Source organism: Triticum aestivum, chromosome 3A (assembly GCF_018294505.1).
Source record: "Triticum aestivum cultivar Chinese Spring chromosome 3A, IWGSC CS RefSeq v2.1, whole genome shotgun sequence".
Lineage (NCBI taxonomy): Eukaryota > Viridiplantae > Streptophyta > Magnoliopsida > Poales > Poaceae > Triticum > Triticum aestivum.
The window spans coordinates 605584020-605656108 of record NC_057800.1 but is presented as its reverse complement, the minus strand read 5'-3'; the positions used below and the strand labels follow the sequence as shown (position 1 = coordinate 605656108).

General features: G+C 47.2%; 2 protein-coding genes across 2 annotated transcripts; one reads left to right on the top strand and one right to left on the bottom strand.

The window, feature by feature from the left end:
* Positions 1 to 29257: 29257 nt before the first annotated feature.
* LOC123057032 (uncharacterized) lies at positions 29258 to 30352 on the bottom strand. The gene is made up of 3 exons (XM_044480207.1): positions 29731 to 30352; positions 29542 to 29646; positions 29258 to 29440 (listed from the first exon to the last, which is right to left on the bottom strand). The coding sequence occupies exons 1-3, from the start codon at positions 30313 to 30315 to the stop codon at positions 29258 to 29260; spliced, it is 873 nt and encodes a 290-aa protein (XP_044336142.1). The 5' UTR covers positions 30316 to 30352.
* A 7093-nt stretch (positions 30353 to 37445) lies between these two features.
* On the top strand, positions 37446 to 38259 carry LOC543183 (histone H2B.5-like). The gene has a single exon (NM_001427943.1). The coding sequence runs from the start codon at positions 37541 to 37543 to the stop codon at positions 37949 to 37951; it is 411 nt and encodes a 136-aa protein (NP_001414872.1). The 5' UTR covers positions 37446 to 37540; the 3' UTR covers positions 37952 to 38259.
* The last annotated feature ends 33830 nt before the right edge of the window (positions 38260 to 72089 follow it).

Below are 72089 nucleotides of genomic sequence, written 5' to 3'. Positions count from 1 at the left end.
TTTTGAAAATACTATTTGGCCAAATTATTTTTGTAAGAAAATACTATATTGTACTATACACATGGCATGATCATTGGGCAGAAGTTTGGGGCAAGGAGATGAAGTATAGGGGGTGGAGTTGTGTTGACTTTAAAGAGCACTTGAAAAGCATAGAGAGAAAACCAACTCCAAATAAAAGCCAAATAATGCAAAAGTTTTTGTTGGTCCAAATTTTCATGCTTTAATAATGCAAATGAAGAGTTACAAAATGCAGGGTGTGACAAATGCCCCATCATCGGACTGGTAGAGCGATCTGTGCTTTGGGTGGCTTTTGGCTGGGCCACTAAGGCCGTATTCTTCGGCGACCAGGACTTCGGTCCATCTGTCATTGAGTAGGTCTTGGTCAGCTTGAAGCTGCTGCTGCTTCTTTTTTAGGCTCCTTGCCGTAGCTATCAGTCTGCGCTTGGAGCGCTCCTGCTCGAGGGGCTCTTCGGGTACGATGAAGTCTTCGTCACCGAGGCTTACCTCATCTTCGGAGAGCGGAAGGTAGTTGTCGTCCTCCGAACGGTCGCTGGACAGGGCCTGTTCGTCGGGGCTGGCTTGCCCATTTTCCTGTTCCTCCTGCTCGAATGTTGCTCCCACAGGATCTTCATTGTTGTCGGCGCCATCCGAAGTACTATTTTCTCTAGTGCCATTGTTGTTGCGGTGTGACCTGGGGCGGTGTTCGGGGCGCCGGAACTTAGACTGTGACTCGGGAGTTTTGACTGGATCTCCCTTGTCTTTGTCGCGAGGCTTTTTAAGTGTATCGATCATGTACACGTCATGTGAAGGGGTGGCCGTCTTGCGCCTGATGACTGGCGGGTCTTGGCCTTGCTCCTTATCTGCATCGTCGTCTGTACCGCCAATGTCTACGGAGCCAGGGGTGGGCATGTCGGTTAAGTCCTCGATAGTGGCTATTAAGTCGGTTAAGTTCTCCGTCGTCAGCCCCTAGTTCGAATCGGACATAGTTCGGCTTCGAGTCTCCCGTGAATGACAATTTCTTTAAAGAGTTTAGCACATCGCCCAAAGGTTAGTGCTAAAAAATGTCTGCGGCACTGAATTCGAAGATCGATAACCGATCTAGCTCGGTGTCTGCAAGCGTACATGGTCCGGAATTTATAGCCGGAGACGAATCCAGAGTTCCATTGATGCAGATATTGCGAGGTGCCGAGTCCGTGTGCGTCTCCAACGCCGCGGACTCTGTGGCTTCGAATGGCACGATCTGCTCCAATTCTAAGGCCGTTGCAGCAACAGGGACCAACTCCTGGTTGTGATCCGATGACAGATTTAAGTCATGTTCCTCGGGGCGAGGGGGAGCGATCTATGCGGTCTCAAATCCATTGAAGATCAAGTCTCCACGGATATCTGTGACGTAGTTCAACCTTCCAAATCTGACCTGGTGACCAGGGGCGTAGCTATCGATCTGCTCCAAATGGCCGAGCGAGTTGGCCTGCAGTACGAAGCCGCCGAACACGAAAATCTGTCTAGGGAGGAAGGTTTCTCCTTGGGCAGCCTCACTATAGACGATTGAAGGGGCCATCGCACCTTTCGTAGACGGCACAGTGGAACTCTCAATGAAAGCACTAATGGCGGTGTCAAAATCGGCAGATCTCGGGCAGGGGGTCTCGAACTGTGCGTCTAGGATCGACGGTAACAGGAGACAGGGGACACGATGTTTACCCAGGTTCGGGCCCTCTCTATGGAGGTAATACCCTATGTCCTGCTTGATTGATATTGATGAATATGAGTGTTACAAGAGTTGATCTACCGCGAGATCGTGATGGCTAAACCCTAGAAGCTTAGCCTATATGACTATGGTAATGAATATATCCTTTTTGGACTAACCCCTCCGGTTTATATAGACACCGGGGGGATCTAGGGTTTACATAGAGTCGGTTACATGAGAAGGAATCTTCATAGTCTGTTGCCAAGCTTGCCTTTCACGCCAAGGAGAGTCCAATCCGGACACAGGTATAGTCTTCGATCTTCATGTCTTCACAGCCCATCAGTCCGGCCCATGGATAACAGGTCGGACGCCCGAGGGCCCCTTAGTCCAGGACACCCTCACCGATTTCTACAACTCGGTCAGTCCGAGATGAGTTCGGCAAAAACCTAACCCTAAATTTTCGAATCAAAACTAATCTAAAGGGAGTTTTTATTGGATAGATTGATCTCATACATGGTAAGAATCATGACATTGACTTTCTGCTAAGAATCGGAGGTAAATATTGCACAAAGGATCGAACTCATATCCTAACTTGGCGATGAGCTTGCTACGGCAGCAACGGCGGTGAAGATTCCCGTTGACGGCGGGAGACCAGCGGCGGGAGGTCGTTGGCAATGAGGAGATGATCCGGAGACCCGAGTTGGCAGAGTAGGACATGCGCGGACGAAAAGGTTTCGAAGGAATTTCCAAAATTTGGCCCATGGGTATTTATATCCTGGCACTTTCGGTGTGACCAAGTGGAACGACTCGGTGGCACCAAGATGCAGAATCGCAAGCGGTTACTGCAACTCGGTGTGACCGAACGGTTCTAATTGGTTGCACCGAGATTGAAAACCTATATCAACTCAGCGAACTCGGTACGACCGAAATGGATGAATCGGTCAGATGAAAATTATACAAGTAACTATCTAAATCACACAAACATGATTTTTATATGAAAGGATAAGAACAAGAGGCTCACCAAGGTGGTGCGGGCGACAGGATGGTGCGGGCGATCGACGGTGGTTAGGACGGGGACGGGAAGGCACTAAGTAAACCACACCTACATATGCAAACTAAGAAGTTGATTTGAGATCAAATTGCACATAAATCAAATAAACTACCACATATAATTACTCCCAAACTAAAACCCACAAATCACCATACTTATAGAGCATTGCAAGAGCCAATCTAGCAATGAGATGAAAGGACAAAGTTGCTAACCTTTGTGAACACTTGGATGGATGGGGCGCCTTCAAATCTTGATAATTTTTGGCAAAAATGGAGGTGAGCTCGAGCAAGAGGGAAAGAAAACAGAGAGGAGGGGGAAAACAGAGAGCTTCGGCTCGGGCTAGATGAAGCACTATATATAGTGATATCATTAGTCCCGATTACAATGGTTAGGGGGCATGCATCATTAGTCCCGGTTTGTGTCACGAACCGGGACTAACTGTGCTCGTGGGGGCCCAAGCATGACACAAGCCTGCCACCACCCTTTTAGTCCCGGTTCGTGACATGAACCGGGACTAATGATGCACGCCCCCTAGCCGTTGGAACCGGGACTAATGATCACATTAGTACCGGGCCATTATCAAAGCGGGATTGATGGGGCTCATGTAACGTTGTTTTTCTACTAATGCAAGCTCCCTCACGTGCAACCAATCGCTTCCGCCAAATCACCTCATCACAAAATTCATCGTGCCAAATGAATCGGTCAAAGATACCACCCCCGGGTTTAGTCTTTCCTCTGTTGCTAGAGGACGTTAGCATCGTCATCTGATTGCATGCTAGCGTTGCTAGCTCTACAAATCAACAAACGGGACGGAAGAACGGTTAATTCTTCACATCTCGTCGATCCGACTAGACGTGAGCCATTGACGCTTGCGTGGGATCACATAAAGGAGGCTGATCACATAAAGGAGGCTATATGAAATTGTCCCAACCATGGGATGGAAGAATGGTTAATTTTTCACATCTTGTTGTTGCGAAGGGCGTGTGCATTTCCTTTTCTAGGTGGCAAGGCCCGATAGAGGGGTTGTGTGGTGCCTATGCAAATGTGTTATGTGTGTGCATGGCCTGCACCCGCTCTCTGATCACACTCTACCGCTCCATAATCTGATCAGCCTGCTTGGTTCCCGTTTGCCCTCATCATTCCTTGTGGGCATCGAGCCCATGCCCGTCTATGGCTCTCGCGGTTGTTATAGCCGTCTCGCTCAGCTTCATTTTATCGGCGTCATTCCGGGTGGGAAGTTCGTCCCGGTAAGTCCAGAGGCATAAACACTAGAAAAATACACCGACAACATGTGGGCAAGGGCCAATAGATTCGACACTCTTACCATTACTCAGAAACACAGTGACATCATTTGTATCATTACCATATGTATTTTTGCCATGCGTGCACGCGAACACACATACTGTCGTCCCCGAAGGCCATTAGGATGAATAGAAATACATACGATAACAATACAAATGATCAGATGTTAACAAACGAGTGGAAACTAAAATATAAACCAAAAAAATAGACTGTGTGAGGTGTCTTGAGAGGCTGCCCCGTCGTGCGGCTACTCGGTCATTCTGAAAAAGGTGAGACAACTGCGAATTTGATTCAGGGTGACACAAGGCGCCGGTGAAATTCCTTCAAGTTTCAGACAGTTGGTCAAGGAAGAGCAGTGATGTTGAGTTCAGGTAACTCTTATGTGTGACATCAATATGTGAGTTGTTCACTTTCACGCAAGTCAGTGATCGGTATGTGATGGTAGGGAGTCCTGGATATAGTTACCACCATTCACTGTGATAAGGGGAACACGATCTCTGCTCGGCGTTCATTGAGAGTTACCTTTGACGACATAGTGGAACTCTCAAAGGAGCCACCAATGTTCAATGATGCTCTGCTTGGTGTTCGCGAAGAAAAGCTGAATAGAGTATCAAATGATAACTTAGGAGTCTAATTAGAGTATGTCTGTGTGTATGTGTAGGCTTCCCTGCTGGCCGCTGTTGCACGTACTGCGGAGGTCTCTGCGCTGAAGCAGGCCCTGAAGCGGTCCGAGGACGAGCTCGGCCTTACCAAGGGGCAGCTCGAAGAGAGCAAAGGTAAGGTATACCCCAGTTTATATAGTTAAAAAGAAGTTCGGTGTAAAGTAATAGGATCATCATGAATTTGTTAGGGGCCACGACTGAGGTGGAGACCCCGAGGAAGGCGTTGTCCGAGGCCGAAGACAAAGCGGCCAAAGAACGCATTGAACGGGAGAAACAAGAAGCCCGAGTGGGCGAGGTGCAGCAAGAGCTCGAGGCTCTCGCCAAAAAGAATGAGTCCTTGGAGATTGACTCCAAGACGCGAGAGTCCGAGCTCCCGCAGGTGCTTGAAAGCGTCCGGAGTGCCAAGGCCGAAGCCCACAAGGCCCTCCAGAAGATTGATGCGGCGAAGAAGATAGCAGCGGGTAAGGCATTCAATATGCAAAGCAAGCATGTGAAGGAGACTTTCCTTTTTCTTACCCGAGTTTGGAGCTCTCCAGGAACGTTTGTAGATCTTCCCCGCAGTGTACTGGATGCCACAGAGTTTTACCGGACTGAGGAGGGGAGCTCAACGGAGAAGTTGTTCTGGTCTTAGTATACTGGGACCGAACACCCCGTGTCCTTGAGCGACCAGCTGAAGCAGTTGGTCGAACTTCACAAGGTGGCCGAACAGGCCATGAGGGGCCTTATAGTCCAGATGTGGCCTGGCGAGCCCCTGTCTGGCAGCTACTTCAGTCTGGTGAGGCGGCTGGTGGAAGCCTGCCCACGGCTTGAAGTCATCAAGCGGTCCGTCTGCATCGAAGGCGCAAGCAGGGCTTTTGCCCGGGCGAAGGTGCACTGGGCGAAGCTGGACGCCGTGAAGCTTGTGAAGGAGGGGCCATCGGAGGGCAAGGAGCATTGCTGCCCCGAGAATTACTATGAGGGCGTCCTGAAGGGTTCCCGCTTAGTGGCAGATGAGTGTGCCAAGGATGTAATTTTTGAATGAACATGCCCATGTGATCCTGTAATATGAAACGAGTTCTTTTGCACCATGCGACGCTTTCTTAATTTAAAATATTACCTTATGTGCGGCCGTTTATAAAATCTAAGAGTTGGCCGGTCGTCGGCTTCTACCCCCATGTAACTAGTACTCGGGTGTTCGGGGTAAATCTGAACACTCTTTACCCCAATTTTGGGTCCTTCAAGGGAGGTGTTCAGCACAACGAACTAGGCAATTGGACTATAATGCTTTATCACTCTCACTTAGCCATAGAAGTCTATGATTTTAAATTTTGCTGAAGCCCCTAGTATTCGGAGGGCCGAATTTGGGGTGCTATACATGCCTAAGCCGGACAAGGCCGACTCCTCGCCCGAAGCGGAAAAAGTCTTTAAGGACTTGAGACCTCTTGAACAGCGACCAGTCTCTCGCCTTATCATGACAGTCAGTTTTTGGCTTTCTCTATTGAGGTGCTCGTCCGAAAGACCCAGGACACAATCGTAGTAGTTCTCCCACCGCTACCTTAGCCGATATAGCGGAACGTAAGGTACCAAAGCATGGGAGTCGGGCAACCCAACATTTGACCCAAGACATTGCAGCTGATGCATATAATGCTATAAGTTCGGGGTGCCGCACTGTCGAAAGTGTTCGGACTTCTTGCGCCGTATTACGGGGTAAACGAGAGCCCCTGGCGTACTGACCACACCCGAGCGTGCAGGTGTGGAATGTTGTAAATGGACATATAAGAGAAAGAGAAAAACTTAAATAATGCAATGATAGATTAATAATATGCATTGTTATTTGAATGATACGTCGAAGCATACTGGTACAAGTAGTGCAATAAGCATAAAGTAGGACAATTTGAAATGTCCTATCCCAAGGCAAGCTACGCATAAATAGTGAAAAGCGGGTATATCAAGTATTACTAGAGACCACCTGGCGGTTCCCGTGTTCATCTTAGCTTCTTGCCGCCTTGGTTGTTGCTTCCGGAATGTGTCCGGCAATCGGACTGCCGGAAAGGGCTTTCGAAGAGTTAGGCCCTGAAACAGAAAAGGAATGTCAAAGGTATACAGCCCCTGGTGTGGTTAAGCCACAATGCGGGGCGTGTCCTGATTGTGCCCCCGCCTATGTCCATGGTATTTTCAATGTGTAGTTATGTACGCGCGGCACGAATTTCATTGCTGCACTGGGACTGGGACGGGGGCCGGATTGCTAGGTGAGCGCTGATCGTGCTAGGCGATCCTGTTGCAGATTGTTCCGGACTCGCTTTAAGGTGTCCAGGAGCTGTAACGCTGAATGAGGGGTCTGCCTGAATAGGCTTCTTTGTGCCTCTACTGCAAGGGCTGAAGTGTGCTCTTTCGTACGGAGCGAGCGTTATGTGTTTCCATTTACTGTTATGACCCCGCGGGGTCCTGGCATCTTGAGCTTGAGGTATGCGTAATGCGGCATTGCATTGAATTTTGCAAATGTTGTCCGTCCGAGCAGTGCATGATAGCCACTACAAAATGGGACGATGTCGAAGATTAACTCTTCGCTTCGGAAGTTATTCGGTGATCCGAAGACCACTTCCAGTGTGATTGAGCCTATGCAATGGGCCTCTACACCTGGGATGACGCCTTTAAAGGTGGTTTTGCTGGGTTTGATCCTTGAGGGATCGATACCCATTTTTCGCATTGTATCCTGATAAAGCAGGTTCAGGCTGCTGCCGCCATCCATAAGGACTCGAGTGAGGTGAAATCCATCAATGATGGGGTATAGGACCAGTGCGGCGGATCCGCCATGACAGATGCTAGTGGGGGTGGTCCCGGCGATCTAAGGTGATCGGACAAGCAGACCATGGGTTGAACTTCAGGGCGACGGGCTCCATCGCGTAGACGTCCCTTAGTGCACGCTTCCGCTCCCTCTTGGGAATGTGGGTTGCGTATATCATGTTCACCGTCTTCACTTGTGGGGGAAACCCCTTCTGTCCTCCTGGGTTCGGTGGCCGGGGTTCCTCCTCGTCATTGCTATGCAGCCCCTTTTCCTTGTTTTCGGCATTTAACTTGCCTGCCTGCTTGAACACCCAGCATTCTCGGTTGGTGTGATTGGCTGGCTTGTCAGGGGTGCCGTGGATTTGACACGAGCGATCCAGTATGCGATCCAGACTGGACGGAGCCGGAGTATTTCTTTTAAATGGCTTTTTCCGCTGACCAGATCTAGAGCCTCTGAATCTGGCATTGACTGTCGTATCTTCGGTGTTATCGCTGTTATTGCGGCGCTTTGGTCTGTTACGACGCTGCCTACCCTTAACATCTTTGGTATCCAAGGTATCCGGATTCCTTGATGTGTTGTTGCTGCGAGCCAACCAGCTGTCCTCGCCCGTGCAAAAGCGGGTCATGAGTGTTGTGAGGGCTGCCATAGATTTCGGCTTCTCCTGGCCGAGGTGGCGGGCGAGCCACTCATCACGGATGTTATGCTTGAATGCCGCTAGGGCTTCTGCATCCGGACAGTCTACAATTTGATTTTTCTTAGTCAGGAACCTTGTCCAGAACTGTCTGGTCGATTCCCCTAGCTGCTGGGTTATGTGGCTCAAGTCATCACCATCCGGTGGCCGCACATAAGTGCCCTGGAAGTTGTCAAGAAATGCATCTTCCAAATCCTCCCAACTGCCAACGGAATCTGCCGGCAAGCTATTCAGCCAATGTCGAGCTGGTCCTTTGAGTTTTAGTGGGTGGTACTTGATGGCATGTAGATCGTCACCGCGAGCCATGTGGATATGAAGGAGGAAATCCTCATATAGCGGGATCTATTGTGCCATCGTATGATTCGATATTTACGGGTTTGAAACCCTCCGGGAAATCATGATTCATAACTTCATCAGTGAAGCATAGGGGGTGTGCGGCGCCTCTGTGCCGGGCTATATCCCGACGTAGTTCGTATGAGTCTTGTTTGTTGTATTCAGCCCGGCCGAATTTACTCTTGGTGTATCCGACGCGACGATCATCGTCCCGTGTGGGCGCGCGTGCCCATGTCCCGTATATTGACCTTGCGATTTTTGCCTTACTGTCCAGGATGTCTTGCATGTCCTCTTTGTTGCCCCGGGCCTTAGTATTTTTAACTAAGTGGTGTCGGGGCGCGGTCTGAATTTTAGGCTGAAACGCCTCTCTGGCTCGGCCGCGTAGTGGCCGGTCAGCCGCATCGTACACTGGTGAATGAGGTTTCAATGCTTCCTCCTCGAGGTGAGGTAGCAACCTACGTTTTGGGTAACTTTTGGACGGGCGCTCGAGTTCATGCTCCTTGGCCGCAAGGACTTCGGTCCATCTGTCTGCTAGCAAGTCTTGATCAGCTTGAAGTTGTTGTTGTTTCTTCTTTAGGCTATTTGACGTGGCCATAAGCTGGCGCTTAAAGCGCTCTTGCTCGATGGGGTCCTCAGGCACGATAAACTCATTGTCGCCAAGGCTCGCCTCATCTTCGGAGAGAGGCATGTAATTGTCCTCCTCCGGTTCTCCATCTGCTGCCTGCTCTGGAGGGCTAGCTTGTTCGTCCTCTAGCTCTACACCGTGCTGGAGGGGATTGTTCTTGTCGTTGGCGCTATCGAGAGTGTTATTATCTCCTGTGCCGGTATCAATGATCTTGCTGTGGAGGGACTTAGAGCGGCGCCGCTGACGTCAGCGCTTAGGTTGCTTCTTGGAGGGGTCATCCTCCGTTGTCTCGTCGCCATTGGCTTCTTTGGGGGTGTGTAGGATCGGAAGTATGTCTAGAGGGGGGGTGATTAGACTACTTGACCAAATAAAAACTTAACATTTTCCCAATTTTAGTTCTTGGCAGATTTTAGCTATTTTAGAACAAGTCAAGCAATCATCACACAATTCAAGCAAGCATGCAAAGAGTATATTGGCAGCGGAAAGTAAAGCATGCAACTTGCAAGAATGTAAAGGGAAGGGTTTGGAGAATTCAAACGCTATTGGAGACACGGATGTTTTTCCCGTGGTTCGGATAGGTGGTGCTATCCTACATCCACGTTGATGGAGACTTCAACCCACGAAGGGTAACGGTTGCGCGAGTCCACGGAGGGCTCCACCCACAAAGGGTAACGGTTGCACGAGTCCACGGAGGGCTCCACCCACGAAGGGTCCACGAAGAAGCAACCACCCACGAAGGGTCCACGAAGAAGCAACCTTGTCTATCCCACCATGGCCATCGCCCATGAAGGACTTGCCTCACTAGCGGTAGATCTTCACAAAGTAGGCGATCTCCTTGCCCTTACAAACTCCTTGGTTCAACTCCACAATCTTGTCGGAGGCTCCCAAGTGACACCTAGCCAATCTAGGAGACACCACTCTCCAAGCAGTAACAAATGGTGTGTTGATGATGAACTCCTTGATCTTGTGCTTCAAATGATAGTCTCCCCAACACTCAACCCTCTCTCATAGGATTTGGATTTGGTGGAAAGAAGGTTTGAGTGGAAAGCAACTTGGGGAAGGCTAGAGATCAAGATTCATATGGTAGGAATGGAATATCTTGGTCTCAACACATGAGTAGGTGGTTCTCTCTCAGAACATATGAGTTGGAAGTGTAGATGTGTTCTGATGGCTCTCTCCACGAATGAAGAGGAGGTGGAGGGGTATATATAGCCTCCACACAAAATCCAACCATTACACACAATTTACCAATCTCGGTGGGACCGAATCAACAAACTCGGTTGGACCGAAAAGGTAAACCTAGTGACCGTTAGAGATTTTCGGTGGGACTGACATGCAACTCGGTAGGACCGATATGGTTAGGCTTTGGGCATAACCTAATCTCGGTGAGACCGATTACACAAACTCGGTGAGACCGAGTTTGGTAATTAGCTAACCAGAGAGTTGGTCAGGCAAACTCGGTGGGACCGATTTGCTCTTTCGGTGAGACCAAAAAGTTACAAAAAGGAAACAGAGAGTTTACATTGCAATCTCGGTGGGACCGATCCGCTCTTTCGGTGAGACCGAAAAGTTACGAAAGGGAAACAGAGAGTTTGCAATCCCATCTCGGTGAGACTGAGATCCCTATCGGTAGAACCGAATTGCTAGGGTTTGGCAGTGGCTTATGACAAGTGAAACTCGGTGGCGCCGGATAGAAAGAATCGGTAGGACCGAGTTTGGCTTAGGGTTTAGGTCATATGTGGATATGGGAAAGTAGTTGAGGATTTTGGAGCATATCACTAAGCACATGAAGCAAGAGGCTCATTAAGCAACACCTCATCCCTCCTTGATAGTATTAGCTTTTCCTAAAGACTCAATGTGATCTTGGATCACTAAAATATAAAATGAAGAGTCTTGAGCTTTTGAGCTTGAGCCAATCCTTTGTCCTTAGCATTTTGAGGGTTCCACTTTCACCATCCATGCCATGCCAATCATTGAGCTTTCCTGAAATAATCATCTTGGAATAGCATTAGCTCAATGAGCTATATGTTGTTATGAATTACCAAAACCACCTAGGGATAGTTGCACTTTCAATCTCCCCCTTTTTGGTAATTGATGACAACATATAGATCAAAGCTTCGACAAATGATAATAGGCATGAAATATATCGTCGCTTTGAGAAGTATGTGACAAGCAAGAGCTCCCCCTAAATTTGTGCATATTTAAAATTTGCTTTGGACTGCAAATGCACAAAGAGTTAGAGTCATGGGTTACTCTTCCATGTCACATACATCTTGGTGGAGCGCTTAAAATGATAAGAATGAAATACATGCACTCATCACCAAGAAAATGAATGATCACATAAGATAGATAGGATAATAACATTTAGAAAGCATTAAGTGTAGCTTATGATCAAACACATGATCATCGATGTCTCACAGATAATGACATAGTATCTCAAGCACTCAAAAGCAAACAAAGTTCGAAAGACCACCAAATAAAGCAAGAGAGAAAAGCAACACTCTCTCTCTCGAAGCCTATGATCTATACATTTTCTCCCCCTTTGGCAACAAGTTACCAAAAAGTTCCTAGAAAATGCATAGTGCTAAATCGACACTCAGGCTTGATCTTCAGGTGGTGGTGGAGTCCGGAGCACTCCAAGGACGAACCCTTCTGTAGACGTGGTTGGAGTTGAAGCTGAAGTAGACGCTGGAGCAGGTGGAACTGTAGCTATAGCTGGTGCTGAGGCGGTCGCTCTTGTGTCAGGAACTGGCACTGCAGACAACCTCGGACCTCGTGGCACTCTGGCAAAGGCATCAGTGGTTGTCCTCCCTTTCCTCTCCTGCATGTCATCTTGGAGCTGCTCCACTGCAGTCTGAATTTCAGTCACCTTGATATCCAAGTCATAGAAATTTTGTTCTACGATTCGCTCTAGGCTTGCCTGGTTCTGAGTTAGGGTGGCTAGTCCCTTCTCAATCCGCAGGGTGGATGCAATCAGGTAACCAAGCTGCTCTTGTTTGGTTTTCAAGAAATATTCGGATGCCTCCTCTTGAGTTGGCATCTTGGCAGCTTTCTCCTTCCTTGCCTTCTCCTTCTTGGCTTGTGCTTGTGCAGATGATGGCTCATTCTCAGTCATGACAACTTGATTATCTTCAAAATCTGTACGGATGGGCAGGTGTTCCTTGTCCAACAAGTATATGTCCATGCCCATCTTGGAGTTAATGAGCTCCTGAATTTGTGGGGCATACCCACAACTCCTCTTCTGGTCTGCTGCAGTCCTCTTGATTGTTTCTATCATAAGGCTCATGACTTTGGATTTCTGTGGCACATCAAAGATATGAAGCAAGTTGATTGCATGGCCTCTGATCATCTTGTGATCACCTGACTTGGGCAATAAGGTGTGCCTCAGTATCCAATTGATGGTTGGCAGCCCTGACAGAAGATAGTGTACTGAACCAAACTTGAAAGTGTCAAGTGCTTCATTTGGAATCTCCTTGTACATGTTTGACATTGAGTTGTGGTCCATCTTCTTCTTGGCATATATGTCCAAGTCATCTTCCTGCTCTTCTGGAGCATTAATGAGTTGTGCCCACTCAGCAACTGTTGACTGATATCTCGTACCCTCAGACATCCATATAATCCTCCCATCTGAATAAAAATGTGCGGTGGAGTAGAACTGCATGATGAGTTCCTCACTCCACATGCCTTGAAGCTGTCCTGCACTCCAGGGTAGTATTCTTCGTTGTCCTTGATGTATTGCCAGTCGACCCATCTCATATCACAGACAATTGGCTTCTTGTCCAACAGAACTGTCTCATAGAAGTCATGTTGTTCCTTAGTGTGGAACCTATAGTCAACAGCAGTCCTCCTCCTTGAAGCATACGGATTTGCTTCTCTCCACTTCCTGAGCCCTGAGTCTCTCCTGAGCTTCATGTCCTCAGCCACAGGATGAGCATCATTGTGGTCTGGGATCTTGGGCTTGAGCTTTCTAATAACTTGCTCTTCCTCTTCTTCTGCAGTGTCAGGCACTGGGGCCTTGTTCTTTTCAGCAGCTGGGATGCTTCTTGTATTCCTCTTTGGTTTTGGCTTTGGAGCTGGCATGGCCTTGGAAGTAGCTGCCCCTGATCTTATGGCATCACCCATCAGCTTGGGTGCCTTAGGTGCTGGTGCAGCTACCTCTTCTTCTTCCTCCTCGTCTTCCATGATGGAAGCCTTGCCAAGCACTCTGGCTACGGTTTTCTTCACCCTTTCCTTCCTTTTCTTGCTTTCAGCAGCAACTAGCTCTATGGGAGTGGGCTTCTCAGTTGAAGCTCTGGCCTTTGACATAGGCTGCCTGCCTGCTGGCCTTTTGATCTTTAACCCTGGCTTTGTGCCCTGTGCTGGCTCAACTCTCTTGGAAGTTGCTTCCTCTTCTGCCACATAGTCCTCATCCTCTGATTCTGAGGTTATCTTCTTTCTCTGTCTGGTGGCAGCTTTAGGCAGATTGCTAGGAGTACTTCTGCTGCCATCATCTGAAGAACTTGAGGGACTAGTGCCCTCACTCATCTGCACTTGTTGCTCTGACAAATTCTGGCTATCACTCTGATCAGACATGTTGCAAACTCTGACTGTTGACCCTGTGAATAGGTTATAGATGAGATAGAGTGGATGAGCATCACAAAATGCAGAGATTTTTGCAAAAGAATGATTCAAAAACTTAGTTTTAGTTTCCCACTGAAAGCATCTCGGATCTACCGATTTTCAAACTCGGTGATACCGAAGCAGTTTTGGCACCTAAACTAGTGAACTCGGTCAGACCGAGTCACAGTTCGGTGGCACCGAGACTGCTAGGGTTTCACAGAGTTCCAAAATCGGTCACACCGATAAGTAATTCTCGGTCAGACCGAGTCTCACTTGTGCAATGGCATAAGCCAAATCGGTGGGACCGAGTTTTTCAACTCGGTGGGTCCGAGATGGTTTCGGCGGAAACCTAACCCTAAAATTTTCGAATCAAACCTAATCTACGAGCGCATTGACTGGATAGGAGTGTTTCAATCGTGGCAAGAATCATGATGATCACAATGTGCTAAGAATCGGATTGGGGAATAGCACAAAGATCGAGTCCATACCCTAGTTCGGCGGAGACTCGCTACGGCGGCAATGGCAGGGTTGATTCCCGTTGACGGCGACGGAGACCACCGACTGGAGGCGGCTGGCGGCGAGAAGACGATCCGGAGACCACGTTGGCAAAGCAGGCTATCGCGCGGGCGAAGGGGTTCGGAGAAATTTCCAAATTTTTGCCCGTGACTATATATAGCCCGACCCTGTCGGTGTGACCGAGTGGAACAACTCGGTGGCACCGAGATGCAAAACTGTATACAGTTGTTGCAACTCGGTGTGACCGAATGGTTCAAATCGGTTGCACCGAGATCAAAAACATAGATCAACTTAATGATCTCGGTAGGACCGAAAGTAGGATATCGGTCAGACCGAGAATCACAAAGAGGTTTTGGAAGTTTAAGTCTATGACGAATCGGGGACTCTGAGCGCTCCTCACACAGAGTGGTTCGAATCTAACTTGATCAATTTTTGTGATGTAGCATGAATAGAGTTTGAGACGAGAAAAGCATAGATAGCTAGAGGAGGTTCTTAGGCATTCTTGTCCATCCACTTGGCAAAAGGAAATAAAACCAAACAATCAAAACAACAAGTGGATGTCCTTGAATGAGTGAAATATGCAATCAGCATGCTCACACAATAAGATGGCAATTGAAATATGTGACAAAGCATGCACAACCAATTCTAGCATCTATCAAGCAATTTGCGATGACTAGGTCATCTATATATGAGTATATTGACTTAGGAGTCAAGTGAGAACACTTGATCATAGGTCATACTCATCGTTTAAGCTCAAGTGGGGTTACCACTTTTACATAAATCATTGTTGTGTTCACATCTTTAGAGTTGCTTTAGCTCAAGTCTTAGAGTAAATCTCCCCCTAGATGTGAGATCCCCCCTAAGAGGGATGAACTAACCTTGGGTTTTGTCGATGATGACTTCATGTAGATGTTGAAGATGTGGATGCTCATTGTTGATGTAGATCACTTGGAGCTATCCATTTAAGTGAATTGCACTTTCAATACCTACATGGGTTAGTCCTACAAGGAACAAACAAGGATATCCATAGACATAGAGTGATGCATACACAAGATCATGTCCATGAAAACTTTTTAGGTTACCTTGTCCCTTGTCTTACCAACAAGAGGGTTTGTGACTCCTTGAACTAGTGCAAGATGTGGAAGTTGATTGCACTTGTTCTTGCCGAAATGATAAGAGTGAATTATGTTCGCGAAGTCACCCTCAAGAACTCTCTAGTTCTTCTTCTTTTGGATCCACACCATCTTGATGGGAATCCTTGGAGTTGTAGTCGTACTTGATGAAGTGGAACTTGACGTGGTCTTGGGAATCCACTTGACTAAGGTCTTAGGAGCTTCTTCAAATGCATCAATTTCCTCTTGAAGCTTGTCCTTGCCTTTTTGCTTGTAGTCTTGTGGTGGAAGATCATCTTGAGCTTGTGTCCCCTTGAAGGAAGTATCATACTTCTCTTGTTGAGGAACAAACTTTGTCTTGGGGTATTGATCTTCTTCCCACTAAACTCCATTGGCATTGAACTTTCGTTCAGAACCAACACCTTGATTCTTCCGGTGCATTCCTTGCTTGCGCACAATTTCCTCAAATTGCTTACTCCCGGCTAGGCTTTTGTACACTCCTTTCTCTATAATTCCCTTCAATAAGCTATTTTCTTGCTCAAGTGTAACTTGGCTAAGAAAATCATTAGTGGAATCAAGAGAACTACTAGAAGCAACAATATTGGATTTATCATGATCATTGTTACTACTAGAGGAAGAATCGTTCTTGTTCTTGTTACTAGACTTGACTTGAGGCATGTAAGTGGATAAGAGTAAACGCTTGGCAATGTAAGAAGAACTTTTCTTGCGGAGATCATCATTGATTGCTTTTAAAAACTCATGCTCTTGCTCAAGATTGAGATTTTCAAAGCATAATTTCTCATGAGCTCTTAAAAGTTCTCAATGATCTTCGAAGATAGTTTCATGAGCTAACTTAAGAGTGTTTAGTTCTTTAGTTAGAGCCTCAATCTTCTCCTTATCATTGTCATTCGTTTTATCTTGATTAGCATGATTAATTGACGTTTCATCATAGTATTCATCACTAGAGTTGTCAACAAGCAAATCATCATCACCTGACAAGTCATCTTCATCACTATTAAAATCAACATACTCGGGGTGTGTTACCTTAGGACCTTTGGCCATGAAGCATCTTCCAATTCCTTCATTTGGTGAGTCAAATATGTCATAGGAGTTGGTTGACACAAGTTCTAGACCGACAACACCTTCATCTTGAGTATATTCGGAATCGGAGTGATAACTTCTCTCGGAGTGGCTGTCGGAGTCGGAGCCGGATACCCATTCACCAACATGAGCTTGATGTCTTCGTTTTGTGTAGCTCCTTGATGATTTTTCCTTCCTTTCCGAATTCTTGCTTCTCCGTGAGTATCTTCGTTCATAACGATCATCTCTACTCCTTCTCTCTCTTGGTGGTGATTCTTTGCTTCTTCTTTTTGGAGAGTCTTCTCTTCTCTTGTGGGGAGCATACACTTATTGGAGTAGTGTCCGGGTCTTCCACAATTGTAGCAGTTTCGCTCTCGACTAGAAGATCTTTTGTCATTGTAGGACCTTGACTTGAAGTTTCTATCTTTGCTTCTACTCTTGTAGAACTTGTTGAAGTTCTTCACCATTAAGCTCAATTCTTCATTGAAGTTTTGTTTCTCACTTGATGATGTAGGGGCTTCACATGAAGCTTTGTAGGCACCACTTGATTTGTTGTGAAGTTCCTCTTTATCCTTAAGTGACATCTCATGAGCAACAATTCTTCCAATTACCTCCGTTGGCTTGAGATCTTTGTAATTGGGCATCATTTGGATCAATGTGCACACGGTATCATATTTTCCATCCAAGGCTCTTAGAATCTTCTTGATGATGAATCTATCGGTCATCTCTTCACTTCCTAAGCCGGCAATCTCATTTGTGATGAGAGCAAGCCTAGAGTACATTTCAGCGACACCTTCACCATCCTTCATTTTGAACTTGTCAAGTTGACTTTGAAGCACATCCAACTTGGATTCCTTGACGGAGTCGGTACCTTCGTGCATATCAATCAAAGTGTCCCAAATTTCCTTTGCATTCTCAAGACGGCTGATTTTGTTGAATTCTTCGGGGCACAATCCGTTGAAGAGAATATCACAAGCTTGAGCATTGTATTGCAACATATTCAACTCATCCGCGGTAGCTTCACGGTTTGGTTCTCTCCCATCAAAGAAGTCACCTTGAAAACCAACACACACAATAGCCCAAACAGCGGGGTTATGTCCAAGAATATGCATTTTCATTTTATGCTTCCAACTAGCAAAATTAGTACCATCAAAGTAAGGACCTCTACGGTGATAATTTCCCTCGCTAGACGCCATACTCTCCTAGGTTGTGAAACCAAGGCTATGACCACCAAAAGCTATGGAAATCAAAGCAAATGGAGACCAAAGCTCTGATACCACTTGTAGGATCGGAAGTATGTCTAGAGGGGGGTGATTAGACTACTTGACCAAATAAAAACTTAACCTTTTCCCAATTTTAGTTCTTGGCAGATTTTAGCTATTTAGAACAAGTCAAGCAATCATCACACAATTCAAGCAAGCATGCAAAGAGTATATTGGCAGCGGAAAGTAAAGCATGCAACTTGCAAGAATGTAAAGGGAAGGGTTTGGAGAATTCAAATGCTATTAGAGACACGGATGTTTTCCCGTGGTTCGGATAGGTGGTGCTATCCTACATCCACGTTGATGGAGACTTCAACCCACGAAGGGTAACGGTTGCGCGAGTCCACGGAGGGCTCCACCCACAAAGGGTAACGGTTGCGCGAGTCCACAGAGGGCTCCACCCATGAAAGGTCCACGAAGAAGCAACCACCCACGAAGGGTCCACGAAGAAGCAACCTTGTCTATCCCACCATGGCCATCGCCCACGAAGGACTTGCCTCACTACCGGTAGATCTTCACGAAGTAGGTAATCTCCTTGCCCTTACAAACTCCTTGGTTCAACTCCACAATCTTGTCGGAGGCTCCCAAGTGACACCTAGCCAATCTAGGAGACACCACTCTCCAAGAAGTAACAAATGGTGTGTTGATGATCAACTCCTTGCTCTTGTGCTTCAAATGATAGTCTCCCCAACACTCAGCTCTCTCTCATAGGATTTGGATCTGGTGGAAAGAAGGTTTGAGTGGAAAGCAACTTGGGGAAGGCTAGAGATCAAGATTCATATGGTAGGAATGGAATATCTTGGTCTCAACACATGAGTAGGTGGTTCTCTCTCAGAACATATGAGTTGGAAGTGTAGATGTGTTCTGATGGCTCTCTCCACGAATGAAGAGGAGGTGGAGGGGTATATATAGCCTCCACACAAAATCCAACCGTTACACACAATTTACCAATCTCGGTGGGACTGAATCAACAAACTCGGTCGGACCGAAAAGGTAAACCTAGTGACCATTAGAGATTTTCGGTGGGACTAACATGCAACTCGGCAGGACCGATATGGTTAGGGTTTGGGCATAACGTAATCTCGGTGAGACCGATTACACAAACTCGGTGAGACCGAGTTTGGTAATTAGCTAACCAGAGAGTTGGTCAGGCAAACTCGGTGGGACCGATTTGCTCTTTCGGTGAGACCGAAAAGTTACAAAAAGGAAACAGAGAGTTTACATTGCAATCTCGGTGGGACCGATCCGCTCTTTCGGTGAGACCGAAAAGTTACGAAAGGGAAACAGAGAGTTTGCAATCCCATCTCGGTGAGACCGAGATCCCTATCGGTAGAACCGAATTGCTAGGGTTTGGCAGTGGCTTATGACAAGTGAAACTCGGTGGCGCCGGATAGAAAGAATCGGTAGGACCGAGTTTGGCTTAGGGTTTAGGTCATATGTGGATATGGGAAAGTAGTTGGGGATTTTGGAGCATATCACTAAGCACATGAAGCAAGAGGCTCATTAAGCAACACCTCATCCCTCCTTGATAGTATTGGCTTTTCCTAAAGACTCAATGTGATCTTGGATCACTAAAATATAAAATGAAGAGTCTTGAGCTTTTGAGCTTGAGCCAATCCTTTGTCCTTAGCATTTTGAGGGTTCCACTTTCACCATCCATGCCATGCCAATCATTGAGCTTTCCTGAAATAATCATCTTGGAATAGCATTAGCTCAATGAGCTATATGTTGTTATGAATTACCAAAACCACCTAGGGATAGTTGCACTTTCAGGGTGTCCACCATGTATATATCATATGATGAGGTGGCAGTCCGGTGCCCCGAGGGCGGTGGATCATGTTCGTCTCCGGCTTCGTCATCCATACGGTTGAAGTCTTCGGAGCCGAAGTCGAGCATGTCGGTTAAGTCGTCGACAGTGGCTACTAAGTGGGTGGTGGGTGGGCAGCGAATTTCTTCGTCGTCCACATCCCATTCTAGCCGGACATAGTTCGGCCAAGGTTCTCCTGACAGGGAGAGAGACCTTAATGAATTTAGCACATCCCCGAAGGGTGAGTGCTGAAAGATATCCGCGAGGTGAACTCCATGATCGGCGCCCAGTTGGCCTCGATGGGCACGGATATGAGCGGCTCAGAGTCCGTGGCCGGAGATGAATCCAGTGGTTCGGCGACACGGCTCTCGTAAGGGGTGAAGTCAGTATCCAGCTCTATCGCCACTAAGAGTGCGGCCTCCATGGCGGGATCCATCCCTCCGCTATCGGGTGGTGCGACTTGCTCCAGATTGATGGACGGAGTAGCTGCGGATGCGAACTCCCGAACACTGTCCGACGACAGAGTTACGTCTTGCTCGTCGTGACTGCGCGGTGCGTCCGACATGGGCCCGAATCCGTCGAAGATCAAGTCTCCGCGGATGTCGGCCGTGTAGTTCAAGTTTCCAAATCTGACCTGATGGCCAGGGGCGTAGCTCTCAATCTTCTCCAGATGGCCAAGCGAATTGACTCGCAGTGCAAAGCCGCTGAATATGAAGATCTGTCCGGGGAGGAAAGCCTCGCCCCGGACCGCATCGCTAGCGATGATCGAAGGAGCCATCAAACCTTATGGTGACGACACAGTGGAACTCTCAATTAAAGCACCAATGTCCGACTTCCACGTTATAGCGGGAATAGTTTGCCCGGCTCCCACGTTTTGGTACCTTACATTTCGTTATATCGGCTAAGGTAGCACCGGGAGAACTACTGCGATTGTGCCCTGGTTCATCCGGGATGAGCACCTCATTAGAGAAAGCCAAAAACCGACTGTCATGATATAGCGAGAGACTGGTCAACCACTCGATGACTGATCGGAATCTTTGGGATTCCTCCGCATTAACGAAGGGCCGTTTCCCGGTCATGTACGTACGTGCCCTGTATTCGGACGAGCGCAGAAGTACCAGGGGCTATATAGTAGTCCCACTGTCAAACTCCTATGGCTAAGTGAAAGTGTTAAAGCAATATAGTCTGATTGCCTCGTTCGCTACGCTATCACCTCCTTAACGGACCAAGACGTTGGATTAAAGTGTGGATATGCATCTTTTGTGAACACCCCCGCATTATATGTGTGGGGGCGGAAGCCGGCGACTGCAAACTTTCAGGTTATATACATATATACATAAACGGCCGCACAGGAGGCATCATAGTACTTTCGGGCAAAAGTATAAATACAACCTTGATTAATTCAGTAAAACATTGTTTGTACAATGGTACTACATGTCACTGGAAAATAATATTCTTCGAGCACTGAGCCTCTATCAAACGAGTGCCTTCAAGGACTTCTTCAAAGTAGTGCTCGGCAGCCACTCGGCCTATGGTCGAACCCTGTGCCGCAACAGTGGTGGCCTCCATCTCCGCCCAGTATGTTTTGACACGGGCAAGGGCCATCCGCGTACCTTCTATGCACGCCGATCTCTTTACAGCATCGATGCGTGGCATAGCACCAAGAAATTGTTGCACTAAGCTAAAGTAGCTATTCGGCCTTGGCCCTCCCGGCCACAGATGATCCACAACGGACCTCATGGCAAGTCCGGACAACCTATGGAGCTCGGCCCACCCGGCCAATCACTCATTCAACAGCAGCGGACGGACTGGAGCGTGAAACTGTGACCAGAACAACTTTTCCACTTCGGGACCTTTCTGATCCTTGAAGTACTTGGCCGCACTAGCAGCACTTGCAGACAAATCCATGTACGCATCCGCAGAACTCCATAGCTGGTCCAGAGGAGCATACTTCGGATCTCCGAACTTAGTCCGCAACAAGAAGGGCTTCCCAGACACGATATCTGCAGCTTGATTCAGCTCCTCCTTCGTCGCTCTAATTTTGGAGCGGGCTTCCTTGGCAGCCACCTGGGCCTTCTCCAGGTCCGTCGCCTTCGCCCGGTTTTCTTCTTTAAGAAGCTGGTAATGGTCAGCAGCATCTTTAAACTCTATAGACATCTTGGCTATTTTTTCCTTGCTCTCGCAATGTGCGTCCTGTTCGGCCCTTAACTCTTCGGCCGCCTTTAAAGCGGCTGCATTGCTACTCCTTGCTTGCTCCTTGGCTCGGGCAAGCTCCGCCCGAAGGGTCTCCATGGTGGCAGCTCCATCTGCAGTCACAACATATTAAAGATACTGGCATCATGTTGCTCTTATTATGTGACGATCACCAGAAAAATCACTCACCATGTGCCTCGTCAAGCCGCTTGTTGACAAGCACGATGTCGGCATCTGTCGCATCCAGTTGCCGCTTTAGTTCGGCAAACCCATTAGTCCGGCTAGCAACCGGAGCTTCAACCACCTGCACATAAAGGCGGTCTGTTTATTACCTAGGACTATGATCCTCTGTTTGCCGCCGTTCTCGACGACAACCAGAGTCTCAGGGGCTACTATCTGCATGGGCATACCTAACGTATGTGGTACTGTTAAAGGCATATATTATTTCACGTACCTCGAAGCCTTTCAGCAGACTCATAAAAGCTTCATGCAAACCGCTTTCAGCAGATGAAATCCTTTCAATTACCGTACCCATTAGTGTACGATGCGCTTCCGAGACGGCAGCTTTCCCCAGAAGATCCTTCAGCACGTCCGACTGCACACTGTACGGACCCTTGCTGTCGCTCTCCTTAGGAGCCGGATACTGGGGATTCCGGGCAGCCAAAGGGTTATCCTCTGGCCCTAGTGGATCCAGAGATACCCTTCGCGACGACACTTCAAGGTCGCCCGCTTCTTGAGCTGGGGAGTCCGAGGAAGGCGTTTCGCTCTCCATCATCTCCGGAAGAAGATCCCCCGAAGATGAACTCTGTTGAGAAGGGCTGCGATCCGGACTACAATTTGTAAGCATCGGTTATTGTCTTCGGAAGTAAGGTAGGATATCTTCACTATTAAGTACTTTTTGATTACTTACAGCTTGGTAGAGGGCTGATCCCCACGCGGACATTGTGCGGCAAGAATACCCTCCGAGGCAGGACCCTCTGACGGAGATTTCTTCTCCCGTTTGGAAACCTTAGTTTCCGGATCTTCAGAGGTAGTCCTCTTCCTTCCTCGGGGAGAGAGAATGTCAGATTCTTCCCCTGGGTTATCCTCCCTCATGGAGGCGCTCATTCTCTCAGTTGGAATAGGTAGCAAAGGAGGCCCACTTTCGCCCTCTTTATTCCCCCCTTCATCTTCCTTTGAGGGCACTAGACAAGGTGCTGGCTCGAACATCTTTTCCAGCACCGGATTGTCCAAGCCCTTAGGAAGGGGGCCGAACACCGGATCATCTTCGCCTTTGTTATCCAGTCCTGGTCAAAGAGCGATTCTTCAGAATGATGTCATGATAAATAAAAGGACAGTGTGTTCGGCCATGGGATTACTTACTTGGGCAGCGGGGCAGTTGCAGCTCAGGCCCACGTCCTCGGTGGTATCGGGACACTCTATTTGGGGTCCAAAGAACGATTTGTACATCTCCTCGTGCATCATGCCGAGGAAATGCTGAATAGTGCGCGGTCCTTCCGGGTTGAATTCCCACATGCTGAGGGGACGACGTTTGCAAGGCTGGACTCAATGAACCAGCATAACTTGCATTACCATAACCAGACTGAAATCTCCCTCGAAGAGATCTCGGATACGGCTCTGCAGCATTGGCACGTCCTTGGCTGGACCCCAGCTCAGCCCCCTGCTGATCCATGACATCAGCTGTGGTGGGGGGCCCGAGCGAAAGGTGGGGGCAGCTACCCATTTGGCACTTCGGGGAGCTGTGACGTAAAACCACTCCCGCTGCCACAATCTGGACACCTCTGGAAAGGAACCCTTTGGCCATGGAGCACTCCGCACGTTGCGTACTGCCCCTCGACCGTCTTCGGCTTCACATCGAAGGTCTTGAGCCACATGCCGAAGTGAGGGGTAATGCATAGGAATGCCTCACATACGACAATAAATGACGAGATGTGAAGAAGGGAATCCGGGGCTAGATCGTGAAAATCCAGCCCATAATAGAACATAAGACCCCTAACAAAGGGATCCAGAGCGAGGCCTAGTCCTCGTAGGAAGTGGGAGACGAACACAACGCTCTCGTTGGGTTCGGGAGTAGGGACGACCTGCCCTCGGGCGGGCAACCTATGTGAAATTTCGGCGGTCAGATATCTGGCCTCCCTCAACTTCTTGATGTCCTCCTCCGTGACGGAGGAAGGCATCCACCGACCTTGAAGGTTGGATCCGGACATGGTTGAAGGTCCGAAGCACCTGACCTGAGCTTTGGGTGTTAGAACTCGAGGCGGGGGAAGGATTCGATTGAGCGTGGGAGGGAAAAAAGAAAAAGCCTTGTCCCCTTTATAAAGAGGGTGAATATCAGGCGTCCTCCTCGTGGCCGTTTGAGACTTACCTAAGATCTAGGAGTCATACCAACAGGCACGATTGGGTTACCCACGTTTGTATTGATGAGAATCCCGTGATAAGGGGAACACGATCTCTGCTTTGACAAGACGTGTCAAGGAAACCGCCTCGCGTTATGTGCGGGGCTGGTTAAAGAAAAACGGTTCAAATAATGACCGGGTCGTGGCGTGATGTCATGCTGTCAAAACGTGTCAGCAGATTAGATTTGTGGAAATATTATCCTCTCTACGGTGGTATGTGGAACTTATTTTGCAGGGTCGGACACTATCCTTGTATTCAAACTCTTCCGTGGTGTATCCGGAGGAGGAACCTGCCTTGCAATGCCGAAGATAACACTTCGCGTTGGACTCATCGTCATTGAAGCCTGGTTCAGAGGCTACTGAGGGAGTCCTGGATTAGGGGGTCTCCGGACAGCTGGGCTATATCCTTTGGCTGGACTGTTGGACTATGAAGATACAAGATTGAAGACTTTGTCCCGTGTCCGGATGGGACTCTACTTGGCGTAGAAGGCAAGCTAGGCAATACGGATATGTATATCTCCTCCTTTGTAACCGACCTTGTGTAACCCTAGCCCCCTCCGGTGTCTATATAAACCAGAGGGTTTTAGTCCGTAGGACAACATATAATCATACCATAGGCTAGCTTCTAGGGTTTAGCCTCTCTGATCTCGTGGTAGATCAACTCTTGTAATACTCATATCATCAAGAACAATCAAGCAGGACGTAGGGTTTTACCTCCATCAAGAGGGCCCGAACCTGGGTAAACATCGTGTCCCCTGCCTCATGTTACCATCCGCCTTAGACACACAGTTCGGGACCCCCTACCCGAGATCTGCCGGTTTTGACACTGACAGATGGCATTGAATGGATACTCTGTAAGTTGGGAGCACGGACTAGAGTAACAAGGAACTTAATTTTGCTCGAGCGTTGACTGTGGTCAAGAAAAGGAGGGACAACAAGTTGCAGGTGGAGTCACATGAAGTATGTGAGCAGCAGCGGTGCTCATGGCGTATCTCAAGTCCAATGTACATGGAGGTTCGACGCATGGATGAATTCAAGGTGGTGAAGAATATTCACCAAGGTGGAGTTTGTTAGAGTTGTGTCGAATATTATTGTACAAGGTAGGTTATAGTTGGACTTGGTTTTGGACTGTGTGTAGACAGGGTAGGAGTTGTGTCCTAATAAGAAACTTGTATCTTAGGCCTCTCATATATAGCGGGGCTAGACACACGATGTAACATATGACATCATAATAGCACATGCATGCGGGGGAGCCGACGACGTGTGCCGGCGCCCGGGCGGCCGGTGTGCGCTATTGTAGTGGTGTCATGGGAAGGAGGCCCGTAGACAGGCCCCGGGGATGTAGCCATATCGGTGAACCTACTTGGTCCTCGGTAGATCGACGAGCGCCTCGGATTATTCTAACACCGCGAACCAACCTGTAATTGAATGGTTAGGAGGACATTGATATCTCAGTCCACGAGGGTTAGACCCATATTCAAAAAATCCCCGCACCTTATTTATTTTGACCTGAATTTGTCCTAGACTTAACACATGTGCTTGCATTTTCTAAATTTAATTCGGGCCTTTCTGTGATGTGTGTTGAGTGGGAGAAGACATTCACGTCGATTACAAAGGCGTCTGTGGCAACTTTGTCAATCTCAAAATGATGTGCTGACTCAATTTCTCTAAGATGCTTATAGTGATAGGATGTGTGTGTCCATGGAGGCAAATGTATGAGCGTCTGCGTCGGTGCGTTCATAGGAGTAAAACTAGTACAAATGCCCGTACATTGCAACGAGCGAAAAATATCAAAAAACCTGTTGCGTGTGATAGTAGGCGTCATTCATAAAACCTGCTCCATGTATGATAGTACGCGCTATTCATAAATCCTGCTCCATGTGATAGTATGCGACATTCGTAAAACCTGCTCCGTGTGTGATAGTACGTGCCATTCATAAAACCTGCTCCGTGTGATAGTGTGCATGATTTTTTATGTATAGTTCTTATTAGACTACCCATAATGGGACTAACATAGATAGTAACATCACACATATCTAAATAAAATAGATGATGTGGCAAGTAATAAATAAAAAAATAGAGGAGAGTGGTAACATAGCTAGTTACTAGTAGTATTAGTAACATCACACATATCAATGCAAGATGTGTCTATAGCCTCATAAATGAAGTGTTGCAAGTGTTGCATGTTACCACACATATGTTATTCCCCACTATAGAAATAGTAACATAGACTAGTAACATGCCTATGTTACTACTCTATGTTACCCAGGCCAGGCACTGGGGGGGGGGGGGCAGGAGGGGCGACCGCCCCGGGCCCCGGGCCCCGAGAGCGAGGGGCCCCCCAGGATATGTGCTCTGCCTGTTAATACTGTCAGGCCTGCGCTAAAATTCTGGAAAATACTGATAATTGGGCCGACATTACATGCGTTTGTTATAGGGAGAGATGGGTAGAGATTTGATCAATCTGGAGCAGATTGAGCAGCGCATCAGTCTATACATCACGCGTAGGGGGATTGGATGATTTGCCCCACTTTACAAGGGGTTGGATAATTTGCCCTGTGATTGTCTCAATGACAGTGGCCCCGGGCCCCACCCGGTAGCCTCTCGGGGGGGGGGGGGACAAATGATCTTATAGAGAAGTAAAGTGGGGCAAAAGATCCAATTTCTCATCACGCGCACTGACCATCGCCTACAGGTTGTTCGCCTCCTTTTCGCCCAGATCGCCTCGACACCTCGTCCCCCACAAGCAGCGGCCGTCGCCAGGCAGCCGGACTGTGGACGTCACCGCCTCACCGAGCAGCGCCCATGCCGCAGCTCTAGGCTACGCCTCATCCCCGGTCTCAGCGTCGCCGATTTTAGAGAAGCTGAGTGGCCTATTTCTTAACAATTTTGCCCTAACTTATGCCCTAGCTTTTTCTGGACAGGCCGAAGGCTTTGGTTGTTTGATCGTGGCCTTTGGATCCCGGAGCAAGACTTGGAAGGTGCCAGACTGCCACATCCAGGTATATAGATATGATTTAAAACTTTTGATGCAAGCAATGTTTTGTTTGTAGCTTCTAGCTTTCTGCCTCCTAGCAGAGTAAAATTGTTTGATGAGATGTAGGTAGTGTTTGCTTGCACTTGCAAGGTGAAACTATGTTTACTTTTTTGGGGTAAAGAGATCAAGGAAATGTCAAAACATATCCCGATATATAACTACATGGGGAATGAGTAAAATGGTCAATTTTGTTGGATTAATTAGATAGGACCAGCTGCAGCACCTACAATCAAACGAGAAAGAATCTGCAATGCTAATACTGCTAAACAATGCACACTAAGTTATTGATTAGTTGTTGTTTCTTTCTTTTTGTGGGAAGGAGATAGGGATCAGTTGTACGGTAATCATCAAACAATTGTCATATTTATATAACTTGATAGTCATTCTCATTCATAGTGCATATTTTGTGGTAGTATGTTGTCCAAAGAAAAACTTTGAAGTTGCACATAGAAACTGAAAGTAGCTTTCGAAAGTTGAAATTATTGAAGAACTATTTTGATGCATACATTAGGGGCCCAGTTTTTAGTTTCGCCCCGGGCCTCTGAAATCTCAGGACCGGCCCTGATGTTACTACCCATTGTGGCTAGTCTTAAAGGATGACGCGCGCTTTGCGGCGCCGTCCTTCATTCATGAGTTATGCATCTTTCTTTCCGTACGGGTTGTTACGACGGTGTTTCATTATTGGCGTAAAGAAGGAAAAACCAGATGACTTTTAATTACGTTGGTGGTGGCGTCCGCCTTCGTCGCTCTGAATATTCCTTTTCATTGTTTTGGAAGCGTTTTTCTTTCTACATGAATCACATTCTACTAAGAGTAAAATGCAAGCGCGGTCCTAATTCTTTCCCAAAAGTGTCGATTGGGTCCTAATTCTTTCAAAATGCACATCTGGGTCCTAAATCCTTTTAAGTTGTTCACCCGAGGTCCTAATTTCGACTGTCCGCCGCTGACCAGCTCGCGTGGCGCTTTGACCGCTGCCACGTCGACTCGAGGGCCCACGCGGGATAGTTCCCGCGGTTGGAGGTTGGTAATTTAAGCAGTTTGGCCCCTGGAGTTTGTCCTCTCTTCATTCCCCGGTCCCTAGGTCTTCTGCTTGCTCTCTCCCTCTCTCTGGCGCCGCGCCGTCGCCGCCATGTCCGCCGCCGCTAGCTCGTCTGCCATGAAGCACCGCGGGAAGAAGGCTGCCCAAGCGCCTGCTCCACCTCCGGCGTTAGCCCTTTTCTCGCCGCCCATCTCATCGCCGGCTGCCGCGGGTATGCTGCCGTTGGTACCATGCCCTAGCTGCCGCATTCGATCTACAATTCGTCTTGTGTCAAAATCGAAGGAAAATCCTGGCAGGATTTTCTACAAGTGCCCCAATCACCATGTAAGATCTTTTACAAGTGCCCAATCGATTTGATGTTTCTGTGTTTCTTTTTGACTGATTTTTTTTTGCTCAATTTCTATCAGATTCAACCAAATCCTTGCCAACATTACTATTGGGAAGATGGACCAGACAACTATTTTGATTTTTTGGTGAGAGCTGGGTATGTCAGCCGTGGATTGAGCAGTTTAGATTCGGCTGGTGTCATTGCAAGTGAAGAAACAGAGGTGCAAGATGCTTGTGCAGGAGCAATGCATAGCACTGTCGAGACTGTGGCATATGCAGAAGCAATGCAGAAGATGAATGAGCTCATTTTTCTTTGTAGGAGTATTCTCAGTGCACTTGTTGTACTGATTGTAGTTGTGGTGTATGTAGGATTTAAGAAGTGATGTGTTAGTATGATGTATCCAGTGATCAATGCTTGTTGGTGTATCCAGATGTTGATGATTTACTGTTGCAATGAAATTGAACTAAAATTTGGCAGCATTTTGGTTGTTTTTCTGTACTTTGGCACCATTTTTTTACTAGCATTGACAACACAAATAAACAGTAATATGCAAGGCCATTCTTTTACTAACTGAACTTCAAAGCAGTCTGAAAGATAGATAGATGGACCCAACATTACAAGGTCTTGAAGTTGTGCAACAAAAGTATTACATTTCCATGGTTTGTGTGAAACCCAAAGCCACATCTTAGCATGAGGTTTCATTACAAACCACCTTGTTTCCTAAGCAAAAGAAAAACATCCTACACTGCTTCTTTCCATAACATCTTTGTAGCTCTTCACTTCTGAGTTGTTGGGGCTTTGTTCTCCTTAGTTTTTTTCACTTTCTTCCTTCTCTTCAAACCTAGTGTAGCAGTAGTGTGGCTTCTTGGAGCTGGCAGGGCATCTCTGCAGTTTGCAATGAACTGGCTTTCTGGTAGAGGAGCCGGCACTGCTGTTTGAGATTGTTGAGTAGCTATAGCCTACAAACCAACCAAACATGTATTTAGTAATGTAGGTGAATTTCTGGAAGAACAGATGGCATTGCATTTATTAACATTGCATTTAAATAAAAAGCTCTCACTTGGTCCTGTAAAATCTCAATCATAGTAGATGAAGCAAGATCATAATTCATAGAAGAAGGTATCATATTAGATGTACTTCTGCCCACTTGTGGACATGCCTTTTTCTGCAAAAAAAATAAGAAATGTTGTTGACTATTGCAATTTTAGTTTTCAACGGCATTTAAGGGAAACATTTAAGGGAAATGCACCTTGCAACTGGGCCTTCTCTTGACTGGTAGTTTAGTTCTTTGTTGTGTTTCTGGAAGCACAACCTGAATTGGCACATGTTCTGTTGTTTGCACATGTTCTGTTGCTTCCTCTTCTGCTGCTGGATATTGTTCTGCTGCTGGATCTTGTTCTGCTCCTGCCTCATGTGCTGCTGTTGGTTGTCCTCTACCTAGTTCAGGGCACTTTCTTTTGTTGTGTCCTGGTTGATTGCACACACTGCAGTGTCCAATAATGCCATGTCTGCTCATCCTAGTTCCATTGTCCTCCTCTAGTGGGTTCTTCTTTCTCTTCTTTCCAGGCCTACCAACTTTCTTCTCATAGTGTGGTGGCAGCATTTGAGGCCCATTAGTTTTAGGCCACACTCTAGGATCACTACATGGCATTATGATCTTGCCATAAGCAGCTCTGAAAGCATCTATGCTGTAGCACTTGTTGACAACATCCTCTGGTTTAATTCTTTCATGTCTTAAACATGCAACTCCATGTCTACATGGAATTCCAGAGAGCTGCCATGCCCTACAAGAACACTCCTCCTTCTGTATGTTCACATCATACTCCCCAACCATGCCTTTAACATGAAATATGTGTTGTCCAGCTGGTAATGCAGTGCGGTTGTTGGACATGTTAATATTTTTGTCCAGTTTTTTTCTAATTTTTGGACAAATTTGACCACACATCTCCTCAGATTCCAGATTCTTGCTATAAAACCTAGTCATTAATTGGTCCTTGATCTTCTTAAGACAAGTAACTATAGGCATTTCTCTGGCATCAAGTATATACCTATGAAATAACTACAGTTAGATAATGCTATAGTACTGACAATATGAAATCACTTCACAGCTGAAATGCTACAGTACTGACAACTTACTTGTTGAACACTTCACAGCTGTTGTTAAGAAGCAAATCACACTTTGGGAGTTCATGGAAATAGGCCTTGCACCACTGCCTTGGGTCAATTGCATCCAAGTACTCATAGGCCCCCTGGTCCAACTCTTTCATCTCTTGCATATACTTCTTCCAGTCTGCCTCATGTGTAGCTCTTGCAATTTGCCACAATTTATTCTTGAATACATCACCTTTCCAGTTTTTTGCAAAGTTTTGATGCAGATGCCTCACACAAAATCTATGTTGTGCATCAGGAAACATTGCATTGACAGCATTGATCAAGCCCTACATACATTGTAGAACAAACAAATGAAATGCTACAGTATGATAATATGAAATGCTACAGTATGATATGCTACAGTATGAAATGCTACAATGTTCTTACTACCTTCTGCCTATCACTCATCAATGTCCATGGTGCTGTGTTTTGTATGTTCAGATCCTCCTTCAATGTGTTCAAAAACCACTTCCATGTGACAGTATCTTCCACTTCTACTATGGCAATTGCAATGGGAAAGATACAATCGTTAGGATCAACTCCAACAGCTGTCAGCATCACTCCACCATACTTGTTCTTAATGTGACACCCATCAATGCATATAATGGGCCTACAAGCTAGCAGAAAACCCCTTTTGCATGCATCTAAGGACATGTAGCAGTTATCAAACTTTCCATTGTTTGCATGCACAAGCATGGTACTGCCAGGATTTGATCTTCTGATTTCAGCTGCAAAGTCCCACAGTAAATTATACTGCTCAAGTTCATCTCCATGAATTATCTTTAGTGCAATCCTCCTTGCTCTAGCTAGCTTACTTCTAGTAGGTTGCATGTTGTAGTCCAATTGAACAAGTCTGCCAAAGTTTTGCAGTGTTATCTTCTCATCTGCTCTAAATGTTTCCACATACTTGCCAGCCAAATATCTTGCTGTAAATTGCTTGAGTGCCCACTCTCTTTCACATGTATGCTCATCCACATACTTCTTCACAACCCATGCTTTGGTCCTGCTGTCAGGTGCAGCAAATAAGAACCAGGGACAATCTCCAACACAACCTGCCCTTATCCTCTGCTTATCATTCTTTATGTAATGAATTTGCACTCTTTGCTTCACAATGTACTCCTGAATTGCTGCTCTTAGTTCAATGACAGACAAGAACACCATGCTTATGTGAAAATTGACTTCTTTCATGTTCTCAGGCCTCCACCTTTTCAGCTTCACTTTCTTTTTCATTTTTTCCTTCCTTGTGCATCTACTACTTCCACTTCCTCTGCTGAATCACTATCTTCAAGCTCTGAACCTTGTAGCTCCTGCAGTTCATTTGTATCATAGTCACTGTCCTGCTCCCATTCAGATTTCTTCTTTTTTTTCTTCTCAAATTTTTCATCAACCCATTCTTCATATAGACCATCATCATCTTTGCCTACTTCATTGTCAGAGTCTACCCAGTCTGAATCCCATTCACTGTCATCACTATCACTGTCACTGTCATTTTCATTGGGGATTTCTTCTTCTACCACAAGTTTCCTCCTGCTTCTTCTAAGCTCATGTCCAACATTTAGTCCCACTGGTGGAACACTGCTACTCCCTTCATTGTTGCTGCCTGCATGACATTGGTTCAGTCTGCCTTTGTGAGCTTTCACCTTAAACCTGGGACTTCCTCTTATTCCACTGCTAAACCCATGAGATTTAGGGCTTAGTACAAGAGGTAGCTCAGGTGTACCACTAACATGAATATCATCCATTACATTGTCAAAGGCCATATCTTTGTGATCAACAAACAACTGAAACAACTGGAATTTTGGAACAACTGTTGTCATGTGCAAAGTGTCAGTGTCACAGTCCACAATCCGCAGTCCGTCGGCTAAATTCTTTCCAGGCAGTAACCAGTAAATAACATGCTTAGATTGGTCACTATATCCCAGTTGCTGCATAAAATCAGTGAGCCAGAGAGGAGACCATGTATCTACTTCGCAACCATCGAAAAGAGCAACTTTACCATCGACATACGTCTTCGATCGGCCAAATCCGCAGAAAAATCCACCATAGTTGATTTCTACGGTAAAAACCTCCTCTTGTGCTCCTAGGTATCGAGGGATTCAGTCAAATAATACCATCGATTCGAGCTAAATCGAAATCCACGGAAAAAGAGGATCGAGGGTTAGGGTTATGGGCAACACACTGACCGTATCGTGGAGGAGGATCTCCAGGTCGCCGATGCACGGGCGCCATCCTAGCGGCGCCGCCGCCGGACAAGCGCCTACGATGGCCGCCTGCCTCTTCTCACCGGACCGCCGCCGTCGATCTCCCCTGTTTCGCCAGAGCAGAGAGAGGTGGGGAAGAGGAGAGGAAAGGACTACGGCTGTGGAGAGATTAGGGTTGGGGGCTCTTTTGAAAAAATGCACGGCTGGTCGTTATCCCGCGTGGGCCCTCGAGTCGACGTGGCAGCGGTCAAAGCGCCACGCGAGCTGGTCAGCGGCGGACAGTCGAAATTAGGACCTCAGGTGAACAACTTAGAAAGATTTAGGACCCAGATGTGCATTTTGAAAGAATTAGGACCCAGTCGACACTTTTGGGAAAGAATTAGGACCGCGCTTGCATTTTACTCTTCTACTAATAAGAGAATGCTTGCAACCACACAATATAGAAAAAGAATGCAATATCAGTGGAAAACAGCGATATGGGTCATACTACTATATAGTGGCATTATCTAGCCATTGATTCGCACAGATCAGACAGGTTCGATGCATTGAATGCATTTACCGCTATCTCCAGAAAATGAAGGAAAGAAGGTGGGGTCATTGTACGAGGAGCAGCTAAGGTATGAATACGTGGGGAAGGATGGTGCGCGGCCGGTCGAAGCTGACGGAGGTGGACCGCCAGTCCGTGTCAGAAGGCAGATACTGGACCATGGTCCAGAATTTTTCGTTCGTACTATGTGCCCGGAAAAGGCGCGCGAGTGGCGTGCTGCTCTTGCTGCTGTTTCGTTCTGGGAGAGAAAAAAAAAACTAGCTATTTTCCATCTGCGTCACAGTTTGCCCATCTTCCATGACGGCGCGGCGTCGGCGTGCTCCGTTAGGATGAAATTAACGAGGATGCGAGTTGGCGGAGAACTGGGGTGCCGGCTTCTTCAGTGGCTGGTCAAGACAGTTGCGGCGCCGCCCCCGGCGAGTGCAGGTGCGAGAGCGCTCCGGGGGAGTCCGCGATAAAACCTGATCCAAAGGCAGCCGGCTGGATGAGAAGGTATACCTTGATGGCTTGATGCTAACCATGGATGGAAAAAATTAGTGTGCTCGTGCCCCCACTGGACCCGTCAGTGTTTCTTCATAAACTGCAGTAAAAGAGCGTTTGGAAGGGAAAATGTGTTCAATAGACTGGTCGAGGAATTAAGAATTGTGTGTGGAATTAAAAACACTACCCCGTCGCCTACCGGGGCAACACCACCACCATATTTTTATAAGAATTGAAACATGTTTTGAAAATGAACATTTATTTGAACACATGTTTTTATGAAAGAGATTTTTTTAATTTTTGTGATCAATTTTAAATGGTTTTTTAAAAAGTGGGAAGATTTTAAGCATTTTTTAAAAACAGTGAACATATTGAAAAGCATGAATTTTTTAAAGCAAGAATAATTTGAAACACTCCTTAACTTCACAAAATACACATACTCGGTGTCTGCAATTAGAAAAAGGATTTTTGTTGCCGTACCATGTAGTATAAAGATGAGAAATTCGTAGGGATGTCCTTTGATGGCGCCTCCTTCAACTTGGTACTACCATTGGGTGGAAGTGGAATGGTGTAATTTTTTTAGCAGGATATACAGATGGTGGAATTGTTGTATACTATCCGAGAGCTTAATAACTAACCAAAAGTTTTTCTTAGAATTTTCTAAAGATTTGCAAACGATTTTTTGGATGAAAGAGCAGTGGCACATTGAAGTGAGATTCTTTATATACAATTTTTTGTTAATAATCGAAAGCAAACAGGTTTTACTTTGTTAATTATTTTCTAGAAAATGTTAGTTATTTGATTTGCAAGATTATATTTTGCTCCTTTTCTTTTGCACTATTTGAACTTGGCCATCATCATCATAAAAAAGCAAGCTTTTTTCTTTCCCCCATAACAGGTAATTTTTTGTAAATTTTCGGTCGATTATAAAAAAAGAAGGTAATTTCAAGATGCACAGTTGTCACATTCTTTCTGCTCTTCATTGCTCTGTCTCTCTTCCCTGCCTGACCAACGATGTCTCCTCCTTGTCTGACTAACGATGTCGGTGACATCTAGAGTTGAGGAATATCTTAATTGTTAGTAAGTCGCTTTGAGCTCCAAATATCTTCTCTCTGAAGGAATATTTATTTTCCATATTTTCACTCACTTTTAATTATTGTATCTGATGATGTATTCATAAGATGTGGTAGACATGAAAAAGTAAACAACAGCAAGTAATTTTATCGGTGCTCATTTAGGTTTTTTTTTTTTGCAATGGGTGCTTAGCAAGCCTAGTCCAGCAGCTTCTCCACCGAGGGCCATTAAAAAAGTGATCCTAAAAATGACATTAAAAAAAAAAGAAATTCCCACCGAGCTCGGCGTGGACCTTTATCCACATCGCCGGGAGAGCGTCCATCTCGCTGCTATTTTTGATTCATGCATAACCTTTCTGCCGGACTCCCTCTTGGCCTCGCTTCAACATTTTCGATTGAGCTTTTGTTGGCTTGTTGATGATTCATGCAACTCTGAACGTATATAAGCTGGTAGGATTTGATGTAAACAGGCAGGATGGGACTAATAATCAGAATCTGGAAATTTTTAGTACAGGCCGAAGAAAACTGTGTTACCTGCCTCGGTAAGGAAAGGAAAGGTCAGATGATGGGTCCGAACTTTTTTAGCGGCCCATAACTTAAATTCTGGCCCGTGGACTTACAATGCTGCAAACAACATAGAGAACTTGGACGAGCCAACGGACGCCGACGATGTATGAAAACGGATGAAATTATCGGAAGCAATAAGAGCAACTCCAATAAGGCGACCCATTTCATTCAGCGTGGACAAAAAAGCCGGCCCAACGCGCCGACTCAAACGGATGCGCGTCCGCTTTTGTCCGCCTGCCGACCTATTCCGGACCCATTTTAAGCCTGATTTGCGTCGGCGCGAACACAAAATGGACGTGCGCGCGCTCGCCCTCTTTTCTCATCAGGCCCGCTGGTCGGTGGCACATTGAATTCACACTCTTGCCCGCCTCCTACGTCGCCGACGCCGCCGGCCATTTTTTCAGACGAAAATGGATACCTAGATAGTTCTAACGTATACAGGTAAAAGAAAAGACCACTACTCGTCGCTTTCTGACTCCGACTCGGTAATGTTCTCCTCCGACGTCTGAATGTAGGCGTCAGCATACGCCTCGTCTTCAAAGTCCCAAACCACCGTTTCTCGTAGCTCTAGTTTCAATTGAGCTGCTTGCTTCTGCGAACGCTTGTCCTCCCGATAGGCGGCTCGCTCCCTCCTCCTCGCGTCCCTCTCCAACCTCCTTTGCTTGTAGAATTGATGCTCGTCGATGATGTCCTGCGGGAAGCCTCCGCGCCACACCACCAAGGCTTCCACGTCCTTCTCCGCGATGGCGAGGCGACGCTGCCGCCTCCGGTGGACACGACGATCCTCGTCGGTGGAGAGGCGCCAGATCCTGCGCCCGCTGGCTTGACACGTTGAAAAAATTCATATCCTGACGAGGCTTCAGGAGGCGCCACGCCGCCACATCGTGCGCGCGGGGCGCCTCCTCTGCGGTGTCGAAGGTGCCAAGGATGAGACGTTTCTTGCGAAATCAGACCTCGGAGGAGAAGGCGTCGGAGCGGCGCTTGCGGACTCCGCGAAAATCCGAAGCGCCCAGGCGGCGGATCGACATGGTGACGCAGAGGCGGCGAGAGTGGGCGGCGGACAGAGTATGGAGGGAGCGCCTTCTTTATAACGAGTGCTGGCCGCGGTGCGCACGCGAACCTTTCCCGCGCGCTGGAGCGCCAAAACCAGCGCGCGCTAGACCGCTTTCCCCCGCGCGCGCGAGAGCGCCAAAACCAGGGCAACGACATGATCTAAAACGCGCGCGATCATGAAATGGGGCGGCCCGTTAGGCGCACTGCCGACCCAAAATTAAAAGAGGCGGACGGCCGACCCAAACGGACAAAAAGCGGACAAAAACGCCGTTCGTTTGGGTCGGCCCGTTGGAGTTGCTCTAAGCAATCAGTCTTTATTATTACTCTCTCCGTTCTTAAATATTTGTCTTTTTAGAGATTTCAAATGGACTACCACATATGGATGTATTAGATACATTTTAAAGTGTAGATTCACCCATTTTGCTTCGTATGTAATCACTTGTTGAAATCTGTAGAAAGACAAATATTTAGTAACTGAGGAGTATTAATTATAATTATATTATAATTTTGGGAAAGATAACTGTTCCAAATACCTCTAAAAAAATCCTGAGCTTACTCTAAAAGAACACCCCCCCCCCCCAGCAAATCCAAATCACAACAGGGTCCCCTCGAAGCCCCACGCACTCCAACAGTCCAACCATCACGAAGCGCCCAAAACAGACCTTCCCGCTCGCATTTCGCCACCAAATTTCCGCCCGCCGCCTAAACCCACCGCGGAACAGCGAGATCACGCCTCCCCACGCGGATCCACCCCGTCACCGCGCCCAAATCCGTCCGTCCATCAAATCCAACGCCCCCGCACCCCGCCACGTCACCGATCCGGACCCCAACCCTCTCCACCAGTCAGGCCGCTCCCCGCAACCCTATATATCCCCAGCGCCTCGCCCCCGGAAACCAACACCTCGAACCCCAGCGCAAATCCTCCAGTCCTCCCACCTCGCGCCCCCAACCCGATCCCTCGTCCTCTCCACCTCCGCCGAAACCGTCATGGCGCCCAAGGCCGAGAAGAAGCCCGCCGCGGAGAAGAAGCCGGTGGAGACGGAGAAGAAGCCCAAGGCCGAGAAGCGCGTGCCCGGCAAGGACGGCGGCGCCGACAAGAAGAAGAAGAAGGCCAAGAAGAGCGTCGAGACGTACAAGATCTACATCTTCAAGGTGCTCAAGCAGGTGCACCCCGACATCGGCATCTCCTCCAAGGCCATGTCCATCATGAACTCCTTCATCAACGACATCTTCGAGAAGCTCGCCGGCGAGTCGGCCAAGCTGGCGCGCTACAACAAGAAGCCCACCATCACCTCCCGGGAGATCCAGACCGCCGTGCGCCTCGTCCTCCCCGGCGAGCTCGCCAAGCACGCCGTCTCCGAGGGCACCAAGGCCGTCACCAAGTTCACCTCCTCCTAGATTGCTGCCGTCCGTCCGAGTCTGTTTCTGATGGTCTGGTCTGAATTTGTTCCCGTGTTAAAACATATTACAGGGGGTTAGATTCCCCTATCGAACAGTGTAAAATGAGTCCAATTTGCTGAATCAAAGAATCATCCAGTGGTTGTTACAAACGTGCCTTGCTTCAGCAATTTAACTTGCACCTCTTTACTTGGATGATTTCGTTGAGACAAACCTCAATGGTTGTGTAAGCTGCTCTGATAATTTTATTTTTTGATTCTGCCATGTTTGACTGGAAAGTTGACCTTTTGCTTCTGCCATACTCCATGGTTCAGTAAACTCTTGACGCAGGTCCTTATTTTTCCTTGTGTAGATGCAGTCAGCTACAGATTGTTCTACAGGTGGAAAGTCTGTAGCCTGATTTGTTAACTTTATTTTCAGGGTAAGTATTCATTCCGAGCTTTTAACGCCATTAACTTATTCTCATTCTAAGAGTTTCAGAAGTCAAGCCGTACTCTAGGAAGTTTCAGAAGTCAGTTGTCTGAATTTTATAACTTTGCGATCTCTTGAGCCAATTTTTTAAATTCTGAATGTGCTTCTGCCTTCTGAAGATTGCGTTGAATTCACGTTGATGTATGTCTTGATTTAACTCTGTTGATATGCTATACTATGCTTGGTTTTCTGTAGAATTCATTTGATGAGATGATTGGCTGCCAACTGAGGTTGGGAGATGCACACATTATAGATGGGAAGTTATTATTTGGTCATATTTGGTAACTTTATACTGAATTTTGTTTTCAGGGGCAAGATCTCATTGTGAGCTTAAAACAATTTACTCATTAGAAAATTCAGAAAGCCAGTCGCGTATTCTAGTGATTCTGTATACAATCCAACCCAGTGCTGAAATGTCTACTTCTAGAGGAATACACATGATATTTTGGTCATCCCTGTAGCTTAATATGCTGCTCTGCAATAAGTTCGATTCAAACGATTTTATTATCCTTAAACACGATAAATTTATAGCCCTGTACGACAATAGTTTGAAAAAGAAAACATTGTCAACTTCAAACCAATTAGCACCCTGAAAGTCCAGCTCTACTGTATACTCCCTTTGTAAACAAATATAAGACGCTTTACAGTGGGAGTAGTTAGTTTCAGTTAAGAAGACGACAGTTATTTTAACTCTGTGATCTGCCAGAATAATTTTTCTATTTTGTTCTGAACCTTGTGCTTCTACCTTTGAATACTTAGGTGTTGTATGGATGAAAATATTTTATTTGATAAGATTTGGCTACTTTTCTTCTACTGGACTAGATGAATGCCCATGCGTTGCACGGGGCACACATATTCTAATTGCTCATTACTATTCATGCGGAACATACACCTTTAAGTTCTAATGCACTTCACGTGACATTTTCAACCTTTCTACCGCCAATCACTTTTCTTCTTATTCTTGTTCTTCGTCCCACTGTCTCCGCCTACAAATTCATGCTCACCACCTCCATCAATGCGGCTTGTTCTTTGAGTCACGAATACCATTCTTCAAAATAAATCAAAAGGCCCATATACCCAAGGAAAAGAGATATTTGGGTTTGTCTAAATATCACATGTATGATACAAAAAAGTTCATCAACTAAGCATCTGAGGTTACATGTCCACCTAGTTCCTGTAGAGAGAACACAAACTATCATAATAGCTTTCATCCAAGATATCAACATTATTCATTTCCAGCAAATATATTATTATGCACCATAATTTAATTTGAAGTAAATAAAATAAAATTTTGAACAGACATTAAAGCGCGCGTGTTACTCACTTTTCAGCATAAGGAGTAAAGAATGACACAATTGGTACATGGTGACGAAGCAGAAAAACGTATTTTTGCTCTATTACATGACATGCGGCCGTTAGAAGTAAACTACGGTTTGACATCACCTCCATTGCCTTTGAGCCAACAGAAAAGAAGGCCCCAAAAATTGATGGACCTAAGGAGCTAATCTGCTTATATTAGTGATCTAAAATATCTTATATTAGTTTATATAGGTAGTACTAGCATATATGCCCGTGCGGTGCAATGGAAAAGAAAATTAGGGTTATGTGCAATCACAATGGTTTATAATGAATACACTATAAAGAAACGCTAGTTGTCCCACCTATATATGCAAAGAAACGCTGTTTGTCCTATTCACCTAAACATCCAACAGTACCACGACGACAGGGAGGTGCACGCTGAGGTCCAGAAGAAATACATATCAACCGCACAATCATAAAAGGAGCCATAGCATAGTTAAGAGTTCCACATAAGGTCATCGATGCATGGCGTAGTTGTGAGTTATTTTTTTTTGCAGGGGCGTAGTTGAGAGTTCCACCTAAGGTCATCAGTGTGTATTAGACGCCCAGACCGCGAACAGTCATCTGGACATCGCTGGCTAGCCATGCCTTGCTTGATGCAATGACGTCTTTTGCCCCGTACAACATGAAATATCCATGCATCAGTTTCTTGGTATAATTAGAATTTTCGTCCACGTAGAGGTCCAGCGAAACAACGGGAGGAACCCGTCAGGCGAAGGCCCAACCCAGCAATGTGGAAACTCAATCTTGCGTGGGCTTCAACTTTGCCTGGGCTCTTTAACTAAGAAATAGTGTATGTAAAAATAATAAAAATTCTTAAGACGGGACGAAACAAAGCGGAGCCAAACTAAGAATACATATTCCCTTTAATAGTAGGTATATAGAGTACATTAGACGTACACTGAACTGTAAACTTAATTGAGTGAACTGTTTATGCTACCAACTGAATTTTTTTGTTAAACCATTGTGCCTTTTCATAATCTGCAAGCAACAAGGTCACCGAACGAGATCTTCCATAATTTATTTACGGTAACACAAACAAATAGACAATAACCTAAGTAAAATTTAGGGGGAGAAATTGGGAATGAACCGCAGAAAATTACCTGTGGACAGGATCAAATTCAGAGAAGGAACTATGTTGCTGACTTGCCGCTTTGTGTAGCTTGCAAATGATTCAAGGAAAATTGAAGAGGCTCAGATTCACAGGAACTGTGTTGCTTAGTATGCATGTAACCAGCACCCTTTGACCTTTCATACAGGTCTGGTACTGTTTTTACTACTTCTTTAGCATCCATGTGATGTAGTCCTAGCTCTAAACTTCTCCATAGTTTCTTGACTTCCTTGCGGGCTGTCCTTATCTAATCTTTTGCAGCACACACACACATCACGTCACAATATTCCTGTATGCTTCAGGGAGAGTCTCAAAGGGAAACTATTATGGGTTAGCCTCAACAAGAAGTGCTGCACTTTGGTCGGCATGGTATCTCCCAGTTTCTTTTCTCAGCGATGCTTGTTATCGAGTTGTCACTTGTTGCGGGGTATAGTGAAATGGGTAGACGAACCTGCAAAGTGCGAGATTGCTCAGGAATTCAAATGGCATCAGTAGCACCTACTCCCAAGTGAAATAACCTGGATGTTGATCAGGTAGAGGTTGATGCAGGTGACCTCATCGCCATGGACGCCCTACAGCCGTAGCTCCTTGCCATATCGCGAGTTGCCACACCCTACCTCAACGACCCATGGGCTGCAGCACAACAAGCAATATATATGTCCAGAAATCGGGAGTCCATCACGAGATTGACCTCAAGAAGGGGGGAAGAGGCAGGGGGCATGAGCTGGGAGGGAGAGGGAGAAGAACGAGGCGTGGTCGGTGGTCGCATAGACTCCATGTCCATTTGAGGATATGAGCCTGGCGGCGGCAGCCTCGGGAGGACATGAACTCTCGCCCACCCCCTCCTCGACGCCGCAAAATAGCTCCTGGCGGCAGCGGCGAATCCTTGGGTGTCTTGCAATGCAACATTGGAGCGTCGCTGGCAGGAGCTCGAGGATGGGGAGCGCGCGTCCTCCTATCGTCAGCCAGATCGGGGAGCTTGTGGCGGCGGCCAGGTCACAGGTAGGATAAGGCAGGGGAATCAATTGGCGTCGGTTTGTTAGTTTTTATTATTTTTCTTTGTCTTTGTGTGTCTTGTAGGTGAGATGTACTTCCTAAGTACTTAGCATGTTGAAAGGAGTTTAAGCGGTGGTCACACAAGACCCAGACTTAGCCATTTTGAAGGTGGGAAAATCATTTTTCCAAAGTGCTCCAAATCAAGATCTAAAACCAGAAATTGATCAACGTCGATCATACGAATCCAACAAGACCAAGAGCGTCAAATTTCGACTTTGTATGAAGAACGGTCGTTTTACCGAAGAGGGGCAACAGTATAAAAGAGGGCATCCCATACGACCACATGCGGTCGTTTGAGCGCCCATTTGGACTCCAGACAACACCGAAACTTGCCTCTCACGACGGGATTCTTCGTGAATTTTGTCCCCGTTTGTTCCCACGACTCTTTGGCCTTCAAGCGATGATTTGGGAGAGGATTCGGCTCATCTAGAGCCCTTGGAGCAAAGGAGAGAAGCCACATCAAGGGAGGAGGCTATGGGAGAGCTCTTATATATTCACCTTCAACCCTAGTCGTCTTCTCCATCTCCACACACACTTTTAATCTCAGAAATTCATCTCCACGTCCAACCGCCGCCACATCAAGAACACCACTGGGGCAACCAAGAGGGAGACTGGAAGGGGCCGTCGTCGGTGGGGCGCAACCATGGGCCGCCGCTGCCGCGCCTTCACCACCATCATCTGCCCAACAACCCATCTTCCTCCCCCATCAAAGTCTCCGTGATGGGTTGTAATAACTCTTGAACCCCTCTTTATGTGATGTTATTTGAGTAATTGTTTGATATGGGTCGGTCGATTAGTAAGTGGTTGTTTGATATGTTTAGTCTATTTATGTGTGTTGCTTATTTACCTATGCGGTAATTTAGTGATTGGAGACATTCAATCTATTGGTGTAGTTGGAGACGTTCAACTCTTAGGCCACACATGAAGTAGATAGAGGATTGTGCAGACCGATCGACCTGCGACATGACAGGTTGTAACGAAATTTCCCTTCTTTGTGTTTTGGATGATGATGACAACCCTTTGTTGGTCTAATCGTGTGCTAAGTGCTTCAGGTTCTCGATGATTAGGCTTACATCGGTTAGCTATTCTCTCTGGAAGGAAAAGATCGAAGACAGGGTTTTTTCTACGTGTTTATCTCTTTGGTCGTAGGGAACCCGTACTATTAAGAGGGAATCCACGCTAGAAGGAGTTGGGGGTTCTTTGCACGTACACATTTTGCCACACCCTCCTCTGCCTTCCTTGTTTTGTGAGAGAGAGAGCTCCCCTTCCTTCTCTTCTGCTTGATGTGTTCTCCCAGCGGTTGTACCGCTCGTGCGAGCGGTTGTACCGCTGGCTCTTGGCGCTAACCCAACCTCCACCCCAGGGGTGATACCCTGGGGTTGAACAACCCAATCATGAACGAGCGGTTGTACCGCTGCTCTCGGGTGGTGGTACCGCCACCAAGCTTAACAATGATTGTGGTCTGTCTCTGGCGGTTGTACCGGCCAAGTACCGCTCAACAACCGGTCAGACTTCTGTTTTCATGTGGTACTTGGGCAGTGGTGGTCCGGTTGGTCCGGTTGTCTCCCGCACACCGGTACCACCGGTGTCCTAAGCGGTTCTACCGCTTGGGACTTAGCCACCCAAGTGTCCAAGGCCAGGCGGTTGCACTGGTGCTATACCACTCGATCACCACACACAGGGGTGACACCCTACTGTTTCAAAGCGGTGGTTGAGCGGTGGCTGGGAGGTTGTTCCGGTTGTTCTCCACAACCGGTACTACCGCCTACCCGCCCGGTTGTACCGCTTGGTAGGGTTATGCAGGTAAATCGTGAAGTTCCAGTTGTACCGGGACGAAGAGCAGTTGTACCGTTGCAGTGCTGTTTTCGCAGTAACGGTTGGATTTTAGGGTTTGCTATATAAAGGTGGTTCTTCCACCTACCACATTTACCTCTTACCTCTCTCACTCCTCCATTAATGTCACTCAAGCTCTCTTGCCCAATCTCTCTCTAGCCACTCAAACTCATTGATTTGCTAGGGATTGAAGGAGGAGATCTAGATCTACACTTCTACCAAAGGATATTTGCTTCCCCCATACCTTATTGTGTGGATTTTGTTACTCTTGGGTGTTTGAGCACCCTAGACGGTTGAGGTCACCTCGGAGCCACATTCCATTGTGGTGAAGCTCCGTGGTTTCGTTGGGAGCCTCCAATTCAGTTGTGGAGAGAGCCCCAACCTTGTTTGTAAAGGTCCGATCGCTGCCTCCAAGGGCACCAATAGTGGAATCACGGCATCTCGCATTGTGTGAGGGCATGAGGAGAATACGGTGGCCCTTGTAGCTTCTTGGGGAGCATTGTGCCTCCACACCGCTCCAATGGAGACGTACTTCCCCTCAGAAGGAAGGAACTTCGGTAACACATCCTCGTCTTCACCGGCTCCACTCTTGGTTATCTCATACCTTTACTTGTGCAAGCTTATATTGTGTTGCATCTCCTGCTTGCTTGAGTGCTCGTTGTTGTTGCATCATATAGGTTGCTCACCTAGTTTCATATCTAGACAACCTACTTTGATGCAAAGTTTAAATTGGTAAAGAAAAGCTAAAAATTATTAGTTGCCTATTCACCCCTCCCCCTTCTAGTTAACTATATCGATCCTTTCAATTGGTATCAGAGCCTCGTCTCTTTATTAAGGACTTTGCCGTCTGAAGAGTATGGTTGACACCATATACGGTGAGGAGGAGCACCCCGGTGTGATTCCATCCTCGTCTACGGCTGATGGGGGAATCTCGGTCTCACGTGAGGAGCTCAATGTGGCCTTGGACACATTTAAAACCTCCATGACGGCCGAGGTCAAAGGCGTGCTTAAGAACTTTATTGGTGGCCTTAAGTTGTCCACCGCATCGTTGGAAGTGGTCGATCCCACTAACAAGGTGACGGATGCTAACTCCGACAAGGGGGAAGCTTCTAGTGATAAAGTTCCTTTGTCTAGTGGTAAAAGTGGAAATGGCATGTTTGCCCATGTGGAACCTCCACTTACCTATGGGGGACCGATTCCCTCCACTCATTTAAACCATGCCGGTTCTTCTCCTAAGATTGTGAAAAATGAGGATTTTGACGCTTGGGTCTATCGCTTTAAATGTCATTTAAATCATGTTAATACTAACCTTTGGAGAATCATTGAGCAAGGTTTCTATCCACACGACTCAAGCAACTTCACCACTAGAGAAGCCGCGGATCATCAATTCAACGAGAATGCTCTCTTCATCATCCAAGATGCAATCCCTCCCGAAGATATTGCGCATCTCCGACCATTCACCGTGGCAAAGGAAGCATGGCACTGTGTCATTTCCCTTTACAAGGGAAGCGCAAGCATTCAACTCTCCAACTATGAGGTGGTGTAAGATGAAGCCGATGAATTTGCCACGAATGAAGGTGAAGAACCTCGTGAGCTCTACCGGAGACTAACCACACTCGTGGTCTCACTCCGATATCATGGGAGCAAGGATACAAATGACAATTGGATCAAGCGAAGTTTCTCAAAGCCACGACGCCTTTCCATAAGGCCATGTCCTCCGTCATCCATCAAAGGCCGGACTTCCACACCTTGTCCTCAAGTGAAGTGTTGGATGAGTTTGTGGCAATGAGTATCTTGGACAAGACCGCTGACAATGCGGTGTTGCGTTCTCAAAGAGCAAAGAAGCCCAACCTTGCCTTGAAAGCCAAGGCTAGTGTAGAAGAAGAGAAGGAAGAGGAAGAAGAGGAGAGCAACCCCGAGGATACAAAATATGATTATCATGAGCACATGGCTCTCGCTTCAAGACAATTTTGGAGCAAGAAGAACTCAAGGCCCAACTTCCACAAGAGCAACTCAAGTGGCGCCAAGGGCAAGCAACGTGTGAGGACTTGCTACAATTGTGGCAATGTGAGCCACTTTGTTGTGGAGTGCCCCTATGAGAAGAGGGAAGACAATGGTGGCAAGTTCATCCGGAAGGACAAGGCCAAGTCTTTCCCCAACAAGAACCACTTCACCAAGAAGACTCCTCCCAAGGGATTGGTGGCACAAGAAGAGTACAATGAGTATGAGGATGATGAAGACGGTGAGACGGTTGCCATGGCCTCCATGGCCATTGCGACAACTCCACGGGCGTCCCTCTTTGACTCACCCAATGAGAGCATCACCGCCAAGTGCCTCATGGCTAAAGCCACCAACAAGGTAACCCCCAACATCAAAACTACCATCATTACTTATCCTTATTTGACGGATTGCATTGATGAAAGTGGGGGGGGGGTCCAACGTGGAGGAAACTGAATTTGAATCTTTTATGAGTAAGCTCAAGGGTAGATCCAAGAAGCACTTCTTTGCTCTCTTGGAACAACTTGGTGAAGCCAATGACATGATCGAGGCTCACGAATACACCATCTCTAAGATGGAGGGGCATAGTCGTAACTATGCCGATGAGATATCGGATCTCTCTAATGCTCTTGAGGAAGAGCGCGGTCATCGCTTGGCTCTTGAGGAGTCACACAATGATGATCATGCTAAATTAAAGAAAGATCTTGATCATGCTCTTGTTGTATCTTGTGTGCTAAATTTCGAGAAGGCCAAACTTGGGGTTGATCTTCTAGACTCAAGGAGGAGTTTGATATACTTGACAAGGCTCACAAGGCCTTGAAGAGTACTCATGCTAATCTTAAAGAGTCTCATGATCAACTCCAAGTGAGGCTAACCAAGGAGAAAGCCACTTTTCCTCATATGGTTTTAATTGATAATGCAAATGCTACTAACCCTTTTTGTGAGCATGTGCATCTTGCTGAGGAGAATGCAAAGTTGAAGGAGCAACTTGAGAAAGGCCTTGTGTCATGCATACAAGGTGATAAGAACCTCAACGATCTTTTGAGCAATCAAAAGGAAGTTGTGGCCAAGGAAGGGATTGGGTTCGCACCCAAGTCCAAGAACAAGAAGAAGAATGACAAGGCCAAATGACCTCCTCCTCTCATGCAAACTTTTGTCAAAGAGGGAGAGGGTGCCTCTAAGGAGAAGAATAACAATGTGAAGGGTGGTGGTGTCAAGAAGAGTAATGCCACGCCTTCCAACAAAGTCAGCGACTTTAACCCTTCCTATGTGTTATGTCGTGCTAGTGATGGGCATGTTTATGCTAAATTTGTTGGTTCTCCTTATGAGTACATTGAATGGCCTATTTGGGTTCCTAAGACCCTTGTCACTAACATCAAAGGACCCATTGCAAAATGGGTACCTAAAACCAAGCATTGATCTCTTATAGGTGTTCGCTTCCGGTGGGGGATCATGGTTGCTCGATAGTGGAGCCACTAATCATATGACCGGAAGCAAGGAATTGGTGGTGGACGTGCACAAGATTCCATCTATGCCCACCAATGCCGAGTGGGGTGATGCCTCGTCCTCTAAGGTATTGGGGCTTGGCAAGGTTGTCATTTCTCATGATCTCATGATTGAGAAGGTCATGCTTGTTGAGTCCCTTGCATATGATTTACTTTCCGTTCGTCAACTTGCAATCATGGGCTTTGCCACTTTCTTTGATATTGATACCGTGGCCCTCTTGTGGAGCAAGACTCTTAAAGTAGCCTTTGTTGGACATGTCGAGAACGATCTCTATGTGATTAACTTTTCGGAGCGACCCACTAAGACCACGACATGCCTAATGGCTAAAGTTGACGTGGGATGGCTTTGGCATCGCCGTTTAGCCCATGTCAATATGACATATTTGCAAAGTCTTCTCAAGGGGGACCATGTCCGTGGACTAACAAATATTAGTTTTGCCAAAGATCGTGCTTGCGGTGCTTGCATTGAAGGAAAGCTACATGAGAAGGCTCACCCTCCCACGACTATCAATTACTCAAAGAGGCCTTTGGAGCTCCTTCACTTGGATCTCTTTGGGCCGCCATCCTTTGATAGTCTTGGGGGTGGAAAGTATTGCTTAGTGATTGTGGATGACTATTCAAGATACACTTGGCTGTACTTCTTCAAGAAGAAGAGTGAGACCCAACAAACTGTCATTGACTTTGCAAACGAAGCTCAACGCCAACACAATGCAAAGATCTTGACAATAAGAAGTGATAACGGCACCGAGTTCAAGAACTACACCTTGGATGAGTTTCTTAGTAATGAGGGGATCAAGCATCAATATTCCGCACCTTACACTCCTCAACAAAATGGTGTAGTGGAAAGGAAGAACCGGACGTTGATGGATGCAGCAAGGACCACGATGGCGGAGTTCAAGTATCCATACAACTTTTGGGCCGAAGCCATCAACACCGTGTGTCATGCATCCAATCGGCTCTATCTCCGGAAAGGCTTGAACAAGACTCCATATGAGATACTCACCGGCAACTGTTGGGAACGCAGTAATTTCAAAAAAAAAATCCTACGCACACGGAAGATCATGGTGATGCATAGCAATGAGAGGGGAGAGTATTGTCTACGTAACCTCATAGACCGTAAGCGGAAGCATTATGAAAACACGGTTGATGTAGTCGTACGGCTTCACGATCGATCGATCCTAGTACCGAAAGTACGGCACCTGTGTGATCTACACACGTTCGGCTCGGTGACGTCCCACGAACTCACGATCCAGCAGAGTGTCGAGGGAGAGCTTCGTCAGCACGACGGCGTGATGACAGTGATGATGATGCTACCGGAACAGGGCTTCGCCTAAGCACCGCTACGATATGACCGAGGTGGATTATGGTGGAGGCGGGCACCGCACACGGCTAAGAGATCAATGATCAACTTGTGTGTCAATGGGGTGCACCCTGGCCATGTATATAAAGGATGGAGGGAGGAGGAGGCCGGCCCTCATAAGGTGCGCCCAAAGTGTGGAGTCCTACTAGGACTCCCTAGTCCTAGTAGGATTCCACCTCCCACTTGGAATAGGAAAAAGGGAAGGGAGAAGGAGAAGGAAGGAAGGGGGAGCCTCCTTTCCCTAGTCCAATTCGGACCAGTCCATGGGGAAGGGGCGCGGCCACCCTTCAGGCCTTTCTCTCCTTTCCCGTATGGCCCATTAAGGCCCAATACGAATTCTCGTAACTCTCCGGTACTCCGAAAATTACCCAAATCACTCGGAACCTTTTGGATGTCCGAATATAGCCTTCCAATATGTCGATCTTTACGTCTCGACCATTTCGAGACTCCTTGTCATGTCCCCGATCTCATCCGGGACTCCGAACAAACTTCGGTCATCAAATCACATAACTCATAATACAAACCGTCACAGAACGTTAAGCGTGCGGACCCTACGGGTTCGAGAACTATGTAGACATGACCGAGACTCATCGCTAGTCAATAACCAATAGCGGAACCTAGATGCTCATATTGGTTCCTACATATTCTACGAAGATCTTTATCGGTCAAACCGCATAACAACATACGTTGTTCCCTTTGTCATCGGTATGTTACTTGCCCGAGATTCGATCATCGGTATCTTAATACCTAGTTTAATCTTGTTACCGACAAGTCTCTTTACTCGTTCCGTAATGCATCATCCTGCAACTAACTTATTAGTCACAATGCTTGCAAGGCTTATAGTGATGTGCATTACTGAGAGGGCCCAGAGATACCTCTCCTATACACGGAGTGACAAAATCCTAATCTTGATCTATGCCAACTCAACAAACACCATTGGAGACACCTGTAGAGCATCTTTATAATCACCCAGTTACGTTTTGACGTTGGATAGCACACAAGGTGTTCCTCCGGTATTCGGGAGTTGCATAATCTCATAGTCAGAGGAACATGTATAAGTCATGAAGAAAGTAGTAGCAATAAAACTGAACGATCATTATGCTAAGCTAACGGATGGGTCTTGTCCATCACATCATTCTCTAATGATGTGATCCCATTCATCAAATGACAACACATGTACATGGCTAGGAAACTTAACCATCTTTGATTAACGAGCTAGTCAAGTAGAGGCATACTAGAGACACTCTGTTTGTCTATGTATTCACACATGTACTAAGTTTCCGATTAATACAATTCTAGCATGAATAATAAATATTTATCATGATATAAGGAAATATAAATAACAACTTTATTATTGCCTCTAGGTCATATTTCCTTCAGCAACAAGCCCAACCTCAAGTACTTTCGGGTGTTCGGGTGTAAGTGTTTCATTCTCAAGAAAGGTGCTCGTTTGTCTAAATTTGAGACTAGAGCTCAAGAGGGCATATTTGTTGGTTATGCTACAAACTCTCATGCTTACCGTGTCCTCAATAAGTCCATGGGACTTATTGAGGAGACGTGTAATGTGAAGTTTGATGAGAATAATGACTCCCAAGTGGAGCAAAGTGGCACTTGTGATGTAGGTGATGAAATTCCTCCCCAAGCCATAAGAAGAATAGGTGTTGGTTTTATCCTACCCATTGAGGAACCCCTTGTGGGCGAAGGAGAAGGACAATGTTCCACTCAAGTGGAACCATCACCAACCCAAGGCCCACACGCTTACGAAGAACAAAGTGAAGGCCCTCAATCCCATGAACAAGACCAAGGGCAAGATCAACCTCAAGATGGTTTTGAACCACCAAGTGATGCCCAAGGTCAAGTTCTCTCCTCCGAGCAAGTTCAAGATCAAGAGCAAGCTCAAGATCAAGAACAAGCTCAAGACGACGCTCAAGATGATCAAGTAACCGCTCCTCAACTCACTCCTAAGGAGGAATTGGAGCGTCGTGACGCCAAGATTGCATCAAAGCTCTCTACCAAGGGTCATCTCATGACAAATGTGCTTGTAAGCATTTGAAAGGGGGTAAGCACTCGTAGACAATTGGCAAACTATTATGAACATAATGCGTTTGTCTCTTGTGTTGAACCCCAAAAGGTCTATGAGGCACTCGAAGATCCGGATTGGCTTAATGCCATGCATGAAGAACTCAACAACTTCGAGCACAACAAGGTGTGGAGGGTGGTGCCAAGTCCAATGGGGAACCATGATGTCACTGGAACCAAGTGGATATTAAAGAACAAGCAAGATGCTCATGGAATTATTGTCCGCAACAAGGCTCGCTTGGTAGCACAAGGCTACTCCCAAGTCGAGGGTATCGACTACGGTGAAACCTTTGCTCCCGTTGCTCGCCTTGAATCTATTCGTTTGTTGATTGCTTATGCTTCTCATCATAACTTCAAGTTGCAACAAATGGATGTGAAGAGTGCTTTTCTTAATGGTCCTATTAATGAGTTGGTATATGTCAAGCAACCCCCGGGGTTCGAGGATCCCTATTTCGCCGATCATGTGTACCAACTCGATAAGGCACTCTATGGCCTTAAACAAGCCCCATGTGCGTGGTATGGCCACCTTACCGAGTTGTTGCAAAATCGTGGGTTTGAAATTGGGAAAACCGAACCCACTCTTTTTACTAAGAAGGTCAAAGTGGAGTTGTTTGTGTGCCAACTATATGTTGATGACATTATCTTTGGTTCTCCTAACAAAGCTTTCAATGAGGAATTTGCCGCTCTCATGACCTCAAAGTTCAAGATGTCCATGATGGGAGAGTTGAAGTTCTTTCTCGGGTTCGAAGTCAAGCAACGAAGAGAAGGAACCTTCATCAACCAAGCCAAATACACTCAAGACATGCTCAAGAGATTCAAGCTAAGTGATGTCAAGCCGGCTTCCACTCCAATGCCCGTCAAATTCCAACTTGACATAGATCCCAATGGTAAAGCAGTGGATCAAAAGGTATATCGCTCCATGATTGGCTCCTTGCTTTACCTTTGTGCATCTAGACCAGATATCATGTTGAGTGTGGGAATTTGTGCACGGTTTCAAGCCGCACCTAAGGAAAGCCACTTTGTGGCGGTCAAGCGAATCTTTCGATATTTGGCTCATACCCCAAACTTTGGCTTATGGTACCCAAGGGGAGCAAACTTCAACCTCGTAGGCTATTCAGACTCAGATTGGGCGGGAGACAAAGTGGATAGGAAGTCCACCTCTGGAGGGTGCCAATTTCTTGGTTGCTTTTTGGTGAGTTGGTCTTCTAAGAAGCAAAGTTGTGTGTCTCTCTCGTCCACCGAAGTGGAGTATGTGGCTGCCGGTAGTTGTTGTGCTCAATTTCTATGGATGAGGCAAACTTTAAAGGATTACGGTGTCATTTGTGACAAAGTGCCTCTATGGTGTGACAATGAAAGTGCCATCAAGATTTCTCTCAACCCCGTGCAACACTTCAAGATGAAACATATTGAGATACGATATCACTTCATCCGGGATCATATTAGGCGAGGGGAGATCGAGCTCAACTATGTCAACACTCATGGTAACCTTGCAGATATATTCACGAAGCCTTTGGATGAAGCAAGATTTCGCGAGTTAAGGCATGATCTAAATATCATTGATTCGAGCAATGTGGCTTGAACCCGTGCACACCCCATGCACCATACTCAACTTGATATCTTGTTTAGGTGTAAGCATGTACATAGGGGGAGTGTTGTTCTCTCAATGAACTCTCCCTCCCCCCATTATGCATAAGTTGATCAAATCTTTCACATTAACCATTTTTTATGGTACTTGTGCTTCAAAGATGAGTGTTGGTCATGGGCCCAAGGTTAAAATCTTCGCGGTGCCATACCTTTATACTCAAATATAGGTGGCCTCGGCCACCACCCTTTCTTTTTGAAGGGAGTTGGCTGGTTAACTTTTGGTTCTTGTGGTTCTTGCCTTAGTCTTGTGTTAGGCCCTAGGTGTTGTGGTCTCCAAGTTTTGGTCTCTCTCGTTGGTTGCTTTGTGCCCTCTTGGAGATCACCACACCATATTCCAGTGCCGTGCTCCATTCCAAGCCTTTCTCCTTCCCTTTAAATCATCTAATCCAATTGCACACAATTGATCTTGGTTCGGGTAATGGTGACTGGGCGGTACAACTGGTGCCCCGGGCGGTTCAACCGCTGGTACACTCGGGTTGTACCGTCCCAGGAGGAATCCCAGTGGTGCTTGAGTGGTTCCACTGCTCCACCCCAGATTGTACTTCTGGTCGGTACTACCGGTTGGTTACAGGCAGTACTACTGCTGCCATCTAGGCGACAGAAGTACCGCCCGCAACCGCTGGCACGTACTAGGAAACGGGATAACCGCTCCTTGGAGCAGTACAACTGCTTCGCGTCTGCGGGCATATATATAGGGTCGGGGCCGAAGGGTTTTCTTTTCCCCTCATCCCATGTCCTTTCCCATCTCGTGCCCTAGCCGCCGGTCGCCATTGCCTCTGCCCCGGAGTGCTCGTCGCGCTCCGGATCTATGGGCTCTTCGTGGATCCACTCTATGGAGGCCCCCTCCTTCCCGATCTCTTCCCGTGGATGCCAGTAATTCCCCATTTCCTGCGTTCTTCATTCTAGGGTTATTTCCCTTCTTCTTGGGCATTACTTGACATTCCGCGTTTATTGTTCAAACTATTGGGTGGAGGAGATCTAGCTATGCCTCTCGCTTAGTTTGCACTTCTTAGAAGTTAGAATATGGTTAGGTTGATTCAAATCACGTGGTCAATCCTTTTCCAACTGGTAGTGCTGCTTTCCCAGCAGCTCTACCGCCTCAATGGGCGGTACAACCGCTGGAGCGGTGCTACCGGTCATAGAACCGGTACAACCGCGGTATCTGAACCATGTAGCTCTGTTCTATCTTCTTTGTTTTGCAATCTACCTATTCATTTGTTCTTGTGTGCAATCCTCTCACATTTGCTGGGTTTTGTGTGTTCTCCTCGCGCGCGTGTGTGTGCAGGTGGCTCTGATTCTCGCTCTGCTCCTCGCAAGACCAAGAAGAGGGCTAGGAAACTCAAGCGCCCGATTGAGTCTGATGAAGAAGAAGAGGTTGTGATTCCCACCAAGCCCACTCGCCGTGAGAAGTCTGTCTCTGCCAAGCAACGTATGGTTATGCCCTTGCACCGGTGGAAGGCCAAGGACTGGGAAGCTTTTCGTTCAAAAATCCCTACGAGGTTCCCATTGCACCTTGTTGGACCGCCATTCAGTTTCGGAATGAGATGCAAGTGCGGATTGTTCATGAACTCTTTGAGCACAACAAGAATAGGTATGCCAAGTAGTGGACCATTGATCTTGACCATTGGAGAAGCAACTTGGAGTATTTTGGTGAAGCTTTGGCTCTGTGTGAGGAGTTTGATCTGGTCAAGCTAATGTCAGTAAACTGTGACTTTGATGTTCAGCTTATCCATCAATTTTATGCCACAGTTCATTTTGGAGAAGATGACGCTCGCACTCTCACGTTCATGTGCCGTGATGAGCTCTTTCAAGTGCCCTGGAGGGCTTTTTGCAATGCTATTGGGTATGACGATACCGGCCTTGAAGGGAATGGTGGCATTCGTCCTCATGACCATCCTGGTTCCATGCCTAAGGATAATCTTCCCCTTTGTACATTTGGGGCCATGGTATTATTGGAGAATCCAAGGATCTTGAGAAGGTCTATGACATCATGCATCGAGTGTTTCGCAACGTGCTTTTGCCCAAGGTAGGAAATCAAGATGAAGTCCATGGCTACCTGGTTGACTTGATGGTTGCTATGAAGACCAAGGTGGGCTCTGGTGCAACATTTGATATGTCCAACTAGATGTGGCACGAGATGTACAACATGGTCATCTACAGAAAGGTCCCTATCTATGCTCCATTTGTCATGTGCTTTCTGAACTCAGTTCGGGCTGTTTGCCGTCCTAGAGAGCTTCTCACCTCTCCGGATAACCTTGCCGTGCATGAGGTCAAGCAGCTCAATAAGAAGAAGCACGCCAAGCCTCGCTTTCCTGCCAATGATCTCGAGGATGTCTATGCTACTTCAGATGATGAGGATTTTGAGCTGGGTCCCGGGGCCAAGCTCACTACCAAGGTGAAGAAGACTTTTTGCCTCCAGACTGATATTCAGAAGAATATGTATGAGGCCCATGTCAATGAGAAGCTTGCCAGGCATCATCAGGTTACTATGATGAAGCACCTCAACATGCCTGTTAAGAGTGGCTCTGAGAAGAGCATCTCCCTGGAGGAGAGGCGGATCTCTGCGCACAGCACTTGGTCTGATGATGAGGCTCCCCGCCAGCCCTCCACCTCCTTTGCTGCTGCTGATGATGCCATTGTTGGGGAACGTTGCAGAAACAAAAATTTTCCTACGGTTTCACCAAGATCCATCTATGAGTTCATCAAGCAACGAGTGGTTGGATGCATCTACGTACCTTGTAGATCGCGAGCGGAAGCGTTCAAAGAACAGGGATGAGGGAGTCGTACTCGACGTGATCCAAATCACCGGAGATCCTAGCGCCGAACGGACGGCACCTCCGCGTTCAACACACGTACGGTCAGCGTGACGTCTCCTTCTTCTTGATCCAGCAAGGGGGAAGGAGAGGTTGAGGAAGATGGCTCCAGCAGCAGCACGACGGCGTGGTGGTGATGGAGCTGCAGTACTCCGGTAGGGCTTCGCCAAGCTCTATGGAGGAGGAGGATGTGTTGGAGAGGGAGAGGGAGGCACCAAAGGCAAAGTTAAGAGGTCCTCCATCCCCCCACTATATATAGGGGGGGCTAGGGGGGGCGGCGGCCCTAGGAGATGCAATCTCCTAGGGGGGCGGCGGCCAAGGGGTGGGGGGCTTGCCCCCCAAGCAAGGGGGGCGCCCCCCCTTTAGGTTTTCCCCCACCCTAGGCGCATGGGCCCTAGGGGAAGTGGCGCCCCAGCCCACTTTGGGCTGGATCCCTTCCCACTTCAGCCCATGGGGCCCTCCGGGATAGGTGGCCCCACCCGGTGGACCCCCGGGACCCTTCCGGTGGTCCCGGTATAATACCGGTGACCCCGAAACTTGTCCCGAAGGCCGAAATAGCACTTCCTATATATAATTCTTTACCTCCGGACCATTCCGGAACTCCTCGTGACGTCACGGATCTCATCCGGGACTCCGAACAACATTCAGGTTACTGCATATACATATCCCTACAACCCTAGCGTCACCGAACCTTAAGTGTGTAGACCCTACGGGTTCGGGAGACATGTAGACATGACCAAGATTGCTCTCCAGTCAATAACCAACAGCGGGATCTGGATACCCATGTTGGCTCCCACATGCTCCTCGATGATCTCATCGGATGAACCACAATGTCGAGGATTCAAGCAACCCCGTATACAATTCCCTTTGTCAATCGGTATGCTACTTGCCTGAGATTCGATCATCGGTATCCCAATACCTTGTTCAATCTCGTTACCGGCAAGTCACTTTACTCGTACTGTAATGCATGATCCCGTGACCAGACACTTGGTCACTTTGAGCTCATAATGATGATGCATTACCGAGTGGGCCCAATGATACCTCTCCGTCATACGGAGTGACAAATCCCAGTCTTGATCCGTGTCAACCAAATAGAAACTTTCGGAGATACCCGTAGTATACCTTTATAGTCACCAAGTTACATTGTGACGTTTGGTACACCCAAAGCACTCCTACGGTATCCGGGAGTGTCACGATCTCATGGTCTAAGGAAAGGATACTTGACTTTGGAAAAACTCTAGCAAACGAACTATACGATCTTATGCTATGTTTAGGATTGGTTCTTGTCCATCACATCATTCTCCTAATGATGTGATCTCGTTATCAATGACATCCAATGTCCATAGTCAGGAAACCATGACTATCTGTTGATCAACGAGCTAGTCAACTAGAGGCTTACTAGGGACATGTTGGTGTCTATTATTCACACATGTATTACGATTTCCGGATAACACAATTATAGCATGAATAAGTACAATTATCATGAACACGGAAATATAATAATAATGCTTTTATTATTGCCTCTAGGGCATATTTCCAACAGTCTCCCACTTGGACTAGAGTCAATAATCTAGTTACATTGTGATGAATCGAACACCCATGGAATTCTGGTGTTGATCATGTTTTGCTCTAGGGAGAGGTTTAGTCAACGGATCTGCTACATTCAGGTCCGTATGTACTTTACAAATATCTATGTCTCCATCTTGAACATTTTCACGAATGGAGTTGAAGCGACGCTTGATGTGCCTGGTCTTCTTGTGAAACCTGGGCTCCTTGGCAAGTGCAATAGCTCCAGTGTTGTCACAGAAGAGTTTGATTGGCCCCGACGCATTGGGTATGACTCCTAGGTCGGTGATGAACTCCTTCACCCAAATTGCTTCATGCGCTGCCTCCGAGGCTGCCATGTACTCCGCTTCACATGTAGATCCCGCCACGACGCTCTGCTTGCAACTGCACCAGCTTACTGCCCCACCATTCAAAATATACACGTATCCGGTTTGTTACTTAGAGTCATCCTGATCTGTGTCGAAGCTAGCGTCGACATAACCCTTTACGACGAGCTCTTCGTCACCTCCATAAACGAGAAACATTTCCTTAGTCCTTTTCAGGTACTTCAGGATATTCTTGACCGCTGTCCAGTGTTCCTTGCCGGGATTACTTTGGTACCTTCCTACCAAACTTACGGCAAGGTTTACATCAGGTCTGGTACACAACATGGCATACATAATAGAACCTATGGCTGAGGCATAGGGGATGACACTCATCTATTCTATATCTTCTGGCATGGTCGGACATTGAGTTGAGCTCAATTTCACACCTTGTAACACAGGCAAGAACCCCTTCTTAGACTGATCCATATTGAATTTCTTCAATATCTTATCAAGGTATGTGCTTTGTGAAAGACCTATGAGGCGTCTTGATCTATCTCTATAGATCTTGATGCCTAATATATATGCAGCTTCTCCAAGGTCCTTCATTGAAAAACTCTTATTCAAGTAGGCCTTAATGCTGTCCAAGAGTTCTATATCATTTCCCATCAAAAGTATGTCATCTACATATAATATGAGAAATGCTACAGAGCTCCCACTCACTTTCTTGTAAACGCAGGCTTCTCCATAAGTCTGCGTAAACCCAAACGCTTTGATCATCTCATCAAAGCGAATGTTCCAACTCCGAGATGCTTGCACCAGCCCATAAATCGAGCGTTGGAGCTTGCACACCTTGTCAGCATTCTTAGGATCGACAAAACCTTTCGGCTGCATCATATATAATTCTTCCTTAAGGAAACCATTAAGGAATGCCGTTTTGACGTCCATTTGCCATATCTCATAATCATAGAATGCGGCAATTGCTAACATGATTCGGACGGACTTTAGCTTCACTACCGGTGAGAAAGTCTCATCGTAGTCAACCCCTTGAACTTGTCGATAACCCTTAGCGACAAGCCGAGCTTTATAGATGGTCACATTACCATCCGCGTCTGTCTTCTTCTTAAAGATCCATTTATTTTCTATGGCTCGCCGCTCAACAGGCAAGTCAGTCAAAGTCCATACTTCATTTTCATACATGGATCCTATCTTAGATTTCATGGCTTCTAGCCATTTGTCGGAATCCGAGCCCGCCATCGCTTCTTCATAGTTCGAAGGTTCACCGTTGTCTAACAACATGATTTCCAAGACAGGGTTGCCGTACCACTCTGGTGCGGAACGTGTCCTTGTGGACCTACGAAGTTCAGTAGCAACTTGATCTGAAGTTTCATGATCATCATCATTAACTTCCTCTCTAGTCGGTGCAGGCACCTTAGGAACATTTCTTTGAGTTACGCCATTTTCCGGTTCAAGAGGTAATACTTCATCAAGTTCTACTTTCCTCCCACTTACTTCTTTCGAGAGAAACTCTTTCTCTAGAAAGGATCCATTCTTGGCAACAAAGATCTTGCCTTCGGATCTGAGGTAGAAGGTATACCCAATAGTTTCTTTAGGGTATCCTATGAAGATGCATTTTTCCGACTTGGGTTCGAGCTTTTCAGGTTGAAGTTTCTTGACATAAGCATCGCATCCCCAAACTTTTAGAAACAACAGCTTAGGTTTCTTCCCAAACAATAATTCATACAGTGTCGTCTCAACGGATTTCGACGGAGCCCTATTTAAAGTGAATGCGGTAGTCTCTAAAGCATAGCCCCAAAAAGATAGCGGTAAATCGGTAAGAGACATCATAGATCGCACCATATCTAATAGAGTGCGATTACGACGTTCGGACACACCATTACGCTGAGGTGTTCCAGGCGGCGTGAGTTGTGAAACTATTCCACATTTTCTTAAGTGTGTGCCAAATTCGTGACTCAAGTATTCTCCTCCACGATCTGATCGTAGGAACTTGATTTTTCTGTCACGTTGATTCTCAACCTCACTCTGAAATTCCTTGAACTTTTCAAAGGTTTCAGACTTGTGTTTCATTAAGTAGACATACCCATATCTACTCAAGTCATCAGTGAGGGTGAGAACATAACGATAGCCACCGCGAGCCTCAACGCTCATTGGACCGCACACATCAGTATGTATGATTTCCAATAAGTTGGTTGCTCGCTCCATTGTTCCTGAGAACGGAGTCTTGGTCATTTTACCCATGAGGCATGGTTCGCACGTGTCAAATGATTCATAATCAAGAGACTCTAAAAGTCCATTTGCATGGAGCTTCTTCATGCGTTTGACACCTATGTGACCAAGGCGGTAGTGCCACAAGTATGTGAGACTATCATTATCAACCTTACATCTTTTGGTATTCACACTATGAACATGTGTAGCATTACGCTCGAGATTCATTAAGAATAAACCATTCACCATCGGAGCATGACCATAAAACATATCTCTCATATAAATAGAACAACCATTATTCTCGGATTTAAATGAGTAGCCATCTCGAATTAAACGAGATCCCGATACAATGTTCATGCTCAAAGCTGGCACTAAATAACAATTATTGAGGTTTAAAACTAATCCCGTAGGTAAATGCAGAGGTAGCGTGCCGACGGCGATCACATCGACCCTGGAACCATTCCCGACGCGCATCGTCACCTCGTCCTTCGCCAGTCTCCGCTTATTCCGCAGCTCCTGCTTTGAGTTACAAATGTGAGCAACTGCACCGGTATCAAATACCCAGGAGCTACTACGAGTATTGGTAAGGTACACATCAATTACATGTATATCACATATACTTTTTGTTTTTGCCGGCCTTCTTGTCCGCTAAGTATTTGAGGCAGTTCCGCTTCTAGTGACCACTTCCCTTGCAATAAAAGCACTCAGTCTCGGGCTTGGGTCCATTCTTTGGCTTCTCCCCGGTAGCTTTCTTACCAGGCGCGGCAACTCCCTTGCCGTCCTTCTTGAAGTTCTTCTTACCCTTGCCTTTCTTGAACTTAGTGGTTTTATTCACCATCAACACTTGATGTTCCTTTTTGACTTCTACCTCTGCTGATTTCAGCATTGCAAATAATTCAGGAATGGTCTTTTCCATCCCCTGCATATTGAAGTTCATCACAAAGCTCTTGTAGCTTGGTGGAAGCGACTGAAGGATTCTGTCAATGACTGCGTCATCCGGGAGATTAACTCCCAGCTGAGTCAAGCGGTTATGTAACCCAGACATTGTGAGTATGTGCTCACTGACAGAACTATTTTCCTCCATCTTACAGCTGAAAAACTTGTCGGAGACTTCATATCTCTCGACCCGGGCATGAGCTTGGAAAACCATTTTCAGCTCTTCAAACATCTCATATGCTTCGTGTCTCTCAAAACGTTTTTGGAGCCCCGGTTCTAAGCTGTAAAGCATGCCGCACTGAACGAGGGAGTAATCATCAGCACGTGTCTGCCAAGCATTCATAACGTCTTGGTTCTGTGGGACGGGTGCATCACCTAGCGGTGCTTGTAGGACATAATCTTTCTTGGCAGCTATGAGGATGATCCTCAGGTTCCGGACCCAGTCCGTATAGTTGCTGCCATCGTCTTTTAGCTTGGTTTTCTCTAGGAACGCGTTGAAGTTGAGGACAACGTTGGCCATTTGATCTACAAGACATATTGTAAATATTTTAGACTAAGTTCATGATAATTAAGTTCATCTAATCAAATTATTCAATGAACTCCCACTCAGATAGACATCCCTCCAGTCATCTAAGTATAACATGATCCGAGTTAACTAGGCCGTGTCCGATCATCACGTGAGACGAACTAGTCAACGTCGGTGAACATCTTCATGTTGATCGTATCTTCTATACGACTCATGCTCGACCTTTCGGTCTTCTGTGTTCCGAGGCCATGTCTGTACATGCTAGGCTCGTCAAGTCAACCTAAGTGTTTGCATGTGTAAATCTGTCTTACACCCGTTGTATGTGAACGTTGGAATCTATCACACCCGATCATCACGTGGTGCTTCGAAACAACGAACTGTCGCAATGGTGCACAGTTAGGGGGAACACTTTCTTGAAATTATTATGAGGGATCATCTTATTTACTACCGTCATTCTAAGTAAACAAGATGTACAAAACATGATAAACATCACATGCAATCAAATAATAATAGTGACATGATATGGCCAATATCACATAGCTCCTTTGATCTCCATCTTGGGGCTCCATGATCATCCTGTCACCGGCATGACACCATGATCTCCATCATCATGATCTCCATCATCGTGTCTCCATGAAGTTGCTCGCCAACTATTACTTCTACTACTATGGCTAACACATTTAGCAATAAAGTAAAGTAATTTACATGGCGTTTCTCAATGACACGCAGGTCATACAAAAAATAAAGACAACTCCTATGGCTCCTGCCGGTTGTCATACTCATCGACATGCAAGTCGTGATTCCTATTACAAGAACATGATCTCATACATCACATATATATCATTCATCATTCATCACAACTTTGGCCATATCACATCACAGACCACTTGCTGCAAAAACAAGTTAGACGTCCTCTAGTTGTTGTTGCAAGTTTTACGTGGCTGCAATAGGGTTCTAGCAAGAACGTTTTCTTACCTACGTGAAAGCCACAACGTGATTTGTCAACTTCTATTACCCTTCATAAGGACCCTTTTCATCGAATCCGCTCCAAGTAAAGTGGGAGAGACAGACACCCGCCAGCCACCTTATGCAACTAGTGCATGTTAGTTGGTGGAACCGGTCTCACGTAAGTGTACGTGTATGGTTGGTCCGGGCCGCTTCATCCCACAATACCGCTGAAGCAAGATAAGACTAGTAGCGGCAAGAAAGTTGAAAACATCTATGCCCACAACAAATTGTGTTCTACTCGTGCAAAGAGAACTACGCATAAACCTGGCTCTGATACCACTGCTGGGGAACGTTGCAGAAAACAAAAAATTTCCTATGGTTTCACCCAAGATCCATCTATGAGTTCATCTAGCAACGAGTGGTTGGATGCATCGACATACCTTGTAGATCGCGAGCGGAAGCGTTCAAAGAACGGGGATGAGGGAGTCGTACTCGACGTGATCCAAATCACCGGAGATCCTAGCGCCGAACGGACGGCACCTCCGCGTTCAACACACGTACGGTCAGAGTGACGTCTCCTTCTTCTTGATCCAGCAAGGGGGAAGGAGAGGTTGAGGAATATGGCTCCAGCAGCAGCACGACGGCATGGTGGTGATGGAGCTGCAGTACTCCGGCAGGGCTTCGCCAAGCTCTATGGAGGAGGAGGATGTGTTGGAGAGGGAGAGGGAGGCACCAAAGGCAAAGGTAAGAGGTCCTCCATCCCCCCCACTATATATAGGGGGGCCTAGGGGGGGCACCGGCCCTAGGAGATGCAATCTCCTAGGGGGGCGGCGGCCAAGGGGTGGGGGGCTTGCCCCCCAAGCAAGGGGGGCGCCCCCCCCCCTTTAGGGTTTCCCCCACCCTAGGCGCATGGGCCCTAGGGGAAGTGGCGCCCCAGCCCACTTTGGGCTGGATCCCTTCCCACTTCAGCCCATGGGGCCCTCCGGGATAGGTGGCCCCACCCGGTGGACCCCTGGGACCCTTCCGGTGGTCCCGGTACAATACCGGTGACCCCGAAACTTGTCCCGATGGCCGAAATAGCACTTCCTATATATAAATCTTTACCTCCGGACCATTCCAGAACTCCTCGTGACGTCCGGGATCTCATCCGGGACTCCGAACAACATTTGGGTTACTGCATATACATATCCCTACAACCCTAGCATCACCGAACCTTAAGTGTGTAGACCCTACGGGTTCGGGAGACATGTAGACATGATCGAGATTGCTCTTCGGTCAATAACCAACAGCGGGATCTGGATACCCATGTTGGCTCCCACATGCTCCTCGATGATCTCATCGGATGAACCACGATGTCAAGGATTCAAGCAACCCCGTATACAATTCCCTTTGTCGATCGGTATGCTACTTGCCCGATATTCGATCGTCGGTATCCCAATACCTTGTTCAATCTCGTTACCGGCAAGTCACTTTACTCGTACCGTAATGCATGATCCCGTGACCAGACACTTGGTCACTTTGAGCTCATAATGATGATGCATTACCGAGTGGGCCCAGTGATACCTCTCCGTCATACGGAGTGACAAATCCCAGTCTTGATCCGTGTCAACCCAACAGACACTTTCGGAGATACCCGTAGTATACCTTTATAGTCAGCCAGTTACGTTGTGACGTTTGGTACACCCAAAGCACTCCTACGGTATCCGGGAGTTACACGATCTCATGGTCTAAGGAAAGGATACTTGACATTGGAAAAACTCTAGCAAATGAACTATACGATCTTATGCTATGTTTAGGATTGGGTCTTGTCCATCACATCATTCTCCTAATGATGTGATCTCGTTATCAATGACATCCAATGTCCATAGTCAGGAAACCATGACTATCTGTTGATCAACGAGCTAGTCAACTAGAGGCTTACTAGGGACATGTTGGTGTCTATTATTCACACATGTATTACGATTTCCGGATAACACAATTGTAGCATGAATAAAGACAATTATCATGAACAAGGAAATATAATAATAATGCTTTTATTATTGCCTCTAGGGCATATTTCCAACAACCATGGAGGACGTGGATCGAGACGATGTTGAGGAGTTTGATGATGATGAGAATCCAAATGCAACTGAGGAGTTAGAGGAGGAGGATTGAGCTCTGGGGCGCTAGCTTCGCTCTTTTCCTTTTTGGTGTCTTGATGCCAAAGGGGGAGAGAGTTCTATTAGGTCTCGAGATTTGCATGGGATTTGCTTTGCTTGGGTTTGTGTTTTGTTCTTTCATGCGTTGTGTTTGTGTTGAACTTTAGCTTGTGGACCTTGTTGTTTATCTCGACTTGCATGGTGTGAGACATGCGCTCCTCTATTTTATCACTATTGTCGTTAATGGCGTTTATTTATCCGTTATAGTCATTACTCTCTTATTATATGCTTATTGATTGCCGTGTAGGAGTGGTGGGTCTATAAAATCTAGGGGGAGTCTTGCCCCTAATGTGTGCACTTGCATTCCTATAGCAATATCAAATTAGAGCACACATCTAGGGGGAGTCACATCTATATTTTTTAGACCTCTCTCTTGCAAATCGTGCTGTTGTCCTCATCCACCAAAAGGGGGAGATTGTAAGGGCATTTCCCTTCTTTGTGTTTTGGATGATGATGACAACCCTTTGTTGGTCTAATCATGTGCTAAGTGCTTCAGGTTCTCAGTGATTAGGCTTACATCGGTTAGCTATTCTCTCTGGAAGGAAAAGATCGAAGACGGGTTTTTTTCTACGTGTTTATCTCTTTGGTCGTAGGGAACCTGTACTATTAAGAGGGAATCCACATTGGAAGGAGTTGAGGGTTCTTTGCACATACACATTTGCCACACCCTCCTTTGACTTCCTTGTTTTGTGAGAGAGAGAGCTCCCCTTCCTTCTCTTCTACTTGTTGTGTTCTCCCCGCTCGTGCGAGCGGTTGTACCGCTGGCTCTTGGCGCTAACCCAACCTCCATCCCAGGGGTGATACCCTAGGGTTGAATAGCCCATTCATGAATGAGCGGTTGTACCGCTACTCTCGGGCGGTGGTACCGCCACCAAGCTTAACAGTGACTGCGGTCTGTCTCCGGCGATTGTACCGCCCAAGTATCGCTCAACAACCGTACAGACTTCTATTTTGATGCGGTACTTGGGCGGTGTTGGTCCGGTTGTATCCTGCACACCAGTACCACCGGTGTCCTAAGCAGTTCTACCGCTTGGGACTTAGCCACCCAAGTGTCCAAGGCCAGGCGATTGCACCGGTGCTATACCGCTTGATCACCGCACACAGGGGTGACACCCTACTGTTTCAAAGCGGTGGTTGGGCGGTTGTTCTCCACAACCGGTACTACCGCTTACCCGCCCGGCTGTACCACTTGGTAGGGTTCTGCAGGTAAATTGTGAAGTTCTGGTTGTACCGGGACGAAGAGCGGTTGTACCGCTGAAGTGTTGTTTTCGCAGTAACGATTGTATTTTAGGGTTTGCTATATAAAGGTGGTTCTTCCACCTACCACATTTACCTCTTACCTCCCTCACTCCTCCATTAATGCCACTCAAGCTCTCTTGCCCGATCTCTCTCTCTCTCTAGCCACTCAAACTCGTGGATTTGCTAGGGATTGAAGGAGGAGATCTAGATCTACATTTCCACCAAAGGATATTTGCTTCCCCCATACCTTCTTGTGTGGATTTTGTTACTCTTGTGTGTTTGAGCACCCTAGATGGTTGAGGTCACCTCGGAACCACATTCCATTGTGGTGAAGCTCTGTGGTTTCGTTGGGAGCCTCCAATTCAGTTGTGGAGAGAGCCCCAACCTTGTTTGTAAAGGTTCGGTCGCCGCCTCCAAGGGCACCAATAGTGGAGAGAATCACGGCATCTCGCATTATGTGTGGGCATGAGGAGAATACAGTGGCCCTAGTGACTTCTTGGGGAGCATTGTGCCTCCACACTGCTCCAACGGAGATGTACTTCCCCTCAAAAGGAAGAAATTTCAGTAACACATCCTCGTTTTCACCGGCTCCACTCTTGGTTATCTCGTACCTTTACTTGTGCAAGCTTATATTGTGTTGCACCTCTTGCTCGCTTGAGTGCTCGTTGTTGTTGCATCATATAGGTTGCTCACCTAGTTGCATATCTAGACAACCTACTTTGATGCAAAGTTTAAATTGGTAAAGAAAAGCTAAAAATTCTTAGTTGCCTATTCACTCCCCCTCTAGTCAACTATATCGATCTTTTCACAGGTGCATATATCTTGAGGGGAACACAATTACTCCAGGAATCATGGTTGTCCATAGAGCCTAATGCCTTCGTCTGGTCCTCGAACCATGAGGACCTTAATATTGTTGTGTTAGCCGCCTCAGGTATGGGACAAGAAGTAGGATAAGTGAGTTATCTCAATACAACACGTTGAGGGAGTCCTGGATTAGGGGGTCTCCGGACAGCCGGACTATCTCCATTGGCCGGACTGTTAGACTATGAAGATACAAGATTGAAGACTTCGTCTCGTGTCCGGATGGGACTCTACTTGGCGTGGAAGGCAAGCTAGGCAATACGGATATGGATATCTCCTCCTTTGTAACCGACCTTGTGTAACCCTAACCCTCTCCGGTGTCTATATAAACCGAAGGGTTTTAGTCCGTAGGACAACAATCACAACATACAATCATACCATAGGCTAGCTTCTAGGGTTTAGCCTCTCTGATCTCGTGGTAGATCCACTCTTGTACTACCCATATCATCAATATTAATCGAGCAGGACGTAGGGTTTTACCTCCATCAAGAGGGCCCGAACCTGGGTAAAACATTGTGTCCCCTGCCTCTTGTTACCATCTGGCCTAGACGCACAGTTCGGGACCCCCTACCCAAGATCCGCCGGTTTTGACACCGACATTGGTGCTTTCATTGAGAGTTCCTCTGTGTCATCACCGTTAGGCTTGATGGCTCCTACTATCATTGATAGCGATGTGGTCCAGGGTGAGACTTTTCTCCCTGGACGGATTTTCGTATTCGACGGCTTTGCACTACAGGCTAATTCGCTTGGTCATCTGGAGCAGATTGAAAGCTACGCCCCTGGCCATCAGGTCAGATTTGGAAGTTTGAACTACACGGCCGACGTCCGCGGAGACTTGATCTTCGACGGATTCGAGCCACAGCCGGGCGCGCCGCACTGTCTCGATGGGTATGACCTAGCTCTGCCACCGAACAGTACCCCAGAGGCCGCGCCCGCATCAGCTCCGACCCTTAGTTCGGAGCCAACTGCGCCAATCGAGGACGGGTGGTTAGACACCGCCTCAGGGGTTGCAGTCTCAACGGCGATCGAGCCGAATACCAGCATAATCCTCTGCGCAGCCCGTGACTCCAAGGTGCCGGACTCTTTTTCTGACTCCGAACCGCCCGCGCCCTTACAAATCGAATCTGATTGGGCACCGATCATGGAATTCACCGCCGCGGATATCTTTCAGCACTCGCCCTTCGGCGACATTCTGAATTCACTAAGGTCTCTCTCTTTGTCAGGAGAGCCCTGGCCAGATTATGGCCAACAGGATTGGGATGCGGACGACGAAGAAATTCGACGCCCACCCACCACCCACTTCATAGCCACTGTCGATGATTTAACCAACATGCTTGACTTCGACTCCGAAGACATCGACGGTATGGACGACGATGTAGGAGACGAACATGAACCAGCACCTATAGGGCACTGGAAAGCCACCTCGTTATATGACATATACATGGTGGATACACCCAACGAAGGCAATGGCGACGGGATAGCGGAGGATGACCCCTCCAAGAAGCAACCCAAGCGCCGACGTCAGCGGCGCCGCTCTAAGTCCCGCCAAAGCAAAAGTGGTGATACCGTCACAGGAGATAATAATACTTCGGATAGTGCCGAAGACAACAACAATCCCCTCCAGCAAGATTTAGAGCAGGAGGATGAAGGAGCCAGCTCTCCTGAGAGAGCGGCAGATGGAGAGGAGGAGGATGACAATTACATCCCCCCTCCAAAGACGAGGCAAGCCTCAGCAACGATGAATTCACCATTCCAGAGGATCCCGTCGAACAAGAGCGCTTCAAGCGCCGGCTAATGGCCACGGCAAATAGCCTGAAGAAAAAGCAGCAACAGCTTCAAGCTAATCAAGATCTGCTAGCTGACAAATGGACTGAAGTCCTCGTGGCCGAGGAATATAAACTCGAGCGCCCCTCCAAGAGTTACCCAAGGCGCAGGTTACTACCCCGACTGGAGGAAGAAGCGTATGATACGGCAGATCGGCCACCTCGTGGCCGCGATAGAGAGGCATTCCAGCCAAAAGCTCAGCCTCCACCCCAACGCCATTCAAATAAAAAGGCATGGGAAGATAGGCCAAACCTGTGAGACATGTTGGAGGACAAGGCAAAGCATTCAAGATCGATCTACGGATCACGAGGGCGCACCACTCTGTGAGACAACATACGTCACGCCGGATACAGTAAAAGCAAATCCGGCCGGGCCGAACACAGCGGGCAAGACCCATTCGAGCTGCGTCGAGATATAGCCCAATACAGAGGCGCCGCACACCCCTTATGCTTCACAGACGAAGTAATGGAACATCAATTCCCAGAAGGTTTCAAACCTGTAAACATTGAATCATACGACGGCACAACAGATCCCGCGGTATGGATTGAGGACTTCCTCCTCCACATCCACATGGCCCGCGGTGATGACTTACACGCCATCAAATACCTCCCACTAAAGCTCAAAGGACCAGCACGGCATTGGCTTAACAGCTTGCCAGCGGACTCCATTAGCTGTTGGGAAGATCTGGAAGCTGCATTCCTCGACAACTTTCAGGGCACTTATGTGCGACCACCAGACGCCGATGACTTGAGCCACATAATTCAGCAGCGAGAAGAGTCGGCCAGGCAATTCTGGACTCGGTTCCTTACAAAGAAAAATCAAATCATCGACTGTCCGAACGCGGAGGCCTTAGCGGCTTTCAAGCACAACATCCGAGACGAGTGGCTAGCCCGGCACCTTGGTCAGGAAAAGACAAAATCTATGGCAGTCTCATGATGCTCATGACCCGCTTTTGTGCAGGAGAAGACAGCTGGTTGGCTTGCAGTAATAACATATCAAAGAACCATGGTACCTCAAATACCAAGGACGGCAATAGCACGTCACGTCGCAACAAGCATAAGCGCCACATTAACAGCGAAAATACTAAGGATACGACAGTCAATGCCGGATTCAAAGGCTCTAAACCCGGTCAGCGGAAAAAGCCATTCAAACAAAGTACGCCGGGCCCGTCCAGCTTGGACCGTACACTCGATCGCTCGTGTCAAATACACGGCACCCCAGACAAGCCAGCCAATCACACCAACAGGGATTGTTGGGTGTTCAAGCAGGCCGGCAAGTTAATTGCCGAAAACAAGGACAAGGGGATGCATAGCGACGACGAGGAGGAGCCCCGGCAGCCGCACACTAGAGGACAGAAGAAGTTTCCCCCGCAAGTGCGGACGGTGAACATGATATATGCAACCCACATCCCCAAGAGGGAGCGGAAGCGTGCGCTCAGGGACGTATATGCATTGGAGCCAGTCGCCCCAAAGTTCAACCCTTGGTCCTCCTGTCCAATCACCTTCGATCGCAGGGACCACCCCACTAGTATTCGTCATGGCGGATTCGCCGCACTGGTCCTAGACCCAATCATCGACGGATTTCACCTCACTCGAGTCCTTATGGACGACGGCAGCAGCCTGAACCTGCTTTATCAGGACACAATGCGCAAAATGGGTATAGACCCCTCAAGGATCAAACTCACCAAAACGACCTTTAAGGGCGTCATTCCAGGTGTAGAGGCCCATTGCACAGGCTCAATTACACTGGAAGTGGTCTTCGGATCCCCGGATAACTTCCGAAGCAAAGAGTTAATCTTCGATATAGTCCCGTTCCGAAGTGGTTATCACGCGCTGCTCGGGCGAACTGCATTTACTAGATTCAATGCGGTACCGCATTATGCATACCTTAAGCTCAAGATGCCAGGACCTCGCGGAGTTATTACAGTCAATGGAAACACAGAGCGCTCTCTCCTAACAGAGGAGCACACTGCAGCCCTCGCAGCAGAAGCGCAAAGCAGCCTATCAAGGCAATCAACCAGTTCAGCGCTTCACAGCCCGGACACCTTCAAGCGCGCTCGGGGCAATCGGCAAATAGACTGCCTGGCACGATCTGAGCTCGCGTAGCAATACGGCGGCCACCCCAATCCCAGCCCAGCGGCGAAACTTGTGACGCGCATACATAATTACGCATTAAAAATACCATGGGCACAGGTGGGGAGGGGGGCACAACTACGACACACCCCAAGACGCGGCCTAAACCGCACTAGGGGCTTCCCGTTCGGTTATTTTTCTTTTTCTTTCAGGACCTTAATCTCTGGAAACACTGTCCGGCAGCACTATTGCCGAACACATGATGCACCAACCAAGGAGGCAGACAGCTACTCATACCACGGAATTCCCAGGTTGATTACAGTAACGAGTGAAATATTCAATTTAATATCATTACTCAGCTTGCCCTTGGAAGGGACTTAGTCCTACTTTTTGCTTATCACACTATCTGTATCACTCTGCTTTAACGCCGTTTTTTAATAAACAATGCATGACATCACGACTATTATTGCATTTTTGTTATATATATGTGTGTGTTCATTAACGACGCCTTGCAACCATACACTTTGGTACGACCAATACACCAGGGGCTCACGTACCCCACAATGCGGTGTGAAAAGTCCGAACACTTTCACAAGTGCGGCACCCCAAACTTATAGCATTATATGCATCAACTCCGAATCATGTCTTTGGTCAAATGTTGGGTTTGCCCGGCTCCTATGTTTTGGTACCTTACGTTCCGCTCTATCGGCTAAGGTAGCGCTAGGAGAACTGCTGCGATTGTGCCCCGGTTCTACCGGGATGAGCACCTCAGTAAAGAAAGCTAAAACTGACTGTCATGATAAGGTGAGAGACTGGTCGCTGTTCGGCGAGGTTTTTCGAGTCCCTAAAGACTTATGCCGCTTAGGGCGAGGGGCCGGCCCTGTCCGGCTTAAAGGCGTGTATCGCGCCCCGAATTCGGCCTTCCGAATACCAGGGGCTTCACCGACATTTAAAATTATAGAATTCTATGGCTAAGTGAGAGTGATAAAGCATTATTAGTCCAGTTGCCTTGTTCGTTGTGTTGAGAACCTCCCTCGAAGGACCCAAATATGGGAACAAGAGTGCTCAGGTTTATCCTGAACACCCCGGCACTCATGGCATGGGGGCAGAAGCCGAGGACTAGCCATCTCTCAGATTGGATAAATAGCCAAACAAAAGGTAATATTTTAAATTCAAACAAGCGTTGCATAGCACATATGAAACAAGTTTTCATAAATACAGGATAAAACTGTTGACACCAGATTTTGGCATGGTCACGAATCCGGGTTCGTATGCAAAAGTTAGAGGCAACACTTCGCGGGCCGGCCCTGAGTGAGAAAGTATTCGGCCTTTGCCAGCTGAATGAAACCTTGCCGGGGTAAAACCTTGCTGATGTGAGGGCTTGCCGACGTGGAAAGCTTGCCGGCGGAGAAGCTTGCCAGCGTGGAAAGCTTGCCGGCGGAGAAGCTTGCCGAGGAGGAACTCTTGCCGAGGGAGAAACCTTGCCAAGGAGGAACTCTTGCCAGGGTAGAAACCTTGCCGAGGAGGAACTCTTGCCGGGGTAGAAACCTTGCCTAGCTAGGGAGGAATCCTTGCCGGTGTAAAAACCTTGCTGGGGTGAAACCTTGTCAGTGCGGAAAGCTTACCCGGGTGGAAGGCATGCCGGGGTAGAGGTTGTGATAGTCAAGCCGATGAGAAGTTGAAGATGGGCTCAGAAGCTAATTCAGATGATCTTGGATGGAGAAATGTCCTATACGGGTTGTCTTCGCCTCGTCGAAACGATCGATTTCGATATAAAAATCGTTCAAATCCGAGTTTGTATGCAAAAGTTAGAGCAATCAGAGTGCAGCCCTGTCACGAGGCGAGATGTGGCGCGCCCCACGAGACACATGTCTGACGGGTAGCGCGAGGAAATAACATGTGTTGTGAGACCGATTTGACCCTCAAGATGATCTCTGATCAAAAAACCTTCAACACGAAAGTTGTTCGTCTCGTCGAAACGGTCAAGATTGCTTTTGGGCTTGTTTTCATCCGAGATCGTTTACCACCGCAAAAAAAAGACCCTCAAGGTGCAGCCAGTTTAAACCGAACAGTTTTGGAAAGTTCGGATAAAACCAGTCCGAATTTGACTAGGGTTTTGGATGTGAATTGATGTAATTTTCTTGTAAGGAAAGCCTAGATGAATCCTTTGCTTGTACGGGAAGTCCAGCCGCCTCTCATATATGTTGGGGG

What these genes read in the sequence shown, in the direction of transcription:
- LOC543183 (NM_001427943.1), top strand. Translation starts at nt 37,541, where the DNA reads ATGGCGCCCAAGGCCGAGAAGAAGCCCGCCGCGGAGAAGAAGCCGGTG.
- LOC123057032 (XM_044480207.1), bottom strand. Translation starts at nt 30,315, where the DNA reads ATGGTTGGGGAGTATGATGTGAACATACAGAAGGAGGAGTGTTCTTGT. An exon ending in AGAGAAGGCCCAGTTGCAAG is followed by an intron (nt 29,647 to 29,730) that starts GTGCATTTCCCT and finishes TTTTTTTTGCAG; the next exon opens with AAAAAGGCATGTCCACAAGT. An exon ending in TTGAGATTTTACAGGACCAA is followed by an intron (nt 29,441 to 29,541) that starts GTGAGAGCTTTT and finishes GTTGGTTTGTAG; the next exon opens with GCTATAGCTACTCAACAATC.